The sequence below is a fragment of the Hevea brasiliensis genome, chromosome 5 (assembly GCF_030052815.1).
Source record: "Hevea brasiliensis isolate MT/VB/25A 57/8 chromosome 5, ASM3005281v1, whole genome shotgun sequence".
Taxonomy (NCBI): Eukaryota; Viridiplantae; Streptophyta; class Magnoliopsida; order Malpighiales; family Euphorbiaceae; genus Hevea; species Hevea brasiliensis.
In genome coordinates, this window is record NC_079497.1 from 16,720,042 (window position 1) to 16,792,130 (window position 72,089).

The 72,089-nt window shown below is 33.8% G+C and overlaps 5 protein-coding genes across 6 annotated transcripts; 4 read left to right on the forward strand and 1 right to left on the reverse strand.

Moving 5' to 3' along the window:
• Positions 1 to 339: 339 nt before the first annotated feature.
• Positions 340 to 2,126, forward strand: LOC110647606 (thaumatin-like protein). Its single transcript, XM_021801527.2, has 2 exons — positions 340 to 1,280; positions 1,379 to 2,126. The coding sequence occupies exons 1-2, from the start codon at positions 1,202 to 1,204 to the stop codon at positions 2,050 to 2,052; spliced, it is 753 nt and encodes a 250-aa protein (XP_021657219.2). The 5' UTR covers positions 340 to 1,201; the 3' UTR covers positions 2,053 to 2,126.
• Positions 2,127 to 15,478: 13,352 nt separating this feature from the next.
• On the reverse strand, positions 15,479 to 18,123 carry LOC110647778 (hsp70 nucleotide exchange factor fes1). Its single transcript, XM_021801758.2, has 6 exons — positions 17,752 to 18,123; positions 17,437 to 17,579; positions 17,257 to 17,307; positions 16,690 to 16,911; positions 16,465 to 16,567; positions 15,479 to 16,234 (listed from the first exon to the last, which is right to left on the reverse strand). The coding sequence occupies exons 1-6, from the start codon at positions 17,835 to 17,837 to the stop codon at positions 15,652 to 15,654; spliced, it is 1,188 nt and encodes a 395-aa protein (XP_021657450.1). The 5' UTR covers positions 17,838 to 18,123; the 3' UTR covers positions 15,479 to 15,651.
• Positions 18,124 to 24,972: 6,849 nt separating this feature from the next.
• On the forward strand, positions 24,973 to 26,731 carry LOC110647760 (E3 ubiquitin-protein ligase RDUF2). The gene has a single exon (XM_058147097.1). It carries the CDS (start codon positions 25,247 to 25,249, stop codon positions 26,339 to 26,341), a length of 1,095 nt encoding a protein of 364 aa, XP_058003080.1. The 5' UTR covers positions 24,973 to 25,246; the 3' UTR covers positions 26,342 to 26,731.
• Positions 26,732 to 29,506: 2,775 nt separating this feature from the next.
• On the forward strand, positions 29,507 to 30,582 carry LOC110647770 (uncharacterized). Its single transcript, XM_021801746.2, has 2 exons — positions 29,507 to 30,039; positions 30,199 to 30,582. Exons 1-2 carry the CDS (start codon positions 29,774 to 29,776, stop codon positions 30,344 to 30,346), a joined length of 414 nt encoding a protein of 137 aa, XP_021657438.2. The 5' UTR covers positions 29,507 to 29,773; the 3' UTR covers positions 30,347 to 30,582.
• A 128-nt stretch (positions 30,583 to 30,710) lies between these two features.
• On the forward strand, positions 30,711 to 36,311 carry LOC110647734 (amino acid transporter AVT1D). 2 transcript variants are annotated; one of them, XM_058147095.1, is made up of 11 exons: positions 30,711 to 31,187; positions 31,763 to 32,046; positions 33,664 to 33,878; positions 33,984 to 34,007; positions 34,104 to 34,284; positions 34,412 to 34,631; positions 34,925 to 35,060; positions 35,222 to 35,387; positions 35,471 to 35,514; positions 35,596 to 35,658; positions 35,767 to 36,311. In XM_058147095.1, exons 1-11 carry the CDS (start codon positions 31,003 to 31,005, stop codon positions 35,860 to 35,862), a joined length of 1,614 nt encoding a protein of 537 aa, XP_058003078.1. In that variant the 5' UTR covers positions 30,711 to 31,002; the 3' UTR covers positions 35,863 to 36,311. The 2 variants fall into 2 exon arrangements, with proteins under 2 accessions (XP_058003078.1, XP_058003079.1); XM_058147096.1 differs by having other exon boundaries at positions 31,062 to 31,201.
• The last annotated feature ends 35,778 nt before the right edge of the window (positions 36,312 to 72,089 follow it).

A 72,089-nucleotide genomic window follows, 5' to 3' on the forward strand; every position in this document is an offset into this window, starting at 1 on the left:
AAAATTTTATTTTTAATTAAAATATTAAAATTTTTGTAATTAATTATTTTATGGAAAAAAGAATTATTCTACGAAAAATTTCTTGAGATAAGTTATAAATTTATATTAAATTATCTTTTTTTTTTAGCAAAATAATTATTTTTTATATGGAATCAAGTAACTCTATAACTACGAGTTTAATTTTTATTTCTGAATTAGATATGTTTATCATTGAGTGATTCATTAGTAAACTTGATTAGCCCATTTATAATTATAATATATAAGTAAAGTTAAAATCTTGTGTATAAAGATGCCTACTAGTATATTTGCTCTCTTTAATGAAAAACTACTATTTATTAAAGAAAAAAGAAAGCATCCTTTTATATATTGTATCAGGTCCTGTGAACACAATAGACATGTGGCAAAGGAAAGATCTGTAATTGAAGCACATCCAGATCAATTTGAGATTCAATATTCTTTAGAGAACTCAGTTTTAATTTATTTATATAGATGATACAGAAAGCAATGAAAAAAAAAAGTAACAAATTAAATAGTTTTATTGCCCTTCATTCCAATCTATTGAAAGCGCTTCCAGAACACGAAACTGAAGAACTTATTCTAGAAGAAGAACAAAGTAAGAGGCATCATTATGTTTCCTAGATTTATTGCCCTTTCTCCTTTAACAATCACGGCAATTATCTATTAGGAAATTTTTGCTTAGATCCAGTTTATCATAGACTCTTTTAGGTTTAGATCTTTATATGTAATTCATGCGAAAAGCTAATAAACCCACTACAGCATTTCAGTTTCCTTTTGCAACTTGATTTGAAAAACACAGGAAGCCTAAGCAATAAGTCCTGGTTTGATTACTTTGATCTCATTTAATATTGTCACCTTATTTATGGAATTAATTAATTAGATAATAATTAACTTCTTTGAAAAGTCTTTCTAAGATTATGATACAAGAAACTACATTTTTGGGGCTTAAGGAGTTTAGTTCATTGTTGTTTCTTCTGCTTTTTTTTTGGGTAAACTGTGATGGAGAAAAGAAACCCCTGTTGGAAGCAATGCATATATACTTCTCGTGAAAGTGAAAGTGAAAAGAAAAGCAAGGGGTCGCTAAGTGTTTTCACCTTAAGAAGCTTAGCGTTTCCTGTCACGCTCCCACTCTACTACAAATTGAAGTAACATCTTCTAAATTGAATCCAAAGAATAAAAGAAAATGCTGCTGCCATCTTCTTCTTCTGCTTCAGTTCTTGTCTCCCTTCTTCTCTTCCTTTTGGCTTCTTCCTCCTCTGCAAGTACTTGTCTTTCTCTTACTTGTTTTATGTATTAAAGTTTGCAATTGATGTTCATGCAATTACTGATTTTTTTTTTCTTTAACACTTATTGTTTGCAGTTGGGGGACAGCTCATTATCGTAAACAACTGCAATGAAAGCATATGGCCTGGAGTTCTTGGAGGTGCAGGTCACCAAACTCCCAAAGATGGTGGTTTTCATCTGGGCAGCGGAGAGGAAATAGTCCTTGATTTACCCCAAAAGTGGTCAGGGAGGATATGGGGTAGGCAAGGATGTTCCTTTGATAAAAATGGTAAAGGGTCATGTGACACAGGAGATTGCTCTGGCTTACTTCACTGCCAAGGCGCCGGAGGTGCACCCCCAGCAACTATCGTGGAAATGACTCTGGGATCTTCTACTTCTCCCTTGCACTTCTATGATGTAAGTTTGGTTGATGGGTTCAATTTGCCAGTTTCAATGGCACCAGTTGGGGGTGGAATAGGATGTGGAGTAGCATCATGTAAGGTTGATGTCAACATTTGCTGTCCATCTGCTCTGGAAGTGAAAAGAGATGGTAAAATAGTGGGGTGCAAAAGTGCTTGCTTGGCTATGCAATCGGCTAAGTATTGCTGCACAGGGGAGTATGGAAATCCAAAGACTTGCAAGCCAACCCTTTTTGCACATCTCTTCAAGGCAATATGCCCAAAGGCTTACAGTTATGCTTTTGATGAGTCTAGCAGCCTTAACAAATGCAGGGCTTCTCGCTATGTTATTACTTTCTGCCCTCCTAAATAAGCAACTGCAACTGCAAGAGAGTATTATTGATATTGAAAAATAAAGTCTCGAGTTCAATTATCAGTTGAAACCAATTTTACCAAAAGATATCTGAAGGAGCGGAAGCATGAAAGTTGTTCATTAGAACATTGAATTTCAAAAAATTTTCTTCTAGGGTTACATGCATCATACCACATCTGCTATGCGCCTAATTAATTTCAATACTCAATTGCATATTAAAACACTTTTAATATGTATTAGGATCTATGTTTGCCATTCAAAATTGTGAATTAACAAATTAATTCATTTAAACCCTAGTTTAAAAGAGGAGTTAGAGCACTAACCTCTTTGATGCACTATGGATGTGATTGGTACCTTTAGGAAGCACTTAGGACCCCAAGTGTTGTCCCTCTAGCATGTCTACACCAAGATCACCAATAGACAGCCCTCAATTTGCTTTTCAAGCCTTTGCCAACCAATTATAAATTGGGTTCTTACCTTTAGAGAGGTTGTATGTGTGTATAGGATACTAGAAACAATTTCTAGCAATTTTAATTTAAAGGGAATGGAGTGATTCTCTTTGAATTGATGAGAAAAGATAAAGAGATGAGAGGGAGGAAGAGGTGCCACCACACATAAGTGAGAATAAGAGTGAGTGTTTCTTCTTTTCTTTTCCCTTTTATAATTAGGTCATCACTTAAATCCTATGCCACATATCACTTCCACATTGCATCTCATTTTTAATTGACCTAATCACATTAAGCCAAGTGTTAAAGCTAAACTTAATGTTGACTTTGATCATCTTACATGATAGGAAGATAAATGGCAAGCTAATATGGTGTCACATGTCATCATGTGAAATGACCAAATTACCTTTATGTTGTAATTTTGAGTTCTCAACCCAAAATCATTATTTCTCATGGTGCCACATGTCACTATGTAAAATGACCAAATTACCTTTATGTTGTAATTTTGAGTTCTCAACTCAAAATCATTATTTCTCCTCTTCAAATCAATTTATATCAAATATAAATTAATTAATTAATTTCTATTAATTAACTTCTCACAATTAAATTCATATTTAAACACTTTAAATATAAATTTAACTTATACTATACATCCAATAACCTAGATTTGGTTTCAAGTCATACTAGGGACTTTGCAATCTTATTGCAAACCAAACATATTTAATTAATCAATTAAATCACAATTTACTTGGTGATTATCTTGTGTATGTGTGTGACTCACTAGACTCATCACTAATTGGCAATGAGATATGATATTAACTTTTAATATCATCAGAACTCTTTCTTACCATAAATAATTTCTCTAAATTATTTTAAGCATCTCATAGACCATGGTTGACACCTAGCATAGCGTGCCATGGCCACCCAATCAGTAACAAGGAATACCTTAAATGAACCTTTAATCATATGTTACCATGCGCTAGAATCTCTCTGTTATAAAATCCTAATTCGAGCTAGAGTCATGGTTTATATCAAACACTCATTTGCTATGAATATTATGTTCTCTTTTAATTTCAGTTCTTGATTAATTAGATTTTCCTATCAGAAACTCTTTTCTGACTAAATCTGCCTGTCTTGGTCAGGAACTTGAAACATCAAGAACAATTAAATGAACATAGGACTTTATCCCTATTTACTTAGGGTAACAGATTCCATCTTGATCAACACCTACCTCCATATATGACTAGTAGGAGCCAACACATGCCCATATATCCATACACAGTACAAGTATGAAAGTAGTATTAAACTCAAACTACCTATATACAAGATAACTGTGTTATCTCAGGTTTAAAGATTATATGCACTGATATGATATATGACAATGCATTGACAAAAGTAAACTCTATGTGCTTGTCATATGCATCACTGGTTCGGCCTACTTATCATGTATAAGTGCCTATTATGTTTGTTATATGGCATGAGACTCACCATTCCATCTTATTTATATCTCATATAAATACCTTTGAAACAAACATGATTACAATCTTTCTGGATAAGTCATGTCCTTATTGTGAAGTATCCTCGATTGTGAACCAATTTATGATACTTTGTGCTAGAAATACTGTCACTCATATTCTTAACAACTTAAAAATAAAATTTCTAAAAAAATATTAATGGACCTTTACTATTACACATAAATACATTATGTAAACGAAAAAGTAAAATTTCCTTTTATTAATAAAATATGTACAAGATACATACTAAATGATATGCTCTAAGACATACTACTAACAATCTCTCACTAGCACTAGAGCCATTCATTACAATATCTAAAACCCATCTTCTCAAGATGTCTGTCTAACTGAGCTTGTGACATAGGCTTTGTGAATGGATCAGCTGGATTTTCAACTGATGCTATTTTCTGCTTGGCTACATCGCCTTGCCCAACTATCTCTCTGATAATATAATAACGCCTTTCTATGTGTTTGGATTTCTGGTGAGACTGGGTTCCTTATATCCAAACAGCCTCTTTTGCAGCATCTGATGTAGCAATATACTCAGCTCTGTAGTGGAATCGGCAGTCATACTCTGTTTGGAACTCTTTCAACTAACTGCACCTCCATTACAAATGAATACAAACCCAGAGGTAGACTTTCTATCATCGATATTTGATTGGAAATCAGAATCAGTAGAACCATCCAATTGCAAGTCATCATCTCCATAAATCAAGAATAAATCCTTAGTTCTTCTCAAGTACTTAAGGATATTCTTGACAGCTATCCAGTGTTCCAAACCTGGATTGGATTGAAACCTGCTGGTCAAACTAACAGTATATGCGATATCCGGCCTAGTACATATCATTGCATACATCAAACTTCCAATAGCCGAAGCATATGGAATCCTGGCCATTTTATCTCTTTCTTCAGGTGTCTTTGGAGACATCTCTTTAGAAAGGTGGATACCATGTCTCACTGGTAACAATCCTCTCTTAGAATCAAGCATGTTAAACCTCTTTAACACCTTTTTCAAATATAGACTTTGGGATAAACCAATTATTCTTTTCTCTCTATCTCTATAGATGCGAATTCTAAGAATATAGGTTGCCTCCCCTAAGTCTTTCATGGAGAATGTATTTGACAACCATACCTTTACAGCTGTCAACACACCTATGTCATTACCTATCAATAGAATATCATCCACATATAAGACATGGAAAGTGATAGCACTATCACTAACTTTCTTATATACACATGGCTAATCCACATTTTTTATAAAACCAAATGACTTAATGGCTTCATCCAAACGGATGTTCCAACTTCTCGAAGCTTGTTTCAACCCATAAATGGATCGCTTTAGCTTGCATATCTTGGAACCATCTTGGGATTCAAAACCCCTAGGTTGTTCTATGAAAATATTTTCTTCAATGCATCTATTGAGAAAAGATGTTTTGATATCCATCTGCCAAATCTCATAATCATAGTATGCAGCTATTGCTAATAAAATTTTAATTGATTTAAGCATGGCAACAGGCAAGAAAGTCTCCTCATAGTCTATTCTTTGCCTTTAGCGAAACCCTTTCATTACTAGCCTTGTTTTATAGGTCTCTACCTTTCCATTAGAACTAATTTTCTTCTTGAAAACCTATTTATTCCCGATAGGTACAATACCTTCAGGTGGGTCAACAAGATCCCAAACTTGATTCTTATACATGGAATCAATTTCGGATTTCATAGCTTCAATCCATTTTGAAGAGTCTATATCTGATATAGCTTCTTCATAGGTAAGTGGATCATCTCTATGATCTACTTCTTCATGAGTAAAAAACTCTTGTTCATCTTCATAAAGGAAACCATATCTCACTGGTGGGTGAGATATCTGGTCGATTTGCGAGAAATTACTGTAGATTTTTCATCAATAGGTGTAGGTTGACTAGATGGATCTATATCCATTTGATCTGTTGGTTGGTCAAAATTCTTCAATTCTGATTCTATTTGCCTTCCTTTGCCTCATTCTTGAATAAACTATTGTTCAAGAAAAATGGCATCTCTGCTTACCATAACCTTTTGTGATGTAGGCAAATAAAAATAATATCCAAAACTCTCTTTTAGATATCCAACAAATCGACCCTTTTCTGATCTGGTTTTCCAATTTATCAGTGTTCAGCTTTTTGATATAAGCTGGACAACCCCAAATCTTAACATGCTTAAGACTTGGTTTTCTTCCATGCCATATCTCATAAGGTGTAGAAAAAACTGATTTTGATGGAATCCTATTCAGAATATGTAAAGCTGATTCTAATGCAAATCCCAAAAAGAAGATTGGCATATCAGTATAGCTCATCATACTACGTACCTTATCTAATAGGGTACAATTTCTCCTTTCAGATACACCATTCAGTTGTGGCGTTCCTGGAGGAGTCAGCTGGGAAACAATGTCATGTTCTTTCAAGTATTCATCAAATTCAGTACTTAAGTATTCACCTCCATGATCTGATCCAAGAGTTTTAATACTTTTCTTGTTTGATTTTCTACTTCAGATTTAAATTCTTTGAACTTTTCAAAGGATTCATGTTTGTATTTCATCAAATACAAATACCCAAACCTTGATTTATCATCAGTAAAGGTAATAAAGTAATGAAAACCACCTCTAGCCATTTCCTTAAATGGACCACATACATCACTATGTATTAGCTCCAAAATATTTTCAGCTTTTAGTCATTGTCCAACAAAGGGTAATCTAGTCATTTTACCCTGAAGGCAGGATTCACAAGTTGGAGTATATTCAGAACCCAATGAGGATAAAATCCCCATTTTCTCCAGTTTTGCAATCCTATGTTCTGCAACATGACCTAATCTTAAGTGCCAAATATATTTTGAACTTGAGTTGATTTTCACCATGGCATTGCATCCTTTTAGATTGCTTGCATTCTTTTGGTGTTTATCATTATTATCCAAATAATAAAGACCATCATGCATATAACCAGAGCTAATATATTTATTTCCAAAATAAATATTGCAAACATCATCTGTGAACTGAAATTCATAGCTATTTCTAGTCAAACTAGATATAGAAATGATATTCTTAAAAGCATCAGGCACGTAAAAAATATTATTCAAACACAAAACATGTTCACACATGTAAAAAAATTTAGATCCTATTACTAAAGCTCCAACAGTTGAGCCATCGCCAATCCGGAGTCTAATATCTCAAGCATGCAAGACACTACTGTTTGCTAGTTTCTGCATATCATAAGAAATGTGAGAACTGGCACCAGTATCTAAAACCCAAGCTGTAGATGAACTATGAGTATCATCAGCATCTAAATAACAAGATATAGACATACCTTCTGAAGGTGTATCCTTCTTGTCCTTCAAAGAAGTAAGATACTCTGGGCAGTTCCTTTTCCAGTGCCCATCCTTCTGGCAGGGGAAATACTTTTCTCTGCCTCCATCAGCTTTGGTCTTCCCTTCCTGTTTGGCTATCTTCTTAGAAGGTCCTGAAACTTGAGGTTTCTTTTTCTTATTGCCCTTCTTCTTGTTGGACTTTCCAGCTGAAGAAGATGCAATCAAAGCTACCTCTTTTCCTTTATTGCCCGACATATTCTTTTGGCAATAACAAGCATGTTAAGTAAACTAGCCAAGGTGTATTCCTACTTAGTTATATGGAAATTTATCACAAAATTCCCAAATGACTCAGGTAGGGACTGAAGGATCAAATCCGTCTGCAGTTGGAAATCAATGTTAAAGTCAAGATGTTCCAGCTGCTCTATAAGCCGAATCATCTTGTGGACATGATCCCCAATATTCTGTCCCTCAGACATCCTCATTCAAAATAGCTACCTAGATATCTCATACCTAGCATTCCTACTATGCTCACCATATAACTCTTATAGCTGAAGGAGGATCTCACTTGCACTCTGCATGTTCTCATGCTGCTTTTGTAACTCATTACTCATAGAAGCAAGCATGTAACACTTGGCTCTCACATCATGCTCCTTCCACTTGTCCAAAGTGTCATGTTCCTCTTGAGTGGCCTCTGGAGATAAGGGACCAGGAATATTTGAGTTTAAAATATCCAATAAGTTCTAGGTTCAGGACAAGTTTTAAATTTCTTAGCCAATTAGAAAGATTAGGTCATGTCAATCTATTGTGATCAAGTATGCTCACAAGAATATTGGATGGTGGTGGTTGTTGAGTGCTCATTATTATCAGAAGAATAACTGTAGAAAATAACTAGATTAATTAGTAAATGTATCAAGTAATTAACCAAAATAATTATGGTCTTTTAATTAAATTGGTCCTCCCACTAACTTGGCTAATCCTACACTTCTAAAGTAGGAAACGGAAATTCTAGTTGGATGGATTTCTAGTGGGTGATTGAATTCTTATAGTCTTATTGATCATCCTCAAGTACATCCATTATTGGAATTATAATAAACTATAAGTGAGCAACTCCTTGCCCATCACATCTCATGTGAGGTTCAATCCTTTATCTAACCCCTAATGCTCAAAATCTCAGGCACATCCATTATTGATTCATCTTGCATTAGTTAAGTTGATCCTATTAAGCCAGTAAACATGCAAATAATTTTAATGTCCTCAAGCATATCCATTATTGGGCATCAACTTATTTATATATTTACAACATCTCATGCTTAACAATTATTCTTAAGAAAATCTCTTAAATTAAATGCATCAAATGCAAATATTTAAAATTTCTTAAAATAATTGCCTTAATGGAGGGCTCATGATATGATTTAATTATACCATTTCTAACTTAATCATTTGTTTGGAAGATTTAGTGGTCGGCTTAATTATTATTATGCATGCATATATCATATACTTGCATACATTCCCATACATCTCATGCATACATGGATAAACAATAAATATGGTATGATCATAGAGTTTCTAAGGAATTCAATTCTGAGCCACCAAGAATTGAATTAGGGTATTCCTAGGTGTATTTCATTCATTCATTTTACAAGAGTTGCTGAAGGTGTACATAATCAACACTGATAAACAATAAATATGGTATGATCATGGACTTTCTAAAGGATTCAATTCTGAGCCACCAAGAATTGAATCAGGGCATTCCTAAGTGTATTTCATTCATTCATTTTACAAGAGTTGCTGAAGAGTACATAATCAACTCTTGATCTTGATTTCCTCCCACTAGTCCCACCAATGCTCTTGACCTCCTTGATCTTCTTGCAATCTAATTATATTATAATCATTGGCATACCAAGGTGAATTTATAAGATCATGGACTTTAAAGTCCTCAAATAAATGAAATTACAACCCAAATTATTACAACACTTATAATACATACCACCAAAAAATAAAATTAATTATTTTACAACCCAAAGAAAATAAAAGAAATAAATCCAATCACATTGGTCTTTTGTTGTCCATGATCATCCATCATGCATATTACCATTTAACAATTAAATAAAACATACATACTAAAATTAAATTGAATATCTCATATTCAATTAAAAAATTCAGATTTGAATCTCATTCAAACAAATTTAAAAATTCATATTTGAATCACATTCAAACAATTGAATCAAAATTTAATTGTGTGATTAAAATTCTTAATTAAACAATTTAATTAAGTGTGGACCTTAATCCATATACAACAATTGTATAAAGAATCACCAAACCATGCGCACACTTTAAATGTAAAAACCATGCGCACACTTTCATGGATACAACACCATGCCGCCACATATATGAATGCAACCAGCAATGAATCAATCAAAATTGATTAAATCACACAATTAAATCTCATATTAAACAATCTAAATGGCAAATATAGTGGTTCTGATACCAATTAAAGGAGCGGAAGCATGAAAGTTGTTCATTAGAGCATTGAATTTTAAAAAATTTTCTTCTAGGGTTACATGCATCATACCACATCTGTTATGTGCCTAAATAATTTCAATACTCAATCGCATATTAAAACACTTTTAATATATATTGGGATCCATGTTTGTCATTCAAGATTGTGAATTAACAAATTAATTCATTTAAACCCTAGTTTAAAAGAAGAGTTAGAGCACTAACCTCTTTGATGCACTATAGATGTGATTGGTACCTTTAGGAAGCACCTAGGACCCCAAGTGTTATCCCTCTAGCTTGTCCACACCAAGATCACCAATGAGCAGCCCCCAATTTGCTTCTCAAGCCTTTGCCAACCAATTATAAATTGGGTTCTTACCTTTAGAGAGGTTGTATGTGTGTATAGGACACTAAAAACAATTTCTAGCAATTTTAATTCAAAGAAAATGGAGTGATTCTCTTTTAATTGATGAGAAAAAATTAAGAGATGAGAGGGAGGAAGAGGTGCCGCCACACATAAGAGAGAATAAGAGTGAGTGTTTCTTCTTTTCTTTTCCCTTTTATAATTAGGTCATCACTTAAACCCTATGCCACATGTCACCTCCACATTGCATCTTATTTTTAATTGACCTAATCACATTAAGCCAAGTGTTAAAGCTAGACTTAATCTTGATTTTGATCATCTTACATGATAGGAAGACAAATGGCAAGCTAATATGGTGTCATGTGTCACCATCTTATGATGCTACATGTCACCATGTGAAATGACCAAATTACCCTTATGTTGTAATTTTGAGTTCTCAATCCAAAATCATTATTTCTCCTCTTCAAATCAATTTATATCAAATATAAATTAATTAATTAATTTCTCACAATTAAATTCATATTTAAACACTTTAAATATAAATTTAACTTATACTATACATCCAATAACCTAGATTTGGTTTCAAGTCATGCTAGGGACTTTGCAATCTTATTGCAAACCAAACCTATTTAATTAATCAATTAAACTCTTCAATTAATCAATTAAATCACATTTTACTTGGTTATTATCTTGTGTATGTGTGTGACTCACTAGGCTCATCACTAATTGGCAATAAGATATGATATTAACTCTTAATATTATCAGAACTCTTTCTTACCATAAATGATTTCTCTAAATCATTTTAGGCATCTCATAGACCATGGTTGATACCTAGCATAGTGTGCCATGGCCACCTAATCAATAACAAGGAATACCTTAAATGAACCTTTAATCATATGTTACCATGCACTAGAATCTCTCTGTTATAAAATCTCAATTCGAGCTGGAGTCATGGTTTATGTCAAAACCCAATTTGCTATGAATATTATGTTCTCTTTTAATTCCAATTCTTGATTAATTAGATTTTCCTGTCAGAAACTCTTTTCTGACTAAATCTGTCTGTCCTGGCTAGGAACTTGAAACATAAAAAATAATTAAATGAATATAGGACTTTATCCCTATTTACTTAGGGTAACAGATTCCATCTTGATCAATACCTACCTCCATATATAACTAGTAGGAGCCAACACATGCCCATATACTCATACACAATACAAGTATGAAAGCAGTATCAAACTCAAACTACCTATATACAAGATAACTGTGTTTTCTCAGGTCTAAAGATTATATGCACTGATATGATATATGACAATGCATTGACAAGAGTAAACTCTATGTGCTTACCATATGTGTCACTAATTCGGCCTACTTATCATGTATAAGTGTCTATCATGTTTGTTATATGGCATGAGACTCACCATTCCATCTTATTTATATCTCATATAAATACATTGGGAACAAACATGATTACAATCTTTCTGGATAAGTCATGTCCTTATTGTAAAGTATCCTCGATTGTGAACCAATTTATGATACTTTGTGCTAGAAATAATGTCACTCATATTCTTAACAACTTAAGAATAGAATTTCTAACAAAATATCAATTGACCTTTTCTATTACACATAAATACATTATGCAAACGGAAAAGTGAAATTGCCTTTTATTAATAAAATTTGTACAAGATGCATACTAAATGATATGCTCTAGGGTATACTACTAACAATAACTTCTTTTTTTGGGCCACAAATAAGTTCTAATTATTTAAATTATAATGTTTATACAAATATTCAATTTCAAGAAAAAAAGGTGAGGAACATCTTGAATTTCTTGAAGATGTAATTATCACTCAACAAGATGCAAGGCTAGAATTTCATAACAAAGAGCAAGAAGTGCAATTTGAAGAATCAAAGATTTTGGTGGTTGGGACTTCACCACTGTAAATCCAAGATGATAACAGTGAATTGAAAATTTTCGAAGAACCTATTATAGGGAAAGAAGTTGATGAGGCAAGAATAGTTTCGAGGTGAGGAAAACCTTACAGAAACTTTGTTTAGTCTAAAGGCAAAACTGAAACTTTCTCTAGATTTCATCAAGATGTTATTACAACTCAACAAGATTCAAGGTAAGAATTTTGTAATGAAAAGGAAGAAGTGCAGTTTGAAGAATCAGAAGTTTTTATTAAAAAATTGTGAACTAAAGAAAGAAGCCGATGAGAATGAGCAAAGAAAGGGTTGAGGAATTGATCATAGGAAACGAAAGAAAAACATAGTATAGAGAGGACAGGGAAAGAAGCAAAACAGAAAAAAGAGAAGACAGCAAAAATAAAATAAAAATAAAAATAAAAATTCTCTTGTTCTTGGTGAATTGAAAAGTTTCAACTATAGTTATGATTAATTTTATATATTCAAATATTTGCAAAGATGTAAATGCAAAAATGGAGTTCATTACTCAATCTTATTGCTGCCATCTTAGAAAATAAGATAGTATTTTCTCTAATTTCAATTTTTAATTTTTCAGCATAATCAAGTTTTCTTTGATCAGAGAAAAATGAAGCCGTTAACGAAAACTAAATTTAATAATGATTTTTTATTTAATCTTTTATTATAAAATTAATGAGTTTAAGTTTCTATTATTTAAGAAATTTTAAGTAGAAAATAATTTTTTATTATTTAAAAATTTTATCATTATTTAAGAATATCTAAATAGTTCCATTAGGATAGTTTTTTATTTTATTGGTGCTGATTTTTGTTCTTAGTTAGATTGGCCTAATATATATTTTTTTAATTTTGAAATTCTTACTTTTAATAATAGTACTAGATATTATATTAGTTATTAATTTTTATCTAAAAGTCTCCTGTCGCTTCATATTGACTTTTATTAATATTTAACATTTAAATTTTGTAAAAATATAATTATTTAATCATTACTGACAAATGTAACCCGTACATTTTCTGATATTTTATTATACTTTTTATAAAGTTTAATTTGATAGTTAACACTTTTGCAAATTTCAAATTTCATATATAAATACAAAGTTAAGTGACTGTTCAAATAAAATTTAGGTATTAAAAGATGTATTAAGCATATTCTATAAATTTTTGTGTTATCTGAATATTTTAGTAAAACTTATTATTGATGTTTACAGTTGAGAATTAATAGGAAAAGATATTTAATTCTCTTTCCTTTGAGTAGACCTAGTTATTGGGTTAATTTCATTCATTAATTCTCAACTTAGTTATATAAGTAATATTTTTTATTTTAATTTGTATTATAAAAATTCTTAAATTTTAAATTAAGTATTATAAAAATTCACATAATATGTTATTACGAGTTCTTAAGTTAATTTATGACTAAATTTCATTTATTGTCCCTTAACTTCGATAAATATACTATAGACATCTATCAATTTTACTTTAATTATCTCACAAAATTTTTAAAAAATTTTAACTTTAATTTAATATATAAATAATTTTAATACAAACTATACTAAATAATAATTAAGATTGGATATATTATTTTACTAATTTAAGAAATAAAGACAATAACTATATACAATATCAACCTATATAAAAGAATAAAATCATTCATACTTAATTAGGGTTTAAATATTTTCAAAATAAAGTAAAATAATTATATGTTATTAATTTTTTTATTTTATTAAAATAAAATAAAAGGATTTAATATATATTAGACATAAATTTTATATATTAATCTAACTTGAATTAAAAAATAATATATTGTAAAAGTAATATTTTATATGATAAATTAAATAAATAAATAATTATAAATATTTATAAAATTATTAGTCTATTTTTAAAAAATGTGATTTTATTATAAATAAATCAAAAATAAATGAAAATTTAAAATTTAAACTTATTATAAAGTTAATGGAAAACTATGATAAATCTATTTAAATCGAGGGACAATGATTAAAACTTAGTTAAAAATTAACTTGGAAACTAATAATTTACATGACTTTTAGTGATATTCAAATTAAGTTCAAAGATTTTTATTATACAAATTGAAGTTAATGGGTAATATTTATACAACCATTTAAGTAGAGAGATTATAAGTAACATTAACCCCTAGCCATCAGTCAATTTTGGATAAAAATAAGTAATTCAAAATTGAGAAATAGAATGAACCGAAACTAGATTAATCCTATGAGGTTCTAGCTAATTCTGATTCAAAATTATTCAAGACCAATTTTAATGGCAATTTCAATTTTAAATTTCGATTGATTTAATCCAATTCAATTCATGTGATACTTTTCAATATCCATCACGTTGTATTTTTTGTTTAAATATATTATTTAATCTCAAAATTTTAATGAAATTTATCTAATTTTTATATTTTAAAAATAAAATATTCAATCTATATATTTTACTTGTCTCCTTAAAATTTTTTTTATTAATCAACGTTAATCAAACTATTATTTAATCTCTATTTAGAACAAATTAATTAATTAATCTTATATTTTAAAAATATTATTATTTAATTTTTTATTTTAATAAAAAATAATTAATTAATTCATATATTTTATTAAAAAATTTTAAAAAATACTATTGAATAAAAATAAATATTTTACTATATAAAAATATATAAATTTATATTTTTTTAATTATTTAAATATTTTTATTCAATTTATTCAATATTATTTTTATATTTTCTTATTTATCAAATAATTTTTCTTAATTACTTAGATATATAAAAGAGAAAATAATATTTTTGCCCAAATAATTTATAACATTTCTTACCAAAAAATGAAAAACAAATAAAAAATGGAGAAGTAAAAAAAGAACATAAGTATAAAAGAGAATAAACATATAAAGAGAAATAAGAAAAAATATTAAACACAGAAAGAGAAATAAGAAAAAATATTAAAAAAAGAATTAAAGTAATTTAAATATAAAAAATAATTAAAATTAAATTAAATTAAAAATAATTAATTAATTTTATTAAAATAAAAAAATTAAAAAATAATGTTGATTAACAAAAAATAATAATAAATAAATTAAATAATTTAATAAAATTAAAATATAAAAATTAAAATTTATTTTTTAAATATAAAAATTAAATAATTAATTTTATTAAAATACAAAAAATAAGTAATAATTTTTCCGTAAAACCGATCTCAATTCAATTTCGATTTAGAGTTGGGAGAAGATGCTTAAACTCTGGTTGCGGGTTTAACTCAAGCCGAATCTAATCCTGTCCGAGACCTATCCCTTTTGATTGTTCTTTGTTACTCCACATCATAAAGGCATGTTAATTTAAGGTAACAAAAACCATTCATGACATCATTTTCAAATGGGTACAAAAGAAGTGGGAAAAAAGAGCCCAAAACTAAAAGAAGCCACTTGGAAATCTATGATACTACAGTACGATAACACGGAAATACATGACTACCGTAGGCGAATAGAACGCCCGAGCAACATTAGTGATTTATCTTGAGGCACTGTTCTGCTCATCAATATTGACCTCAGCGCTTGAAGTTCCCTGAGCATTTGCAGCTTCTGGTGGGGGACCCGATCCTAGTAATAGAGGAATTTGTTTCTTTTCAGTACTGGAATTGCCATCTGTGGACTGATTTGCAGCCCAAGCTCTGAGAGGAGGTTCAAAATGCTTGCTGGCAACATCAGGTGGTAAGGAATCTTCTCCAGGGAGAACAAGAAGCCCCTTTTCACGCAGAGATGATGGTTCATTGCAGTGGGCATTCCAGAGTGAGTCTACCAGTTGCCTCTCCTCTCTAGCTGCCTCGAGATCTTCAGATGACATCAAGCTGATACCCTTGATCCGTTCTTCAAGCAGTTGCTTTAGTTTCTCATCTTCTTCCCCTAATCCGCCATCATTTGCACCTTTCTTATCTCGAGCAAGCTCAAGAAGGCCCCGAAGTGCAGCCTCTCGCACCTCAGCATCTTCACTTGATGCAAGGTGCAACAACATGCGTGGGAACCCTAGCTCACTCACTACACTGCAATCCGAACTATTCTCATGCAGTAGGTAATGGATCAAGTTGAGAGCTTTCCTAAAATTAAAAAACAAAAAAATTGATTATATCAGAAAATTAATTGAATATCATTACAGTGGTAAAACTAGATCACCACCATCAATATGCTTGTAGTTTCTTATCACAAGAACCTTTTCAGTCAAACCATAAGAAGTTCTTCTCTTTTGTTTTCCAGTAACTAGAACCATATGATTGCCATCAAACAAGAACAACAATGACAGCATAACTAAATATTAATCCAGGAGTACCTTTGGAATCTCACACTTTCAGAACCTAAAGCATCTCTCAAGCCCGCATAACCGTTTGCAAGACGAAATGCAGTAATACCTAGCTTGTTGTGACGAATTAAAGCTGGGAATTATCAACAAATAACTCACTTTAATATCTTTCCAAAGTTCCAAGCCACGAATGCAGGGAAAACATAACCAGTGCACAACAACCATAATCAATATAAAGCTAAAAGCAGCACTTACAGGAAATTGCCCCGAGTGCTTTGGTCCGAACAGTCACATCTGGGTCTGATGTGAAATTAGAAAGAAGAGGTTCTAAGCCATTTGCTTCCATAACCAATTGCTGACTACGGGGATTATTCTGGACAATGGTGGTTACAACGTCTGCAGCCTTTGCCCGAATGTTGGCATGGGAGTTCTTCAGATAACCAAGGAGAGGAACCAGACCACCAATAGAATGAAGATCTGTCACATAAGCATAATTAGGAAAAAAAACTAAGAAAAACTCTTCTTTTTATTAAATGAAACAGTGACATTCAGTGACAAATTGATAAGCCAATTTTGAAGGTAAGTAAAGATGGGAACAGAGTTTAGAAGGAATGGATCCTCCACGAGTACACTGACGTCTTGCTGCTAGGCTTAAAGGATACCATAATGTTTCAAACAAAAACTCCTCAAACTTACAAACAGCATGGTGAACCATAAAGTTTTAAACTGCGACATACATTACAACTCATTACAACAGCAAGAGGAACGACAGAGATAAGAGCAACTTTCATCTAGTAACTAAATTAAAACTGGAAAGCTTACCATTAGCCATGTCAATAGACTCGACATGCTCTTGAAGTTCCTCCAGCATATCTGTAAAGTAGCATTAATTCGGACAACAATCAATACCCAATACGAGAATTCCAATTTTTTTAATAATAACTATAGATTTTCTTTTGTTTAAGAAAAAAAAAATCACAACAGACAAACTCAAAGAAGTACCTTCAATATCAGCAGGAGTAACTCTTTGAGCCTCCAAGACCTGCTCTGGGGTTTGCATGACAAGGGTTATCTCCTTCATACGTTTAATGACATCAACACTCTGCGCTTGCATAGCTTCCATAAACCATTTTCTATCCTCCTCACTATCACACCAAATTAAATGCTCATGAAAACACATTAATAAGAGAGAAATTCCAATAAACTTTTCATTGCTTGATTGGAATTAAAAAAAAAAAAATCCCAAATACTCTATATTAATTCAGTTCTCAGAATTGCAGCTTTAGGTCTTATAGAATAAGAAACACCAAAGATTACCTGAGATTACGATTGGATCCAGTCCCATCAGAGTGAGCGAGACTCCACTTTAGCAATCCTTCCCAGTTGGGTCCGTCTTTGGCCATAATCTACTACTTCAAATTGAGCCAAGAAGAAGAACCCTAATAATGGCTATGTAATGTAGTTATACTATCTTCTCTGATAATCGAAAATTTAATAAAAGCTGAGGGTATAAAAAACAGATTCTCTATGAGGAGACGTTGTAATATAAATAGCAAGCCAGGAGCCAAGCAGAAGCAAAAAGAAATTTCTGGAAACGTCTCCAGGATTCCAGGCAATCGTAGGGCAGAGTCGACAAGCAAGGAAGGGGAAACAATGGAGAGTGTGTTCAGATCCAACAACATTATGGGCCTTCGCTTGGGTCTAAACATTTGAGCTCGGCTCACTAAACAAATTTAATAAATCATATAATTAAATTACATAATTTTCAGATTTTAAAAATATATAAATATTTTAAAAAAACAAAAAATAACAAAATCCATGAGTAGCTTTCAAAAGAAAGACACAAAATGCTAATTATTAGAGGTAATTAGTCAAAAAAATTTCCTCCTTTGTATTATTTTCTCTCCTTCTACACTTTCTCTTCAATTGTCATTTATTGCTTTCTAATTTCTTCGTAAAAAACAATAAATTTATTTGTATTTCCAATAATTTTTTTCAATGAGTTGTTTTAAACATAAAAAGAAATTAATGTTCTTATTATATTATAAGACTATACACTATATACACATGACTTTTTAATTAATATTTTAATATAATAAATTAAAAATATAAATAATATAATCTATAAATATATTTATAAATATAGTTAATAATTTAACATATATGTATATTAAAATTTGATTTTTGCTATAAAATTGGGGCTAGTTGGTGTTAATAGAATTGAAATTAATTGATCAAATCAGTGCTCCCGATTTAACCTTACACCACCTTAATTAACATTAGAGTTTTTCCTATAATTAATTAAGCTTAATGACAATATAAATTAATGATGATCAAGTATGGTAAAACACTCTTGAAGTGCATGCGAGTGTTAAAAGAATCTAAAGCCAACAATAACTCAAATGCATGCCTTTGTTGACATTAATTGCAAATCAAATTGTCAAATGAAATTACTTGTTATATATGAAAATCATAAACTTAATTACCGAAGATGTTACACCTTACCCCTCTATAAAGCATAACATGATCCCGTAGTATATCTAATGAATTACCGTACTTCGCATACCGATAACTCATTAAACATACTACAAGAGATTTTAAACCCTTTTCCTTTTAATTTAAAATGGTGGGTCATATTTTTTTATTATTAAAAATCATTTAATTGGAATTTATATCAAAATTAAATTATTGATTTATATAAAATCTTCACAATTTTTGTAAAAATTTCAATAGAGTGTCGGATGTATTTTGAGAAAACAATTCTTCAAAATCTGAAAAGAAAACACTTCCAATAGATTTTTCACCAACCCAACTGCAAATAATACTCAATTCAACACAAGTCAACACATTTCAATAAACCTTATCATCATTGCATTTAATTCAATTTACATATCATAGTCTAAAATTTCAAAAAGAAAATAAAAAATAACATTATTACAAGCTTTACTATACAACTGCTCAATGTGTACATATGGATACATATTATTAATTTACATCAAAAGAAAAATTTACAAAAAATATAATTAATATACCCGGAGAAAGTCCAAAATAGCTTCAAATTCAGCTCCAAGTAGTTTACTCTGCTGCTTTATACTTTTCCTTTTCTGCGACAGCAAAACAAGCTATCGCTGAGTATTGATACTTAGTGGTACACAACTAAGTAAATTAAATTCATTATAAAGCATAATAAATCAAAACATAACAAATCAAAATTTTTCATATCCAAAGAAGTGTTTTCCAAAATCTCAAGTTAACATGAATCATTTATTTCAAATCACATTTCACAAATCACAAAGTAAAAGTGTTGCCAAGAACACACAGTTTAGACCATGACACAAAATTTCATGATCAATGCCATGTTATATACCACGACAAAGCAAATCACCTCGCTAACTGTTATTAATGAGGGAAGGGCTAGCTAGCTAATGGGTACTGATCATATAGTCTTACCACACTAACCGTTATTAATGGGAGATATAAGCAATTTTTAATTGCCAAACCCCAAATAATCATTACTACCGGGGATTTCCGAACGAGACTGTCATGCTAACTGTGGTTTAAAAACTAATTCATAAAATTTCCATTCAAATAATTGCATTTCAATTCACTTAACATAAATTATTCAAGAATTTACCCTTATAGGGTTGGCAACACACAATTCATAAAGTTTAAAGAGAAAATCACAATTGTCACCGACACATTAAAACTCACAATTCATTCAAAACTATTTACAATATTAAAATCAATTGAATAAAATTAGTGTGCACAAATATCTAGTGAGTCGCCTCCTTGCCTTGACGCACTCTTTCATTGTCCTTTTCGGTCTTTTTTTTTAATGAAACACAAAATCACAGTATTTCAATACCTATCTAAATTATTTCTAATAGAAATTTCAATAATTGAATTTTTCACTTTACTTTATTTTACTTCTAAGGTCCCATAATTGAATTCTTTGTGTTTTTTATTATGGTAGTTACTATTCATTTGACCAATTAGTCAAAATATTGACTTTTTCATACTAAATACGTTTGTTAATTCTAATTACTCCCACATACTATATTTTGGGTCACATTTTTATTGATATTGATTGCCAAACTCAATTCAAGGTTTCCTAGAAGAATTGGCAAATTTTCAGTTTTGGGTCACTTACTTCTACTGTTCCATTGGACCCTCTACAGTGGGAATTTGGCTGACTTCCCTTCCTCAAAGTTGTTCCTTAATGTCTTAGCTTTAATTTCCTTTTTGAATCACTCCATTTGAAGTTTTGTAGCTCAAGTTATGCTATTTCTAAGGTGGCTAGCCGGATTAGTTCAAACCCAGAATTTTAGGTACCATTTTGGTTCTGACAGTTTAGAGCAACCAAATTTGGTTGACAATTTAACTTAGTTATGGATAGAATTTGGATTTGTGTTCTTCATAAAAGTTATAGTACTATGTCATAGCTTTCCAATGGTCTAAAATTCAGGTCATTTGGACCTTTCTACACCAAGTTATGATCATTTGAACAAATACTATTTATATGGTCAATTCTGTACAGGGGTAGTGTGTAAAATCCAGATTTAACCAAATTTTACACCCACTTATGGTCAATTTTAGGGCAAGGTTTCTACATGAAAATTGTAGCTTTGGGTCTTAGTTTTCATCACCAATTGACCTCACACCAATTGGAGCAACAAAATTTCAATTATGGTCCTTTAAATGGACCATGGTCAGGCTGTCCAGATTGAGCATTACACATTCACCATTTCATTTCAATTTCATGCATTCATAATGACACCAATTAACCAATTTAAACCTCAATTAGGTCAATTGGCAACAATTTTAAAAACCCTCAATTTTTTTCCCCAATTCTTCAATTGTCAAGAACTCTAATTATGCCTTTGCCACAATTCATGAAATCAAAGTATATAAATCACATCTACAAACTCAATCAAGCATGAATACACTTTTAATTCCAACAAATTCCATCAAACTTTATTTCTTCTTAAGGTGGCTGAATTTCCCTAGGTCCTATACATGTATGAATTTCATCTCTCTTAATGTAAATTCATCAAAATTAGCTCAATTTCAATCAATTATAGTAAAGGAAGAGATTGGATTAACTTACCTCTTTTAGCTCCTTTCACTCTTTCAAAACTTCAAGTTTTTCTCTACTTTCTTGCGCCCAATCTTTTCATCAAGATCCAAAAACAAAGTTTAACTAAGAGAGTTTTGGGATTTGTGGCTAGATTTAGTGGTTATACAAGCTTAAAATAAGCTTTAATGGTGGAATTTAGGAAGATGAAAGAGAGGAGAGAGAGATGGACGGGTTGGAGAAGAAAAAGACTCATCATTCATTTTTTTTTCTTTTTAATTTTAATTGGTCGTCTTAAGTAGACAATTATCCCATATTTTCAATAATTTTAAATTATAAAGTTTTATTATATCATGCTTACATAAGGTGATATCATAATGCATTTTATTTGAATTTCCTTTTTCCTTTCTTCTATTAACCTCTCCACTTTTAATCTATTTTTTACAATTTTAATTTTCTACATTTTAATGGACATGTAGGTCAAAAATCACCTCTAGGAGTGAATTGACCAAAATACCCTTCACCGGTTCAATCTCTTTTTCTAATAGCATTAGATTACTTCCTGAACTCTGATTCAATTATTTGAGCTTGTTTTCTATTCTTTTCTGGGGTTTTCACATTTCCACTAGCTTCGTAATAATTTTTTGGCCTGGGGTGCCATAAGGTCCCACTCAAAATCAGGGTAACGATTGACCTCGCAGTCACTTTCCGATTCGGTCACCCATCACTGTGGCCTTGGCTCATTTAATCCATTACGCTTTGTTTTCTTGATTTTTATTTTACCTTCATGTAATTATCATTAATTTTTGTTTGTGGCTTTTCTAGGTAACTTAATTATGGTTCTCAGCCCCTTGGCTGTCCGGACTGACACTGATCGTCGGAACAGTGAAATATATAGAACTAATGCATATAGGGGTATTATAAAAGATTAAAATAATTATAAGAATTTAAATTATGATATTTAAGCACATATTCAAAGCCTAAATTTATCATATTAAATCAAGTTAGGCTTGTATTTATACTTTTATTAATACTTTTGAATTAAGACTAACATAGTATTTATCATAGTCATACTATTAAAATTAGAGTATATATGAAAAACTTTCAAATTAGGGCTTATATGGTCCTAATGATATTCATATTATTAAAATTATGATATATATGATAAACTTTTAAATTAAGGCTTGTATAGTACTCATGATACTATATTATCATAATTATAACATATGTCATAAACTCTTGAATTGGGCACACCATAATTATTAAATTAGGACATGTATAATACTTATGGTACTTATACTATTAGAATCAAATAATATATGCTAAACTTTCAAATTAGAGCATGTATAATACTTATGATACTTATCTTATTAGAATTGGGGCATATATGCTTAAATTTTCAAATTAAGTCATCTATAGTGCTTATGATACTCGTACTATCAAAATTAGGGTTATAAATGAGTCAAAATTCCTATGAGTTGTTTGAGCCTTAGCTCATTTTCTAAATAAACTAAGTTCAAGCTACCAATGCTAGGCTCATTAAGGCTTGCGAGTTAGGTCGTTATATAGGCTTATAGGTCAATTTGTTGAATAGGCTTGTAAGTAAACTCATTGAACATGCTTATAAAATACTTATGATTATATAGTATATTTGATTTAAATTATAATGATACATTAATAAGATAATTAAGGTTTACATAGTACTTTACGAGCATATAATTAAGTCTTATATAGTATTTTAAAAGTATTATATTTGATTTAAAAAATAATAATAATTGATAAGATAATTAAGAATTACATATTACTTGACAAGTGTGTAATTAAGTCTTATGTAATATTTTAAAAGTATATAACATATCTAATGTAAAAAATAATGAGTATATATAACACCTAATGACACATTGCCAACATTAATAAGACTTACAATATGAGTATCTATAATTATATAGTATATTATTAAAAATATAATGATATATGTATAAGATAAATAATCTATGAGTATAAAAGATATGATTTAACACGTAATGACACATTGTTAAGATTAATTAAGATGGCTTACTTTGTGAGTATGTATAAGTATATGGTATATTCAATGAAAAGCACCATATACTTATACATATTCACAAAGTAAGACATTAAGATTTATAATATATTTTATGAGTATGTAATAAATAAAAAATATATATTTGAAATTAAAAATTTAATTAAATGCTATAATAACATATTGTTAAATTACATTAAATATTATATAATTAAAAATTGTATATTTAAAAATTTAAAATAAAAGAATAAAAATTTTGATCAAGCGCTATAGCGTATAGTTAAAAATACTTTAAAAAAATTATAAATAAAAAAATGTATATTTAAAATTAAAAATAAAATAATTAAAATTTTAATTAAAGAATATAACATAGAGTTAAAAAAATTTAGAAAATTATAAATAAAAAATATACATTAAAAAATTAAATAAATATTATAATAAATAAAATAAAAGAATTCGAAAAGTCAAGTGGAAACGATTTGTTTCTAAAGTTCAATTCTAAAGTTTCACATTTGCTTTATTCAACCCATAATGTACATATTCAATCCATAATGTACATATTCAATAGAATTCAATACCTCTAAGATTGAAACGACTTGTTTTGAAATTAAGTTAACAAAATATAGTAATTTTTTGTTTGATTTACAATTGCCCCTGTCACATGATTAATTATTTTGATGATGAAATTAATTCAATGCGCAATTAAAATTATTGATTGGTTAATTATTTGCTTTCCGATTGAGTAACAAAGATTAAAAAAAACAATCACTTATTAAGAAAAATAATATAAGATTTTAATTAAAAAAATTACATCAATATTAATATGCCCTTACGTAACACTTATTAGTATTACGAGATTAAAAAAAATGAACTTTGTGAGGCATATCAAGCAAAGGCACGATAATGACATCTAATAAATTCAAATTATATATTTTTATTATAATAGGCATTTCAAACTCTTTAAATTAAACATTTTTTTAGTATTATTCTTAATTATAAAAGAGAAAAAGGGAGATAAAGCTTTTCTTCTAATTTTATGTAGCATACAAGTTTTATTTCTATACTCATGAAAAATAAATTTTTTTTTATTGAAATTTATATTTTGTATTGTGACTTGCAATACTTTTAATGAATAAAATAAAATTTGAAATTTAATATTTGAATATTATTTTATAAAAATTTATATAAGGGAAATATTATAAAAGTATAAAATTTTAAGTTATAAAATTATACAAATATTTTCATTGATTTATATTTAATGTGAATTAACTTTATTTATCGAGCATCGCTTGACAAATAACACTTTATTTATTTATTTATTTTTTTATAGAAAAAGGAATTTTTTTTTATTATTATAACGAAAAGAATGAATTATAAGGGTAGCACATATACACTAGGTATACTAATAATTTCTCGAAACAAAAAAAAAGGAAGCCGTAAGCAGCACGCTTGACGAATGACGCGCTTTCAGCGTTGCTGGATTTCCTAAAACCCCTTGCCCTTGACCTCCATTTTCAACAATCCCATCTCTCTCTCTCTCTCTTTCTCTCCATCTGTCTCTTAACCCTTTTACAGCCGCAGTTCTGAGCTTCTCTCCTCACTGATTTCTTCAAATTTTTGGGCGGATTTCAATTAAATCGACTGCTACAGCGTTGCCGCGGCGTAAAGAGGACTTCAAGAGTCTGATTCTTGACTGAATGGCTTCAATGGAATCTTCTTTTTGGTGCTACAGATGCAGCCGTTTCATCAGGGTCAGGGTTCGGGCAACCCATGATTCGATCCTTTGCCCCGAATGTGGCGGCGGTTTCGTCGAGGATATTGGAACCCCTTCTCGTTCCCCACTCCACCATCGATTCCCTGCCGCCGCAATTTACCCGTTTAATCCGGATCACATCACCACACCAAGCTTGCGCCGCAACCGTCGGAGTGGCGGAGATCGCTCCCCTTTCAATCCAGTCATCGTTCTCCGAGGTCCTGCAGATGGCGGTGGCGCAAATGACGGAGCTTCCGGGGACTTCGAGCTATACTATGACGATGGTGTTGGGTCTGGACTCCGTCCTCTACCGGAGAGCATGTCGGAGTTCTTGATGGAATCGGGATTTGACCGGCTTCTTGTTCAGTTGACTCAATTGGAAATCAACGGCGTTGGTCGATTTGAGCATCCACCAGCTTCAAAAGCTGCAATCGAGTCAATGCCTGTGATCAAAATCCTCTCCAGCCACGTCTCTATGGAATCTCACTGTGCAGTTTGTAAAGAGCCATTTGAACTTAACACGGAGGCGCGCGAGATGCCATGTAAGCACATTTATCACTATGATTGCATCCTCCCGTGGTTATCTCTTCGCAATTCTTGCCCAGTTTGTCGGCATGAGCTACCGACAGACTTGCGTGGAAATGGCAGTGGGAGTGGCAGGAGTTCACCAGAGTCAGGTGAGGAGACCGTGGGCTTAACGATATGGAGACTGCCTGGTGGCGGCTTTGCGGTAGGGAGATTTACTGGGGGAAGGAGAGCGGCAGAGAGGGAGCTTCCTGTTGTGTTTACGGAGATGGATGGTGGGTTCAACGCTCCAACTGTACCTAGGATGATTTCATGGGCACCCAGTGGGAGAAGATCAAGAGAGGGCAGTGGGTTGGGCCGTGCATTTCGCAATTTCTTTTCCTTCTTCGGAAGGATAGGAAGGCGTGCTAGGGATGAATCTGGTTTAGCTCGAAGAAGTAGATCAAATACAATGTTGGCTAGGTCCTCAAGGAGAGAAAACTCGCCTTGGTTTATGCAAGATAATAGATGGTGAATTGAATTGTCTGTAGTTGCTTATCTAATTATTGATATCATCAATTATTGCAGTTATTCATTCCTCATAAGAAAAGGGAATATATGTACATTGTACAATTCTTTTTACTGTAAATAACAACAATCAAAGAAGATATGAGGGATTGTCCGGTTTAAATTCTTTCAAGGAGAGAAATTTGGAATTGGTAGGAGATTAGTTATCATTCGTGAGGAAGGTGGAGAATAAGAAGAAGATGACGAAGAAAGCTGTGCAGTTAGAGTGGGCCTTTAGAAGTTACTGAGGTACTAATCCTTTTGTGTAATTGTGCCTTTTATAATTTAAGGCCTTGTAAGTGTTTCACTAACTGTTTTTCGAACAATGGTTAATGCACCTCACCTTATTTATTTGTAATTTTGTTGTTGTAATATTAGTATGTTTATTTGTACTTTATGAAAAAAAAAAAAAAAAAGAAAACAAACTGAGTTATCAATCATGTGTGATATTTTTTTTTTGAGAAGTAATCATGTGTAACGTTGCAATCTGTCTTACTGACATTTAGTTTCTGTTGGACTTATTCAGCTGAAATGCCATCTTCAAACTGGGGTTATATCCGTCCAAGTTCCTTGGACCATGTGATTGGTTCTGAGAATTGTAATTTTTATCCAATAATTCATTATAGAACAAAAGCTTATAGTTGGGAGTAGGACCAATGTTTGTTGCTTAAACATTGTGTTTGTGGATGTCATTTCAACATGGTAGAACAACATTTTTATTGTCATGAACATTGTGATTTAAAATCAAAAAATTATTTCAATTGGCAGTCAGGGAGATGCTAAGCAATGCACTCTTTTAACATGTTTTGCTGCATCACTTGGAGTCATGTTATCCTGTAAGATCATTATAAACAACAAATGTATATTAGGTTATAATGAATCACTTAGTTTTATATCAATTTTCGTGATTTGTTTCTGTCCACAATATTTCTCGTTCATAGTGTAATTTCTACTTGTTTCAGTTTCCTGATCCATTTGACAGTTTGAGCATGTATTTTTCTAAAACTTTCTGCTATGGAAAAATAGTTTGATAACTGAGAGGTTAGGATTTTGAGGTATCAATCTGGTAAATTCTTCAAGCTAAATAAGCGCCTGAACTGTGAAAGCTGAGGAGTGGTTTCAATATTGTGGGTTTCTTTTGCTGCAGGTTTGGATTTTTATTTTCAACCCAGAAGAGAACATTTGTGGTTTTTTTCCATTGAAAATTTGCAGGGAAATGGAATTAATAATCGATCTATAACTGCTGAAGCACCCTGTTGTGATACTATGTGGTATGTGTGTGTGTGTGTTGTTTAAACTTTGTCATGCGTAGTTTGTGCATGTGGGTTGGCTATTGTCTTATTCTACAATTTTTAGTTACCATTTCACATCAACCTTCTAAAAATTTTGTACAATGTCGGTGGTGAACATTGATTCATGCATGTATAAATCAAACAAGTTACTTGAGTCTAGAAGTTAATGAATTCTGGTATCTTCCCCTTGGGCATTTTTCTTTTCCTGAAAGGGATGGCATTCTGTTTCATTTAACCATATTTTTGTTATAGAATTTACTGCTAAGTTGAATAATGATGTCACATGTCAATCAGTATATTTGAAGTATGACTCATTAACATGTAAAAACTTTTTTGTCTGCATCATTCTCATATATAAATTCCTAATATTATCCAAGAATAGTACTAATATTTAGGTATTAGTATATTGTTTTATCTGGTAAATTAAGTTTTTTGGGATTCCTAATCCTAGTAGGAATAAAAATTTTGAGAATTAGTATCTATAGAGAATTTGCTTCTCTTGATCCTTTTTGGTTTTCTTCTTGTTGCACATCAACGTGTACATTATGATATGGTAAAAAAAATTCTCAAGTCGCACTCAGCTTTCAGTCTAGAATTGTGCTTACTTCATGTGGGCATGCTTACTGCTAAAATCACATTATTATATCCCTAGCAGCCGCTATCTACATGGATAAGCAACTGGTGATGGCTTTGCTCCACACTTGGATTCTCATTGTATTTGAATATTATGTGAACATAGTGTCAGCATAAAAATTTGTGGAGAAGTGGTAAATTTTTAACCATTTGTATACATGCATATTAAATGTTATCTGATTCTAGCTTTCAGTTTTTTTTTTTTTCAACTTTGGCTTATGTGAAATATATACAAGTTATTAAGTTTTCTTTAATACAGTATATTTTGCAGAAAAGCTCGTTACATCAGTTGGAGAGCATTGTAGGGCACCAAGACATATTGGTGGCATTTACTGTGATTATGTGCTCTTGGTATAGGATTAGCAATTTGATTTTTTCTTGCATTGTATATATCAGTATTATGGATTATGAATGCAAGTTATTTTATTTAAAAGTTTATGTTTTCCCTTGTTGTTCTTTATATTGGCTGTGTTTTAGAATTGAATCAGGTGGCATTGGTGGAAGTTAAATTTGCTAATGAAAATAAGATCATCGAGGACGCAGATCTGCAGTTACAATGGCAGACACTCTGAGTCTTGATGGCGTATATACTGTACGGCGTCATGAGGATATCTCAATGGATTCATGAAAACTTAGAAGGCCAGAGTATGACAAGCAATGAGCTTTCTGTGCGATGGGAAACGACCCTCTGTCTTCATCTTGATGCTTGATCTTCATCCTGTGTGGCTAGAAATCAAGGCATCGAATACAAATCAGTTGTGATTGCCATGTAGCCCCTGTGCGATACTGATTCGTGGAGCAAGTACACTAGTTCATTTTATTCAGATCCATGGAGTGCAAATAAGTTTCACATGGGGGTTTCTTCTCATTTAGGTGGTTTTGGTTTTTACAGCTAGGCTAGCCAGTTTAATGGGGCTCGCCAATTCAAACAATCCTGGTGTGTTCATATCCTGTACTGTAGTGTAGAGGAAGATTAAACAGGACATAACTAAAATTACCTGGAATTTGTGGTACTTGTGTTTTTGGTATGCTGTAAATGGCATGCTGCTCGAAAGTTGAAGAAACTTGTCATATTCTTTTCTTGTCGTTTGTGTGGCAGCATCAGGATTTTTGGACGTGGTCATAAAACCTTAAAAGTCTGCGATTCTTAGATATGCGTTAAGGTTTTCAAGAGCGAAGAGAGGTGCCCTTGATGTGATTGTGGTAAACGAAATAGGGGTTGCAAAAGCTAAACATGGCTTCATTGGTTCAGGGAAGGTATGGGACCAACCTTATCCATTCAACCACATGAATCCTGAGCTCTGACGTGGCCTTATCCAATTGGTAACAACTAAATCCATACGCCATAACCAGATGCAAGCTATGCCATCAAACTTCTGTCGGCTTTTTTTTTATCTTTAATACGATTCCATTTCTGTAGCCAATTTAAGTAATTTGTCTTGAATTTGGAGTGGAAAATCTTCAAGTGGGCATAGATGGCAACGTTAGCTCATCTGCAGAGTTTTGCTGGAAATTCACCCAAGAAATGTGCAGTTCCAGGCTCTTGCATTTGTGCTCTACCAAGGCCTGCAGGTTCAACAGTTGTATCGTGTAACTGGGGCCACAAGAAGAAGAGATCGTTGACGGTTGTTGCAGCAGTTGGAGATGTATCCGCTGATGGCACAACCTATCTTATTGCAGGTGCAGCTGCTGTAGCTCTACTTGGAACCGCCTTCCCCATCGTTTTCTCCCGCAAGGACCTGTAATTTCACTCTCATTTTTTCTAATTCCTGGTTAATAATCCTTGCAAATTGCAAAGCTAACTAAATGTTTTGTTTGAATTGGCTTTTGTTCTTCTTAGCTCTGTTTCTTTGATTCTAAGCAGTGTTTTTTTTTTTTCATTCTGAATTGCTCATCGCAGGTGTCCTGAGTGTGATGGAGCAGGTTTCATTAGGAAGTCAGGAGCAGCTTTGAGGGCTAATGCTGCTCGGAAAGACCAGGCTCAGATCGTTTGTCCTCGTTGCAATGGTCTTGGCAAACTAAATCAAATTGACAAAAAAGCTCAGTAATAGTACTGGGATCCTCTCAAGTTTGCTATTAACATGATGGGTCTTGGTCATTGAATTCAAATTGAATTACTATTAGAATCTTATCACATAAAATAATCATGCCCCCTTGTAAAATTTTAATTGTGAATTCATTTGTCTATCATGAGACCTATCATGTGGCACGACACATGAAAGGATCCGAATAAAATAAACTCCAATATTGTGATATGTAATTTTAATCTTTGTTTAGTCTCTCATTCTCTCTTGTGTCCTTGCCTTTATTAACATTATCATCACAAGCGCGTAAAATGCATGTTGTTTGAGGGTGTTCTTTTGATTTCATTACTAGACCATAATGATTGGATCAAAGGAGGGCCATTCCGGGATTTAGCAATACAATTTGCTATAAATAGTAGGATCGGGGTCAATATTGTTGATTCAAAATCCGCCCGGAAAAACAGCAAATTACACTGACAAGTGTGAAATTACACAAGAAAGTAGCCTTTTGTGTCTCATGCCTCTTCAATCGCTGCAGTTCCAACATTTTGCCTTTCTCTCGCTTTGATTTCTCCAAAACTTATTTCAAACGGTAATGAAATCCGAGAGACGAAGCAAGCTGTTCCTTCCCTTGTGATTTTTCTAGTTTTGTTTTTATAGTGAGTATTAAGGCAAAAAGAATGACGCGAGATGAGGATCTGCTGGGTCGTGACCGTGGTGATGAATTCCAAACCGACGATGAAGAAAACCTGGCAGAAAGGGCTTGTGAAAATCATTACGATACAGAATCCGATGACTCTTCTCCTACGCACATCTCAAATCATAGTATTGAGTCTGCTACTCCTACGTGGCCTCAGAGTTACAGGTATCCTCATAAATGTTAGTACCCTTTTTTCCCTTCTTTTTTAGGTACCTTTAATTAAGCTCTTATCTAGGAATCTGGAGAGATTTGGGTTTTATAAGCATGGAAAGTTCTTAACTACATCCCTATGTATATATTTTTTCATAAACCCAATCAATCTGAATTCAAGAAACGATATATTGTAATAGGATCGTAAAAATGATATGTCAATTATTAATTGAATAGGTATACGCATCCTGGTGTATATAAATTCTTATAATTCATAATCTTGCAATGTAGTATCAGCAAAAAATGTTTCCTTATCAATCGTATTATGTTAGTGGAATACACGCATTAACTCAAGGGTTATGCTCACGTTATTGATCAAGGTTTGAAATTTTCGAAATAAACTACTTCCAGATTTTTGGTTCTTGCATTGGAATATCTTTCTTTAATCAGATTGAAAATATGCTTGATTCTCTTCAAAGAGCAAGTAAATGACCTATAAAATCATTAATAGATTCTTTTGACTAGTTGGGACAAGTCCAATTGTTAACTCAATCAATGCAATTACCTCATTTTTTTATGAAAATGTGCAGGAGGTCGATAGACATGCTCACTACTCAAATTAGCTTCATGAAAGGGACTGGAGGTGGGGGAGGCATAACCAGTTCCTTAACTTCAGTTTGCAAGATAGGCCAAAGTTCTGAGTTTGCTTCTTCCCTAAGTAAACCTCTCATCTCGCAACAAAGTTTAGACAAAGAAGAAGTTCCTACCTCTACACTTCCACTTAAGTTAAGTGGATCGTTTCCCTCAAGATTTTCCATTGATGAATTGCCACCGCCAAATAAGGACAGCTCATTTGCCCAAGCAGTCCTAAATGGTAAAAAATTTGATACTTTTTTTATTCCTAACTCTGCAATGTCTTAGGTGTGTTTTGAGGGAAGAAACATGATGCAATCACATAAAGGTGCAAAGGGTTTAAACCAAGTAGACTCGAGAATTACAAAAAAAAAAAAAAAAAAATTAAAACAAACACCACAAGAAATTCATAGTCATGCAGACCTGAAATAAAAATTACTCTTGGTGACTAGGTGCAAAGGATAGATATCGAAAGATTAAATTTAAAGTGAGAAAAAAATTAAAAAAAAAATACAAAAAATGAGAACACCCCATTCAGAAACCCAAGTGAGTGACTGGTTGGGGAGAGAAACATGGAAGGGGAGAGAAATGTAGAAGTAAAGGATTACTAAAGAAGGAAAGGAAAGGAAGAGAAAGAGGAAAATCAGGTGGTTGGGGGAGAAAGAGGAGTGAAGGAAGAAAGAAAAAAGGAAAAAGGTAACTCTCATACCTAGTTTAGTTCAATTGCACCAGCAGGATGCAACAATAAAAAAATGTCCAAGTTCTTCACAGGTTCTTACTTGTTTTTTTGGAGAAATTTTTGTATAGACCCGATTTATTATGAACCCTAGACACTAATATGTAGAACCTATGCATTTAAAAGGAGGATCCCACCATAAATTTTGTGTCTTGGATTCATGGTGGATTAGGTCTAGACAAAAAAAATCTTTTTATTTTTGGATTGTAACACATAGAGATCATCTTTTTTCTTGTCTTTATTTCTTTTATGTGTGTGGCTGTGTTATGTTACAATTAAAAAAAAAAAAAAATTGTGGGGAGAAACATGCCCGATGCACGGTGTGAGATGTGCATATAGGGTCACCTCCTCAAGGTCGCTGACTTTGCCTTCAGGACGTGTCAAGGCTTGCGCCTTGTGCCTCAAGCGCACCTTTAATAACACTTCTCAAGTTTCTGTATAACAACCTTATTCCAAGTCCAAATGATCTGACATTTATCACAAATATGCTATTGAACCTTTCATGATTTGTTTTTTCTTGAACCCTTTATATATATATATATATATATATATATATATATATATATATATATATATATATATATATATAATAGCTCAATAAATACAACTTATGTAGTCAATTGAACAAAATAAACCATGAAGGGTTTAATTGCACTTTTATAGATTATAAAAAATATAAGGTCTCTAATGCACTATGGAGGTGTATATCCTTTTGTTGTCAATGTCCTAAGTAGAGGAAGTTTTGAATGTTCAAAGATCTGCTTCTCCTTAGACTGGGATATATCTAAGAATGGAATTTACAGGCTTTTTCCTTTGAAAAAAAAAAAAAGGCTTTCAAAATGGTCAATCTGGAGGTATGAGATCTAAGTATGTAAGATCAATGAAGGAGAGGGGGGTGGGCGGGTGGGGGAGTGTTTTCAAACAAAATTATTGATCTAGTAATCAACAAGAACTGATTAAACATAACAATACCTTCATAATGTCTCCCAATCAAATTATGGTATTATTTATTACTTGTTACAATGCTTAGGGATAATTTGTGTTAACACAATATTGGCTTGTTTGTACTTAAATTTCCTCTATTTTCTTCAAGCTAATTTTTCTTTTGTTTCTTCTTTTAAGGAATAAATATTCTATGTGGCATAGGACTCCTTACAACACCTTATGCAGTCAAAGAAGGAGGATGGTTGAGTCTCTTAATCCTCTTATTCTTTGGTATCCTCTATTGTTATACTGGTTCACTATTAAAGAAATGTTTAGAAAGGTCGCCTGGACTCAGAACATACCCTGATATTGGGCAGGCTGCTTTTGGAGTGGCTGGTCGCCTAATGATATCTGTAAGTTAAATACTAATGTAATCTTCCAATTATTATTTTTGTGTCAACATAAAAAGAAAGTCTTCTTGTTTCATCATATTGACATTGGGTTTCGTTCATTTACAGATATTGTTATATTTTGAATTATATGTAAGTGCAATGGATTTTTCCCTTTTTGTTAATCTCAATTATTATATTTTAAACTTGTTTTCATTGTGCTAAAAGGTAAATACCTTTGGCTTATAGGCAGCTTGTGTGGAATATGTAATTATGATGAGTGATAACTTGTCAACCTTATTCCCAGACACTTTCATGAGTTTTTCTGGAGTACAACTTAATTCTCATCAAATCTTTGCCTTCATAGCAACGATTATTGTTCTTCCAACTGTTTGGCTTCGAGACCTTAGTTTGTTGTCTTACCTTTCAGGTTCCATAACCTTTCATTTCTTTCTTTTTTTTCCTACTTCAATTTTTGTTCATTTTTTCCTTAAAAAAATAATAATAAAGAACACTTTCAAACTATGCCTATTAATATTTGAAGCCATTGTCTTCAGTTGGAGGAGTAGGTGCATCAATTTTGGTAGCTTTCTGCTTGTTGTGGGTTGGGGTGGTGAACAAAGTCGGATTTCATCAAAATGGAGTAGCTCTAAATCTTCCAAAACTACCTTTTGCAGTTGGGATTTACGGTTATGGCTTCTCTGGTCATGCTGTTTTTCCAAATATTTACTCCTCTATGAAAGAGACATCAAGATTTACATCAGTTTTAATTATCAGGTAAAAGCAAAATGTTTTTTTTTTTTTTTTCCTTTGAACTAGGGCCTAGTCAATTTCTTTGCCATAATTATTCCTATCCATTTGTTCAATATGCAATAGCCTAAATATCATTATATAGACATGCAATGTATTTCCTTTATGAGAATACTAGATTGATCACTTCATATCATCTGCCTGTGTTCTTAAATTTTGATTATTTCTCCTTTTTTGTCTTAGAAACATGCATTCATCTAATCCACAACTGAAAAAAGTGAATATGTTGCTTTGCTAATGTATTTCCAACATTGTTGCAGCTTCATTTTTTGTTGGTTTTTGTACACCGCTGTAGCAATATGTGGCTTTTTGATGTTTGGTGACTCCATCAAATCCCAATATACATTAAACATGCCTGTAGAGTTCATGGCTTCTAAGATTGCAGTCTGGACAGCGGTATGATAAGACACATAGTTCATTATTATGAAAAATTATCACATATGTTCATATTAATTAAATAGAGCCACTAATTATTTTGTAATCCAAATAAAAAGTGACAATATTTCACTTGGTATGTAATAACATATTCAAGAAATATGTGCCTGAGTGATTTGCAGGTCGTGAACCCAATGACAAAGTATGCCTTGACAATAACACCTGTGGCATTGAGTTTAGAGGAACTCATGCCTTCAGGTCGTCTTAGATCTTACGGTGTATCATTAATCATCAGAACAACTTTAGTAGTTTCAACTTTAGTTGTGGCACAAACATTTCCATACTTCGGTAAGAACTTACCTATATTTTGATCAGCATTAGTTTTTAGATTTTATTTAGAGCCTTATTTGCTTTTATAAATGGGGTTGCAGGTTTTGTGATGGCCTTTATTGGGTCTTCACTTGCAATGCTTGTTGTAAGTTTTTTCTTCAAACTTCATTCGCAATTTGTAATATTAAATAGGAGGACCAATTTCTCTGTTTTCATTTTATGACAGGCTGTTATCTTTCCATGCGCATGTTATCTCTGCTTACTTCATGAAAGATTAACCAAGTTGCAGGTTGAAATTCTTGACCTCATTCCCATTAATCATTATTTTCAAATAATAATTTATATTTATTTAGATAAGTGGTAATCCCTCTTGTTCAATATTCTATTATTTAATCAGATTTCAGCTTGCATACTCACCATTGGCGTAGGGATGCTGACTGCCTGTGTTGGTACATATTCATCTATTTTAAGAATGGCTAACAAATTTATCTAATGGAAGGAAAATGAAGTCTTGGATCTATTTGTGGATATCGGGCTATCTACAATTGAATATGGTCAACTGACTCCACTCAATTTCTATTTTTTTTCTTAATTCAAAAAGGGAAAAAGGGGAGGGGAACAAGAAAGAAGCCATAGGTATTTTGAGTTAAAAAACAAATTGTGTACTTCAAATTTTAACTTGGTAAAATTAGATGAAAAATAAGAGAATTGGGTAAATTTTGAGGTTGATGAAGTATTATATTTTGATATATGGTGTTGAAGTGGGCAAAGAAATGTGAAGGGAAACAAAGTAACTTTTTTTGCTAAATAGTGTTATAATTGATGCGATTGATATATGCATGCAAAGAACATCTGAGAGTTGAACAAGAATTAACTTGTTTGTTGTTGTGTACAAATAATGAAATACTATTTGCCTTAATAAAAATAAAGAATGTTAAATGGTACATTTATATTACGTTTGCTTAGCTTTCTTTTCTTATTATTTGGAAAGCAAACAATAAAAATTGACACTTTAGAAGGTTTAGAACAAAAAAAGGAAATCAAATGCTATATTTTAATTGATGTGTTTAAGATGCTTTAACATGTAACATAAACATGTAGGCTATATTTCAATACACATAAATGGTAAACTTTTCTCTCTATACTATCATTAACAACTTTTCTTATTTCATGCATGGAAAAAAATCTAAATAATGTGATTTAATTTGTTAATTCAAAAAAGAAATAACTTTTTCAAAAAATAGAAATCAAGCCACCTTGATACAATTTTATGAGAATTTAATTCAATTATGAAGACCCATAGCTAAACGACACAAATACCTTTCTAATCTTATCACACCATGCACCTTTACTAAAAATTCATTCTTCCTTTGCTTCCTAGAACTGTTGAGTCATGCTATTCGAAACTTTAAAACCATCAACTGATATTAATAATTACCTTATATTACCCGCAAAATTGGTGAGTTAGGAGGGGTGAGTACAAAATCATTGAGTTGGCATTTACAATACAAATCATGCAACAGAGGGAATTAGAGAACAAGAAGCTAAATGAATAAATTTAATAATAAAATTTTTAGAACAAGCTGAATAAAGTGGACAATCAATTTCAACATGCATGTTATGCAAATTCTAAAATCTTAATATCAATCTCAAATTAAACTCTTCCTAGTCTTCAATCATTCCTCACATACGTAAAAATATCGATAATTGGCTCATGAAATCCAAGGATATGCCAAAGTATCAAAATAATAGATATCAAAATCATATCCATGCTGTGTTACCTCACAGTGGTGGCTCCACCTTTCTATGGATAGCCATTTCCTACTACAATAATTAAACTATCGGCATCTCTCTAGCTGAAGCAAATATACTAAATATAATTCAATATATATCTTATAATGATACAAATACTTCTCATAATTCTAAAATATTAATTCATAATTGGTAACTTTGCTGCTGTCTCTTAATAACTTGCTACTAACCTCACCACCTATTTACCATTTTCTTTTTATCTCTAACTCTCTTTCTAGACCTGCTAGTATGCATGGAATATGAATGAGCAAATATTTCTTAGAAAATAATTCATAATGAGGAATCAATAATCAAAATACAATAATGATATGAAAACAAATCAGAGTGCAAGAATTAATTGAGAAGCAAATTCATACTACATGTTGTAAATACCACTCACCTGACTACAAGTAGTAACTCACAAATACCATTCCTCCATCCATTCAAAGAACCTCCTAAACACATAATATAATTATAATCAGAATTAATCATAATCTACAATTTCCAAATTAAGTACCTAACAAAAATAATTCTACAACATATTCTCTTAAAAATTGGACTAAACTCCCTATCACAATACTCAATCCACAACTCAATAATTATGTCAACTTACACAAATTTTCAACTTATACCTCCATATAAAATATTATACCTAACACTTCATACATATCACTAAAAATCCAACTATCTCAACATAGTTTTAAATGCATCTTTTTTTTTTTAGAATTTTTCTCCAACTTTTACATTCTAAGAAACACTATAATAAAAAACCATAGACTGAAAAATAAGGATGAAGTCATTATCCAAAATTTATCTATGTCTCAAAAATTTCAAAAAGTCATGAGAAAGCTTATGGAAGTTGAATCACGGCCAAATATCATCATAGCCATTGTTGGAACCACCATGGATGGTTGCCACTATCCAGCAATGATTACTGGATCTAAGCACAATAAAATGTTCCTCTCCTCCTCCTAATTCCATAAATACCAATTTTGCATCATAACTCTTGGCCATTTGCTCAAACCAATATTCAAAACTCATTTTCTCTCTCTATTTCTCTTCCTTTCTCTCTCTCATTTCTTGCTTTTCTGGTCACACTATCTCTCTTCCCCTTACCAACGTTCACCTTCACTAGCCAAACCAAAAAATCTAGTCATCTTCTTTCCTCTCCTCTTTCCTTCTTCTTCTTTTCTTTCTTGCTTTCTTTTTTTCCTTTCCTTTCTTCACTTTCCTGATTCTTCTTGGCATTTCTTTTTTTTTTTTTAACCTGCTAGAGAAAGAATCACATGACCCATGTACCAACTGTCTATCATTTTTTTAAAATTATGTTTTAGTCATTCAACTTTCCAAAAGTTTATTTTCCACCTTATAACTCCTAAACTTCACTTTTAACTCCAAATTAAAAATTAACTTCTTTCCCCAAAATTTTTATAAATTATATCTCTAATTTTTTAATAAATCCAACTCTATTATTTCCAAAAATTTAGAATGTTACAAATCTATACCCTAATTTCACGTCCATTTTTTACAAGTTGCAACCTCTAGTTTAATCATCTCTTAGCTCTTTGTATTTGCCTTTTACTTCTTCTTTGGCTGACAACACTGACTATGGGGACGAGAAACTAGAACTCATAATCTCGACCTCCATTCTTTATTGTCTTGATCTTTTCTCCCTATAACATTTTGCTCCAAATGTTTCAGGTGGAAAATGGAATGACTTTTAGTGCTTAGAAAACCAACAATCACAACAAACAAAAGGCTATGGCAAAGAGATGGTTCCTTGCCAAGGAACCCTTGATGCTTAAGTTAATTAAAAGACTAAGAATATCATATGAGAAAAAGATGAAAGAACAAAAGTTTCATGCACTAAAAATGTTTCGGGTTGAAATGAAGCAACCTTGAGTGCTTAACACATGGATTTACAATCACAAAAAATAAGGACGGCATGACGAGGAAATTGTTCCTCATTGTCAAACCTCCCATGCTTAAGTTAGTCTAAAGACTAAGAATATCACATAAGAAAAATGATGATATAGAACAAGTGCTTCATACCCTATCCTCCCTTTTCATATCTTAGCTGTAAATGTACCTATTTATATTAGTGGCTTTGGCGATATGGTGGTTAGACAATTAATGTCTTCCAAAGTGTTGAATACAATGGAGGTTACAAGTGTAATAGTGATGGTGTAAAGCAAGTGTTAAAAAATACTTGAGGAGGTGTGATAATTTGATTGAGAGCACCTTTATGATGATTAGCCAGGTGGGTGTTAGACTATCATGCATAATATATTTTCTATGCAAGCTTCCTCTATAAAGTGGCTATTATAATGGTCATTTATAAGCTTTATGTCTTATCAAAGATTAATATTTGATCAAGATTTGGGAATTGCATTTGGTCTTTAACCAAATGTCTCATCAAAATGCTCCCATTTAAATGAGTACTCTTGGTTTTTAAGTTAGATTTGGTTTATGATTTTTGCTGATTGTGGTTAATTAATCTTGAATGGTTTGGTTAGCTCCCGAATCAGATTATTGAATGCCCCCTTTATTCTAATAAATGGTAAAATGTGTTTACATCTTATTCATTGGTTTATTTTACTCCATATTTATACCCTAAAGGTCTAATTAGAGAGCTAGACCTTTTGGCGAGATACAAATAATATTTTTGATGTTCCTGGATAAGGGACTTTTTTCCTGTAGAGAGGCTACCAAATAGTTTGAAGTGCAAGTGTAATAACTTTCATAGACTACTCATTCATTTTTTTGTATCTGGTTTTTAAATTCAATTAGTCCAATTTTTTGTTAAAGAAGATGGAGAGACTTTTTGTGTCAATTCAGCTATAAGGTTATTAGGATGGTTGTGCGTTGAGAGTGTGCTCTCACTTCTTAAGCCTCGTGGGGCGAAAAGCTTTATTCAGTTAAGGAAGCTTTTTGAATTTTAAGGGTGAATCTCTATCATTGTTGGACTTTCCTTTCTTTATTAATGAATGTCAAATCTATGATGATATGGTATATAAGGGTTTTTCTTCTTTTGGTTCTCAAATTTGCTTCTCTTTTTTCCTGCATTTGCATGCTCCTTTTATTAGTTATTTTTATTTTTCATAGGTTTTTACTTTAATAAATTTTTTTCCTCCTCTCAAAGGTACACTATCATGTCCCCTTTCTCTTTTCTGGAATAGTGTGAGATTCAGGCTTTCAGCTTTTTCATGGATCCTTTTGAACACCTTTCTAGGATAGCTTTTTAATGGTTTGTCATTCCATTTAGATGAGATAGCTACTAAAAGTGCTATATATTTAGACATATATGTTGTTTTACCTTTTTCTAACTGTAAGAGAATACAAGTGGATGAAAATTTTCCTGATTTTTTAGAAATAAGGAGAGATTAAAAAAAATCTTGTCCTTTTTCTCATATAACTTTGTAATGACCCAACTAAAGGTCAATACCATGTTAGGGAACAGGTCAGTTTAAGGCTGTTGGAACTCATAAAAGGCCTAAAACCTAATAAAAACACTTGCTTATTTCATTTAAAACAATAACTCATAGCAACTCAACAACCATAGCTTTCCACATATAAAAATTCATCATTTTCTTTAGAGATAGCTCTAAAATTGAGCCTTTTCATAGTCATTCAAGAAAGCTAAAACATAGTCCCTTTAATCATGTATAATCATAATGGAGAGCTTAGAGTGAGAGAACATAAAGTTCTTATATATCTTTTATAGTACATAACTTACATGTCCCATAATAAGATTTCATAGCATACATCAAACAATGTTAATCCACTGTAAGGCTATCCCCTCTGTTGATACCACTATTCCTACTATTCTACACCTGGAGTTAAGGGAAGGGGGTAAACTTTGGAAAGCTTAGTGAATAAACTAACAGTTCATCAAACTTCATTTTATTCCAATCACACATATGTAATGCATCAAGCACATGATTTTACACAATATAATAATTCACATAAGATAGACTTGTCACTAGTGATTTCCCAAAACCAATTTGCCCAGCACATAAAGATGCTCCTCAGGACTTCCTCTTATTACATAACATAACTAATATGCTTAGCTCATAAAGAAGCTCCTCAGGTTTTCCTCCATCATAAATAGTGAGCTAGGGGCTTATTAGGCCTCACCTAGTCTTACCACATAATATCATGCATGATCATATCATATCCATATCATATCCATAACATAGGAGAAATTAATGGGTCATCCAATGTCTATCGAGCATCAATAATTAATTATGCAATAATGCATTATATTCGTATTCTAGATACATACAACCTATAGTAATATAAAATGATGCATATGGATAATTATGAATCCACTTACAATTAAGTAAATTGATTACCATTCATTAAGGTTAGTATTATTCACCTTTTGTAGCCTATTGACACCAAAATATAAAAGGTAGCTATTCCTTTCAACCATGATTTATTGGGTCCCTTAAGTCTGATCCTATAAAAGATGAACCCTAAAGAGTTATCAGAATCATTAAAACTTTATATACATATCATACAACTAATTCTAGGCCTAAACAGTGCCTAAAAACAAGTTTTAGAGCCTTAAAACAAAAAATGAAATAAGGCAAGTAGAAACAACTTGAGCAGCTGAAGTCGAAAACGTTAAGTTGCCCTTGGGAGGTAGTAGCCACTTCGACTACTAAAATAATGATTTTTAGTAGCTGAACCTAGGAATTTTTAGATTCCCAAACATGAATTTTGTAGTAATTTCACATACCAAAACATAACCAAACTCATCTCATGAGCTCCAAAACTTAATCAAGACATAAAAAGCACAACCCCAACATGTTCATAAGGTCCATTGAATCCTTAGAGGTGACATGCATCAATAATATGAAAAATCTATAAAATTTCTCAAAATTTTCTGTAAGAACAAAACTATTGAAAAACATTAATATCAGGTTTTTATCCCAAAGAACCTCCCCATTTATACATGCATGTTCAAATACACAACATGCATCCATCAACTCCTTAAACCCAAAAAGAAATTTCAAAACATTTAATTAAACATGCATCCATAGCAATCTTTCTTTAAAACAAGCTTCTCAAACTAAGAACTAACAAATCAAGAGTGAAAAAAAATTGAGAGAAGAAGAGAACCCTATCTCTCAAGTCTAATTCTCTAACCAAAGTTAAACACTTAACCCTTTAAGCACTCAACTTCCTTTCATAAAAAGATCTTGCCTCAACACTTCATGGAAACTTGCATGCAAGAGAAAAACACAACCTAAGATGATCCCTTAAGTTAGAAAACTCAATTTGGGAAGAAAGAAGAAAAAAGGAAGGAAAACAAGGGTAAGAGAGTACCCATTTGGGTAAAAATTTTAAGTTTCTCTTTAATTTTTTGCCTGTTAAGGGTTTTATGCCCTTAGTTGCAGAATGACTTTTGGTTGTCGTAAGTCATTCTACCCAAAAAAGAAACTTTACTCAACCTTAAAAACTCCAACCTTTTAGACCCTTTGCCACTGTGTTTACACACTTTTCAAGCTCTTAACATCAAACCAACTCATCCCCAAAACCCTAGGTCTCACCAAAATTCCCATACATGGTAAGAATTTTGACAATAGAAGTTTGGTGGATGTTAGATTCTCTCCCCCCCCCCCCCCTCCTCTTTTCCCTCTAGAAACATTCATCCCTGAATGTTGAGCTACTTAAAAGACATACCTAAAAAAGGTGGGGCCATTACTGTAACATGGAATCATAAGTCTCCCAAGTGCATTCGTCCAAGTTGTGGTGATTCTAAAAGACTTTAACCATTAGTATTCTCTATTCCTCAACCTTTTAGTCTGTGTGTCTATAATCCAGATAGGTTGTTCAATATAAGAAAGATCTTCCAAATTTTCCATATTTGGCTCGCTTATAACCTTGTTCAGATCTGATACAAACTTTTGTAACATTAAAACATGGAAAACCAAGTGGATCCCCTCTATCCCTAGTGGCGAAGCTAGCTTGTAAGATTTTGACCTTATGTTATAGTTCATATGGTCTTATGTACCTTAGGGCTAGCTTACCTTTCCTTCCAAACTGAATTACACCTTTCATCGAAGATACCTTCAAAAGTACTATGTCACCTTCCTGGAGCACTACTTCTTTTCTCTGAAGATGCGCATAACTCTTCTATCTACTTACTGCTTTTTTTAACCTTGCCTTGATCAAAAGCATTGCCTGATTGGTGATATCCACCAATTTAGTACTTGCTAGGGGTCGCTCACCAACTTCATCCTAGCACACTGGAGATGTACACTTCCTTTCATACAGAGCTTTATATAGTGCCATTCTAATGCTGGAGTGATAACTATTGTTGTATGCAAACTCAATTAGAGGTAGATACTTCTTCCATGGTCCTCTAAAGTTGAATATACACATCCTGAGCATATCCTCTAGAATATGTACAATTCTTTATGATTGTCCATCTATCTATGGATGAAAAGCTATGCTAAAATCCAGTCAAGTGCCCATCTCATTCTGGAGGCAATGCCAAAACCTTGATGTGAACTGTGGTCCCTGTCTGATACTATTTTTACTAGAGCTCTATGTAATCTTACTATCTTTGCAACATACACCTGAGCTAACTTATCCATGGAATAATTAGCTTTCATAAGGTTGAAATGGGCAGTCTTGGTCAACCTGTCCACTATTACCCATATCGAGTCATGCCTATTAGCGGCTACTGGTAACCTAACAACAAAGTGCATGGCTACATTCTCCCATTTTCATTCTAGAATAGGTAGTGAGTTAAGCATATCCTTACAGGTGTCTAATGCTCTAGCTTCATCTTCTGACACACCTCACATATAGAGAAAAACTGAGCTATGTCCTTTTCATGGAAGGCCACTAATACACTTTTTTCAAAACTTAATACATTTTGGTAGTCCCAAGATGTACATTGTACATAGCATTATGAGCTTCTCTCATATGGTCTCCTTTGAGCCCGATATCATCTGGCATGCATAACTTGTTGCCATACCTCAAAACTCCTTTTCCATTAAATCAGAATTCATGGTTCTTGCCTTTTTGAGCTGCTTCCACTATCTTTACAAGTTTTGGGTCTTCATGCTATTTCTCTACCACTTATCTCAAGTACGGTGGTTTAACTTTCATTCATGTTATCCATGTGTCCCTAGTGGATAATTCCAAAAGCAAACCTTTGCCGAGCTACTAGTGTAACTCCTTCAATATGGGTCGCCTTGCCACTGAAATGTGAGCTAAACTACCAAATGATTTCTGGCTAAGGGCATCTATGACTACATTTGCCTTACCCAAATGATATTTGATAGTACAATTATTATTACTAAGCAGTTCTACCTACCTTCTCCATTTGAGATTCAACTCCTTATGGTTAAAGATATATTAGAGACTCTAGTAGTGTATGAAAATCTCACATTTTGCCCCATAAAAATAGTATCTTCATGTCTTAAGGGCAAAAACTATAACTGTCATTTCTAAATCATGGGTGGAAAAATTCACTTCATGCTTCTTTAACTATCTTGAAATATAAGCTATCTCTTTTGACATTCTAAATGAGGACACAGCCTAACCCCACTTTGGAGGCATCGCAGTACACTATGAAATTTTCATTGCTCGAAGGCAAAGCCAATATTGGTGCAATAACCAAACACTCCTTTAACTTCTGAAAACTCTCTTCACAATATTCTATTCATTCAAACTTTTGTTTGTCTGAGTCAAACTAGTCATAGGAGTAACAATCTTGGAGAAATCTTGTACAATGTAAGGGTTATTACCGACGTTAGGGAACAAGTCAGCTTAAGGTTGCTAGAACCCTATCAAGCCTAAAACCTTTTAAACATAAACTTATTTTTTTATGAACCAAAATCTAAGCAACTCATAATCAATCATACTTTAGCATTTACATTAGAATATAAATAATTTTCTTTTAAAATGGTTCATAATTTGAACCTTTTCATTTCATTTACAAATACTAAAGTATAATTCTTACATATATCATGCTTAAAGATTAAGGTAAAATGCATACATATCTTAAACTTAAATAATACATATTATAAAACTCTAAACCCAAGCACAGGGTCTAACCCTTTATTAATTACATGTCCATTCTAAACTCAACCATACATAAGAGCTTGCTAACTCTTTGCCTCTTGTTAGCTCTTCTAGAAGATAACTTTAAATCTGCAACTCTGCATTTAGGGTTAAGGGAAAGAGGTAAGCTTCAAAAAGCTTAATGAGTAAACCAAGAGTTATACTTTTTTTTATAACATTCAATTCATACATATGCAATGCATCATTCATATGAGTTTACACATCATAAATAATTTACATAAGATAGACTTGTCACCAATGATTTCTTAAAACCAAAGTGCTTGGCTCATATAGATGCTCCTCAAGACTTCCTCTTTATTAAATAACATATCCAATATGCCCAGCTCATAAAGAAGCTTCTTGAATCTTCCTCTATAAAAAATAGTGAGCTAGAGGCTTATCAGGCCTCACGTGGTCTTACCACCTCATATCATGCATGATCATAACACGTGACATATCTTATCCATAACATAAGGGAAATCAGAGGGTAATCCAACATCTATTGAGGAATAACAATAAATATGCAATAATGCAACATATTCATGATTTAGCTACATATAACCTAATAAATCATGAAATGATACATGTGAATGATTATGAGCTCAATTAAAAGATTTTCATTCATTAGAATTAGTGTTATTCACCTTTTGTAGCCTTTCAACCACTAGACACTAATGGTTGCTATGCTTTTAACTCTAGCTTCCCAAGTCCCTTAAGTATGATCCTATAAAAGTTGAACCATAATGAGTTATCTAAAATTCTAAAAATCTGTACATATATCAAACAACTTATTCTAGGTCTTTTTGGATTAAAAAAAAAAAGTTTAGAAGCCTTAGAAAAAAAAGAGAAATAAGGTAGAACCAACTTCAGCTGCAGAAGTAAGGAACTTCGATCGCCGAAGTCAGGAACTTCGGTTGAACTTTGGCTATGAAGTCCCAAGCCTTAGGTGTTCTTTTTGGGCAACAGTGACTACAGATGTCAAAGTAGAGGACTTCAGCTGCCAAAAGCTTAAACTCTACATTTTCTTGAGAAACTGTAATCACTTTGACTGCCAAAATAATGGTTTTTGATAGTCAAATTTGGGAATTCCCAAGTCAAAAACTATAGAAAACTTAACCCAAAAACAACAATAACATATCCTCAAAGCTCCAAAACACCATATAACCCAACCAACACATTTATAAGACATTCTACAGCTTAAAATCAAGCAAAGATGCTACATGTATCCATCCAAAGATCAAATCAACAAGATTTTCTTTCAAACAAAAAACCACAAAGAAGAAAACACCCTAGATTATATATTCAACTCTAAAACATTTTAAAATCTAACTTTCTCATGCTTAAAAGTACTCTAAACTGGTCAAGAGCTGCTTAACAAGACATACATTTGCAAAAAAATCATTAAAACCTCAAACATGCGAAAGCTCCCCCTAACCTCAAAAGATTTAAAATCTACTTAATTTTTCCTTTCACATGCAAATAAAAATAATCATCATATCCCATATAAACATACTTAAAAACAAGTTTGAAGATTAAAAAGGGAAAGTGAAGTACCTTTCTCCCTTGAATTGAAATTAGGGAGTTGGTAGAGAAAACTTTCAATTAGCTCTTGAACCTTAAGTTTCCTAAAGAAAATCCAAGCATCCAACAAACTTTTTGCATGTAACAGTGATGGAGAGAGGGAGAAAACTAATTTTCTTTGAATTTCAAGTCAAAAGGGCTATTTATACCCCTTACTGTTGAGGAGACTTTTGGCTACCCAAAGTTCACTTTTTGTTGCCAGAGTCCATGCTATCTAAGAAAGACATCTCAACAATAAAAAGCAGTCTTTAGCTGCCAAAAGTTTAACTTTTGGCTACCGAAGTTCATTCTGCCTAAAAAAAACTCCTTATACTCTCTACTTGGCAACAACAAACAAACACATACTTATTCATATATACATTTTTAACACATCATTTAGAACTTACCACTACTTCCTTTATCTATGAAACCCTTAGTTTCACAAGAATTTTCCATCAATGACAGGAATTCCAACATCGAAAAATAGTGGGTCTTACAAATAAAATCTCCTATAATAGCTGATATTACAGCCACGAAAATAATACCAAAAGACAAATAACGAATAGTTGAGTATCGAGTAACATATAACCCAAATCGAGTAACCATGAGATACTCGGACACTCAAGTAGAGAGTTACTCACCTAGATATAAATTCAGATAGAGTGATACTCACCCATTGTATCCGAGAATACTTGAACCACTTTACAAGATAAGGATCTCGAGATATCCATCGAACCAGATATTCACTTACATTAGGACTCTCAGACAAAATGGACTCCTAGTTCTGCTCAACTACTAACTCTTAATCTTAGCACATATCTGCATCAAAGCCTATATAAAGGCCTTCAGGTAAGCATAGTAGAAAATTAAAACATACTTTTATAGTCTAGTTCTCATTATTGTCTTAGGCCTCAGAGTGGTAGTTGACTAACCCACCCAGTGCTCTCTTTATTTGCAGATCCAATAATTAAACCCGCCATTCATTACCTACAGAAAAGGAGAATAGCATCATTAGCACCATCTGTGGGAAAAATTACCTCAATTGTCTTTTCCATAAAACAAATTTTGTTATTTATATTTTTCTCTTTTCCATAAAACAAATTTTGTTATTTATATTTTTCTCTTTCACCAACACTACCATGGCCTTAAACTTATCACCACCCATTGGACCACCACTGCTCCTCATCGACCCTCTTACTAGTAATGGTACCATAATTGTAGAAAATACCCCACCCCAACTCCCCATGACCTTTAAATAGATGACACAACGCATCATAGAACTAGAAGTGAAAAATGCAGGTCTGAAAAACCAAAATATTCAACTTTAAAATTTAAAAGTCCCCGAGAATAGTGTCGTTCTTGATCCCCACAATCCTCAACAGTTGAAAGGCAAAAAAAAAAGTTGGTGATTTCAAAGTCAAATCTACAAGGGAGGTATTGATTTGGGCAAAGTCAAAGCCCTTTCCAATTTCCAAAATAACTATCATCCTGGAGAAGATTTTGGTGTGGGTGATTATTCTTCTTTGACAAATGCGATTTTAGCAAAACCTTTCCCCCGAAAGTTTAAGTTGCCCATTTTGGACAAATATGACAGAAGATCAAACTCAAGAAGCCACCTGGCAAATTTTAGAACAACCATGCAGTTGTAGAATTTCAATGACCTCATCCTGTGTAAGGTTTTCCTATCAACCCTTATAGGACTTGCTCAAAAGTGGTATCAACATCTTCATCCCAACTCAATCCTGAGCTTCCAACCATTGGTAGCTAAGTTTAAGCAAAGATTCATCACATGCATTCCACCTAAAAAGCTTTCATTTGATTTGCAAAAGAAACAACATATCCTGGGTGAGTCACTAAGGACTTATATTTACCTTTTCAATGCTAAGGCCATCCAGATCGAGCAATTGAACTATGAAACTACTTGTGAAGCAATCAGAAGGGAACCACCAATGTAAAGTTTGTAGACTCCCTCATCAAAAACCCAACTCGAAATTGCTATCAGCTCATGGAATGTGCCCAAAAGTATATACTGTTGGATGATGAAAAGTAGTTATTAAAACTAGATAAGGAAGTAATGACTAAGGAGAAGAAGAAGAACTCAAACAATGTTAGAAAGAAACTAAGTTACTCCTCCAATGATGTGACACCCCTAAATCCAGCTACAGTATATCCGAGTAAGATATGTCACACGGTGTACCGGCACACTCTATTTTACCTTAATTAATTTTTGTCATAATTTTGAATATAGTTTATGAAATATAATTTATTTAAGCCATTTATCAAAAATATTATTTATTTGAGGTTCCGAAAATTTTAAAGAAAATCCGACTGAGTACCGGCTAAAAATGGAGAAAACAGTTCTTCGGAACCTGTGAAAAACACTTCCAATATTCATGTCTCATCATCTCAACTCCAATATCAAAATCTCAACAACATTTCTCAATTTCAGTTCTCAATCATCCATCACATGTGATAATCAAGTATAAATCACAATTATATATTTACTTTTCCATTCACAAATACAATTTTCATAATTTACATGAACATCAAAATATATTACATAATTCTAAATACATATGAGAAAATAAAAATTTAGTTACAAAATGACAAAATGACATCTAGTGCCCTACCAATGCACTGCAGAAGTTGAGGTGACACGGACACTGTGCAGAACTGCAGGATGGACTCACCCATCTGCGATTCACTGGCTCACGATCTGTATCTCCAGAACCTACGCGTGGTAAAAGCAACGCGCTAAGCAATAATGCTTAGTGGTGCAATAATAAAATATAAGAAATAGCAAGAAAATAAATATGTAGTGAATGTATATGTTTCATTTGTTTTGAATTTGTATATCATTAACTTTGTCCACTTTCATTCATTTGGTTGCCCAAGTAACCTACACTAGACGACTGGACTAGATAAACGGGTAACCGCCTTTGGGTATCAAGTACCTTGGGTCACACCATCGGTCACATATGCATCTCCCAGTGCCACGTAAGCCTAACAAGTCAGAATAATATCGAGCACAAGGCCAAATCTCAATGCAAGGTCGAATGGCTAAAAGCCATGAAATCACGTAATGGTATATTGCCATGCGCGATCGCTAATCGAACCCTATTGGCATGCCAAACTATCCAAACCAATCTTGTTAGGTATACTAGGGCATTTGAAACTTTTAAATTCTTCAATTTGTGAATTTCAAGTTTTGGTGTCACTATTCACCCCATTGGTCAACAAAAATGTTGACTTTTGGATAGAAAATAGGTATATTGGTTTTGACACTCCCAACATACCACATTTTGCATTTAAAACTTGTTGGAATTAACCCCTAAATCCATTTCCAAACCTAAAACCTAGAGAGCAGAATTTTCAGTTTTTGTGACCCAAATTTACTGTTCCATTGGGCCCTGTTGCAGTGGGAATTTGAGGAAATGGTAAACATGAAAGTTGTTCCTTATTTTGTCTAGTTGAATTTCTTTTTTTGAATCACTCCATTTGGAGTTTTGTAGCTCCAGATATGGTCTAAAAACCACAGCTGGCCGGATTGCCAAAACTGCTGAATTACCAAATCTACAGTACCATGAACAGTGACTGTGACTGCCATTTTGGTTAGGTTCTGCTCATAATTTGGGGTAGGTTTCTTCATGAAAGTTGTTTGTCTATGTCTTAACTTGTTGCTGTAAAACTTTCAGGTCAATTGACCATTTCTACAGTGAGTTATGGCCAAATGAACAGTTACTGTGCATTTGGTCATTTCTGCAGGTGCTGTTGCAGGGTATCCGGATTGGGGCCAACTTTTGGTCCACTTTCTTTGGTCTTTTGGGCATGGTTTCTTCAGAAAAAATGTGCCATTATAAGCCTAGTTTCATGTCCAATTGGCCAAACACCAATTGGATCTACACAGCCAAAGTTATGGCTGTCTAAGTGGGCTGGAATCACAGCCACCATGCTGCACTCTCTATGCAGCATACTCATTCACTTTGCCATGCTATTTTTCAGTCCCAATTATGGTCAAATTTCCTCAAATGGTCACTAATTTACCATTAGAATGTTCTTTAACAATTTCATAAGCCAAGTCAAAATTTTCACTCCTAAACCCTAGCTCAAATTCAAGGTTTACACCCATTTACCTTAGTTGGCACACCAATTCATTATACATGTGTATACGTACCTTAAACATCATTTCTAGTCCACTCTAAGTCCAACAAAACACTCATTCCTATTCCTTCAATAGGACTACCGAAATCCATGGTATGTATACACATAATTTTTGTTCATTTAAGTTACAAATTCTTGTTGATTTCAAGTCCCTAACATAGAAAATAAGAGTTTTAAGTAGATAGGTGCACTAACCTCTTGTAGGCAGATTTTTCCCAAGCTCAAAACTTCACTTCCTTTCCTTTTCTTGGCTGCCAAAAGGTTATGCAAGGTGCAAGGATAAATTTTAGTGAAAGGTGTCTAGGGTTTATGGTGAAATGAAGAGGGAAATGGAGCTTGCTTGAAGTTGTCAATGGAGGTTTTGGGCATGCAAGGGTTTCGGCTGGTTTTTGGGGAGGAAGAAGGCTGCTAGCTTTTGGTCTTTTTTTGGTCTTGTTTATCTCTTTTATTTGTTAGTTAATAGGTTGTTTAAATATGATTGGTTATAGCTTTTAAATGACATCATCATGATGTCATAAATAAGTCTTTTTCCTCATTTTCTTTTCTTTTCTTCACTACTCATTTTCAATTTAATTTCTAGTAATTTTTATTCATATTTTATGTCATATTAATTATTTACTCAACTGGACAAGTCGGCCAAAAATCACCTCTGAAGGCAAAATGACCAAAATGCCCTCCGTTTGGCTTAACGGGTCAAAATTGTCTGTACCGATTGAAAAATTTTTCTAAATATTTTCTTGGCATTCTAATGCCATAGGAACCTCAATGACCCTTCTCTGGAGTCTTAAAAATTAGTTTATGAATTTTCTCTTGGGTCTAGGGCTCCTAGTTGCGAGAACCGCAACTTCCCTCTGGGTTATCCATCGCTAGGGCACCGGCTCGTTTAACTTGGTTGTATTTTATTTCTAAAATTTTTCCTAAATTTTTCTTATTAATATTTGAGTTAATTATGGTTCCTGACTTTAGTTTAAATATTTTTCCGGACGTTCTAGCTGTCCGGACCGACACCGGTCACCGGAACAGTAGAATGTACGGAGTTGCTATCGGGAGGGTGTTACAACTCTTCCCCTCTAATTTAAATTTCGTCCTCGAAATTTACCTGATGCAAACAGTTGAGGGAACTGTTGCCTCATCGTCTCTTCACTTTCCCATGTTGCCTCTTCGGTGTTGTGGTGCCTCCAAAGCGCTTTTACCAGTGGAATTTGCTTATTTCTCAACTCTTTCACTTCCCGAGCTAGGATCCGTAGAGGTTCTTCTTCATATGTCAAATCTGGTTATATTTCAATTTCTTCCCTGGAGATGACATGTGAAGGATCTGAGCGGTATCTTCTTAGCATAGACACGTGGAACACATTGTGGATCTTGTCCAGCTCTGGTGGTAAAGCTAGCCTATAGGCCACTGGACCCACACGTTCAATGACTTCATATGGGCCAATGAACCTAGGGCTTAACTTACCTTTCCTTCCAAACCTCAATACCTTCTTCCATGGTGACACCTTGAGGAACACTTTGTCGCCAACCGCATATTCTATTTCTTTTCTCTTCAGGTCGGCATAAGATTTCTGTCTATCTGAGGCAACCTTCAGATTGGCTTTGATTAGTTTCACTTTTTCCTCAGTCTGTTTCACCAGATCTGACCCCACCAGTTTGTCTTCACCCAATTCAGTCCAGCACACTGGAGTTCTACATTTTCTCCCATACAGTGCTTCATACGGGGCCATTTGGATACTAGCTTGGTAGCTATTGTTGTATGCAAATTTTGCCAGTGGGAGGTATCTATCCCAACTTCCCTCAAACTCAATGACACAACTCCTCAATATATCCTCAAGGACCTGACATATATTTCATGTTATTATTATCATTTTAATTCAATATTTGTATCAATTCCATTGGTTTCAATTGTTTACCTGGATTACTCTTTCGGATTGCCCATCCGTCTGAGGATGGAAAGCTGTGCTGAAGTGGAGTTGTGTACCCAAGGACTCATGCAACTTCTTCCAAAATCTCGATGTAAACCTTGGGTCTCGATCATATATGATGGAAAGTGGAATTCCATGCAGTCTAACTATCTCACTGATATACATTTCTGCTAACTTTTCCAGTGAGTAGTCAGTCCTAACTGGCAGAAAGTGTGCTGACTTTGTCAATCTATCAACTATCACCCATGCTGCATCACGTTTCTTCTGGGTGAGAGGTAGACCACTTACAAAATCCATGGTGACCCGATCCCATTTCCATTCAGGTATGCGTATAGGCTGTAGCAAACCGGATGGAACTTGATGTTCTGCCTTGACTTGCTGACATGTCAAGCATTTAGTCACATAGTCAGCTATGTCCTTCTTCATACCAGGCCACCAATATCAAGCTTGGATCATGATACATCTTTGTACTTCCTGGGTGCATAGCATATACACTGGTGTGTGCCTCTTTTAGAATACTGGCCTTCAATTCCCCATCATCTGGTACACACAGTCTTCCTTTGTAATACAGACACCCATCGGCTTTCACCTCATAGTCAGTTGCTTTTCCCTCTGGAATTTTGCTCATAATAGCCATTAACTTTTCATCTGCCTTTTGCCCATCTAAAATCTGTTGTAGCAGGTTTGGCCTCACTTGCAACTCAGCCAAAATAGCTCCATCTCGAATCAAAGATAGACGGGCATTCAATGATCTCAAAGCTGTCATGGATTTTCTGCTCAAAGCATTAGCAACTACATTTGCCTTCCCAGGATGGTAGTCAATTACACAATCATAGTCTTTCAGGAACTCAATCCATCGCCTCTGTCTAAGGTTGAGCTCCTTCTGAGTTGGCAAGTATTTCAGACTTTTGTGGTCTGTGTAAATGTAGCACTTTTCACCATACAAGTAATGCCTCCATATCTTCAATGCGAAGATAATTGCTGCAAGCTCTAAATCATGGGTAGGGTAATTCTGTTCATGTGGCCTTAGCTGCCTGGAAGCATAGGCAATCACCTTTCCCTCTTGCATCAATACACACCCTAACCCATTATGAGAGGCATCACTATAGACCACAAAGTTCTTTCTCGACATCTTGTGTTAACACTGGTGCCTCTGTCAACATAGCCTTCAACTTCTCAAAACTGGTCTGACACTTGTTATTCCAGTCAAATCTGACATTCTTATGTAACAACTTGGTCATTGGAGCAGCTATTAAGGAAAATCCCTTCACAAATCTTCTGTAATACCCAGCTAGCCCCAAGAAGCTTCTGACCTCAGTTGTATTCCTGGGAGGCTTCCATTCCATCACTGCTTCTATTTTCTTGGGATCCACTCTAATCCCATCAGCTAACACTATGTGTCCAAGGAATGCAATCTCATTTAACCAAAAGTCTCACTTGGACAACTTAGCATACAACTTCTTTTCTCTCAGGGTTTGCAAAATAATCCTCAAGTGCTCATCATGTTCTTCCCTGGTCTTGGAATACACCAGAATATCATCAATAAAGACCACTACGAACCGATCTAAGTATGGATGGAAGATACAGTTCATAAGGTCCATGAATGCCGCTGGTGCATTTGTTAGGCCAAAGGGCATCACCAGAAACTCATAATGCCCATATCGGGTCCTGAATGCAGTCTTTGGCACATCTGTATCCTTCACCCTCAACTGATGATACCCAGATTTGAGATCAATTTTAGAAAATACTCCTGCTCCCTTCAACTGATCAAACAGATCATCGATTCTAAGCAACGGATATTTGTTCTTCACAGTCACTTTATTCAACTGCCGGTAATCGATGCATAGCCTCAAAGTCCCATCTTTCTTCTTTACAAACAGCACTGGAGCTCCCCATGGTGACACACTGGGGCGTATGAACCCCTTATCCAGCAACTCTTGTCACTGGATTTTCAACTCCCTCAATTCAGTGGGTGCCATCCTATAAGGAGCAATGGAAATGGGTGCTGTACCCGGCAATGTCTCAATAGCAAATTCGACTTCCCTTTCTGGTGGCAAACCAGGCAATTCTTCAGGAAACACATCTGGGAAGTCTTTTACTATGGGTATGTCACTCAGATTTGGCTTAGCCTGCCTAGTATCCACCACATGTGCTAGGTAGGCTTCACAGCCTTTTCTCATCAGTTTTCTTGCAACTGTGGCTGAGATGACATTGGACAAGAAATCTGTCCTTTTCCCCACAACTGTGATCTCATTACCCTCAGAAGTTTTCAAAGAAATTCTCTTCAATTTGCAATCAACTATTGCCTGATGACGTGACAACCAGTCCATTCCCAAAATCACGTCAAACTCGTGGAAGGGCAACTCAATCAAGTCTGCCAAGAATTCATACCCCTGAATCCTTAACGGGTAACCCTTGTATACTTTGTTCACCACTACACTGTGGCCCAATGGATTAGTGACCAGAATGTCTTGGTCACTCTCCCTTACTAGTATCCCCCTTTCTACGGGTAGGTTGATGCAGATGTATGAATGAGTGGATCCTGGATCCACCAATGCATGCACAGGTGTATTGTAGAGGGAGAACGTACCCCTTATGACGTCCGGGGCATCTTGCTCCTCCTGAGCTCTAATAGCATAAGCTCTTGCAGGTGGTCTGCTGTCAGGCCCCTCTGCTGGCTCAGATGCAGGCCTCTGTGATGGTCCCACGGCGTCAGATTTGCCAGATTTTCTACCTCTTTGCGGTGCAGGAGCAGGTCTGTTTGTTTGTGTTGGAGCAGCTGTAGTATTTCTGCGTGGACAGTTCCTCAGCTGATGCTCCGTCGACCCATACCTTAAGCAAGCACCAGTCATTCTCCAACACTCCCCCTTATGCCATTTCAGGCAGTGCAGACATGCAGAAGATGCTGGGGCTAGTCCCCTGAACCCCATCCCTAGAGAGCTGCCCACTGATGGTGTGGACTGGCCTCTCCTTGGGGTAAACTGTGGCCTGGGCCCCTGAGACTGACCCTGACCTTGTGGCTGACCCGAACTCTGTGCAGATGGACCTCTGAACTTCTTCCTGCATGCGGAGCCGAACTAGATCGACCGTCCTCTTCTCGCCTATCCCTTCTGGTCTGCTCACTGATTCTTACTTTTTCAACCTTTATTGCAGCTTCCACTAACTTGGTAAATTCTGTGATTCCCAAGGCAGTGAGCTGGATCTTTATGTTGTCATTTAGTCCCTCTTCAAATCTCTTACACCTTTCAGCTGCATTAGGGACTATCTCCCTTCCGTAGCGGCTTAATCGGACGAATTCCTTCTCATACTCACCATCGACAACCTGTCTGCCTCAGATTAATAAACTCTCTTCTTCTCTCTTCCAGGTATACAGTACCCACATATTTCTTCTTGAATTCTGAGAGAAAGAAGTCCCAAGTTACTATTTCTGGCTGCACTTCACTGGATACTGTATCCCACCATTCATAAGCATCATCTTGCAACAGAGATATGGCAGCCTCTAGGTTTTGTTCAGGAGTGCAGTGGAGTTGTTTTAAAACTCTGCCTGTTCTGTTCAACTAATTTTCAGCTGCAACAGAATCATCTTCTCTCTTGCAGAAGAAATCCACTGCTCCAAACTTTCTTAGCCTTTCCAGGTGTGATTTCTACTGTGGAGCTGGTGGTGGTGGTGGTGCTGGCATTACCCCGGCCATTTGTCTAAAGAAATCGGCCATTTGCTGGAACATGGCCTGTGGAGGCTGAGGTGCTCGCTTGAGCCGGTGGAGTAGGTTCTCCCTACCCCGGTCTCGCCATCTGCAGTGGAGCATGACTCTCCACTTCCTCCTCGACTGCTCTCTGTGATGAAGGGTCCATATCCTATTCAAAATAAGAAAGACAAACAGATCTGCATTAGTGTCACCTCGACTCTTACAAATGCAATGCATGGTATGGACTCAATCTAGGCCCAGAAATGCCTAAACCGTGCTCTGATACCACTAAATGTGACACCCCTAAATCCAGCTACAGTATATCCGAGTAAGATATGTCACACGGTGTACCGGCACACTCTATTTTACCTTAATTAATTTTTGTCATAATTTTGAATATAGTTTATGAAATATAATTTATTTAAGTCATTTATCAAAAATATTATTTATTTTAGGTTCCGAAAATTTAAAGAAAATCCGGCAGAGTACCGGCTAAAAATGGAGAAAACAGTTATTCGGAACCTGTGAAAAACACTTCCAATATTCATGTCTCATCATCTCAACTCCAATATCAAAATCTCAACAACATTTCTCAATTTCAGTTCTCAATCATCCATCACATGTGATAATCAAGTATAAATCACAATTATATATTTACTTTTCCATTCACAAATACAATTTTCATAATTTACATGAACATCAAAATATATTACATAATTCTAAATACATATGAGAAAATAAAAATTTAGTTACAAAATGACAAAATGACATCTAGTGCCCTACCAATGCAATCGCAGGTTGAGGTGACACGGACATCATGCGTAATCGCAGGATGGACTCACCCAGTCTGCGGTCTACTGGGCTCACGATCTGTATCTCCAAAACCTACGCGTGGCAAAAGCAACGCGCTAAGCAATAATGCTTAGTGGTGCAATAATAAAATATAAGAAATAGCAAGAAAATAAATATGTAGTGAATGTATATGTTTCATTTGTTTTGAATTTGTATATCATTAACTTTGTCCACTTTCATTCATTTGGTTGCCCAAGTAACCTACACTAGACGACTGGACTGGATAAACGGGTAAACTGGCACTGGGTATCAAGTACCTCGGGCCGTCACACCATCGGTCACATATGCATCTCCCGGTGTGCCTCAGAACAGCTAACAAGCTGTAAATAATATCAAGCACAAGGCCAAATCTCAATGCAAGGTCAGAATGGCTAAAAGCCATGAAATCACAGAATGGTATATTGCCATGAGCAGTACTGCTAACTGAACCCTATTGGCATGCCAAACTATCCAAACCAATCTTGTTAGGTATACTAGGGCATTTGAAACTTTTAAATTCTTCAATTTGTGAATTTCAAGTTTTGGTGTCACTATTCACCCCATTGGTCAACAAAAATGTTGACTTTTGGATAGAAAATAGGTATATTGGTTTTGACACTCCCAACATACCACATTTTGCATTTAAAACTTGTTGGAATTAACCCCTAAATCCATTTCCAAACCTAAAACCTAGAGAGCAGAATTTTCAGTTTTTGTGACCCAAATTTACTGTTCCATTGGGCCCTGTTTCAGTGGGAATTTGAGGAAATGGTAAACATGAAAGTTGTTCCTTATTTTGTCTAGTTGAATTTCTTTTTTTGAATCACTCCATTTGGAGTTTTGTAGCTCCAGATATGGTCCAAAAACCACAGCTGGCCGGATTGCCAAAACTGCTGAATTACCAAATCTACAGTACCATGAACAGTGACTGTGACTACCATTTTGGTTAGGTTCTTCTCATAATTTGGGGTAGGTTTCTTCATGAAAGTTGTTTTTCTATGTCTTAACTTGTTGCTGTAAAACTTTCAGGTCAATTGACCATTTCTACAGTGAGTTATGGCCAAATGAACAGTTACTATGCATTTGGTCATTTCTGCAGGTGCTGTTGCAGGGTATCCAGATTGGGGCCAATTTTTGGTCCACTTGCTTTGGTCTTTTGGGCATGGTTTCTTCAGAAAGAATGTGCCATTATAAGCCTAGTTTCATGTCCAATTGGCCAAACACCAATTGGACCTACACCGCCAAAGTTATGGCTGTCTAAGTGGGCTGGAATCACAGCCACCATGCTGCACTCTCTATGCAGCATACTCATTCACTTTGCCATGCTATTTTTCAGTCCCAATTATGGTCAAATTTCCTCAAATGGTCACTAATTGACCATTAGAATGTTCTTTAACAATTTCATAAGCCAAGTCAAAATTTTCACTCCTAAACCCTAGCTCAAATTCAAGGTTTACACCCATTTACCTTAGTTGGCATACCAATTCATTATACATGTGTATATGTACCTTAAACATCATTTCTAGTCCACTCTAAGTCCAACAAAACACTCATTCCTATTCCTTCAATAGGACTGCCGAAATCCATGGTATGTATACACATAATTTTTGTTCATTTAAGTTACAAATTCTTGTTGATTTCAAGTTCCTAACATAGAAAATAAGAGTTTTAAGTAGATAGGTGCACTAACCTCTTGTAGGCAGATTTTTCCCAAGCTCAAAACTTTACTTCCTTTCCTTTTCTTGGCTGCCAAAAGGTTATGCAAGGTGCAAGGATAAATTTTAGTGAGAGGTGTCTAGGGTTTATGGTGAAATGAAGAGGGAAATGGAGCTTGCTTGAAGTTGTCAATGGAGGTTTTGGGCATGCAAGGGTTTCGGCTGGTTTTTGGGGAGGAAGAAGGCTGCTAGCTTTTGTTCTTTTTTTGGTCTTGTTTATCTCTTTTATTTGTTAGTTAATAGGTTGTTTAAATATGATTGGTTATAGCTTTTAAATGACATCATCATGATGTCATAAATAAGCCTTTTTTCTCATTTTCTTTTCTTTTCTTCACTACTCATTTTCAATTTAATTTCTAGTAATGTTTATTCATATTTTATGTCATATTAATTATTTACTCAACTGGACAAGTCGGCCAAAAATCACCTCTGAAGGCGAAATGACCAAAATGCCCTCCGTTTGGCTTAACGGGTCAAAAATGTCTGTACCAATTGAAAAATTTTTCTAAATATTTTCTTGGCATTCTAATGCCATAGGAACCTCAATGACCCTTCTCTGGAGTATTAAAAATTATTTTATGAATTTTCTCTTGGGTCTAGGGCTCCTAGTTGCCAGAACCGCAATTTCCCTCTGGGTTACCCATCGCTAGGGCACCGGCTCGTTTAACTTGGTTGTATTTTATTTCTAAAATTTTTCCTAAATTTTTCTTATTAATATTTGAGTTAATTATGGTTCCTGACTTTAGTTTAAATATTTTTCCGGACGTTCTCTGGACCGACACCGGTCACCGGAATAGTAGAATGTACGGAGTTGCTACCGGGAGGGTGTTACAAGTGATCAAAACAAAAGGTGAGACAAGTATGGAAATTACACTCCTCTGAGTGAGTCTCGAACCAAAGTACTAATGTGGATTCAAAAGAATGGAGAGTCAATCAAGTACCACAACAAGCTGAACCCTAGAACTGTAGACAAAAGGGATCAAAACAAATTTTGTAGATTCCATGATGATTTTGGGCACAACACTGATGATTACAAACAATTAAAAGATGAAATTAAGATGTTAGGGATAGAAATTTGAGGTGCTTTACTTGCCATACTAGGTCTGATCACGATAGAGATTGAAGGGAAAGGTCAAGCATAGCCCGAGACTAGGCAAAGATGAAGAGCTTATCGGCACCATCAATATGATAGCAGGAGGCCTAATATTGCTAAACTAGTAAGAAAGAAAAGTAAGCTACTTAGTTGCTCGAACATTATGCTTATAGTCAAGGAGTTATATCAGTCGCCTATAACCTTTGACAAAAAAGATGAGAAGGCTACTCGCCCACACTCTAATCCTTTGGTTATTAACCTTCAAATGAACAATACATGGTGAAACATGTGCTAATTGACACTGGAAGCTCAGTTAATCTGATTACTTTAGATGTGTATCATAACAAGCCAAACTGAAGGCCATTACCGACGCTAGGGATTGAGTCAGCTTAAGGTTGCCAGAACTTAGAGCAAGCCTAAAAACCTGTTAAACATAAATATATCCTTATATCTCACAATCCAAGCATACTCCAAATCATTACACTTTAGTTTTCTTATTCATAATTAGCATAAAATTAGCTCAAAATTTGAACCTTTACATATATAAAATAACTAAAGTAAAATTAGTTCATACATACATACTCAAATGAAAAGTTAGCTTAGATTTTAGATATACATAATTACATCACTTATACTTAAGATAAAACATTTATAAAAAAATCTTGAATACCAGTACAGTAACTATTCCTTCACATATTATATGTCCATTAAACATATAACATACTATAAAAACTCTATAACTACTCCTGCTACTCAAACTCTAAAGAATTCTTCTATTCCTACACTCCTGCACCTGGGTTAAGGGAAGGGGTGAGCTTGCACAAGTTCAGAGAGTAAACTAACCAATATCAATTAATTATATCATTCATTTCATACATGTGCAATACATCATCCAAATGAGTTTTCACTTTAAAAACATTCTACATAAGACAGACTTGTACTAGTGATTCTCCAGATCTAATGTGCCCAGCTCATACAAAGGCTATTTAGGACTTTCGCTTAATATATCCAATGTGCCTGGCTCTTATAGAGGCTCCTCAGGACTTTTGCTTAAAAGTAGTGTGCTAAGAACTTATTAGGGCCCACCTGGTCTTACCACCACAGATCATGTATGATTACATCATAAACATAACATATACATAAAATAAAGGAAACCAATGGGTCATCCAAATTCCATCATGCATCAATAATAATTATGTAAAAATGCAATATATTCATGCTTTAGATACATACACCCTAGTAAACAATGAAATAATGCATGTGGATGATCATGAATTATATTTAAAAAATTTTCATTTATTAGGTTTAGAGTTACTCACCTCTTGTAGCTTATCAAACATCTAATATGAACAGTAACTAGCCTTGGATCCTTAACTTCTCGAATCTGTCAAGTTTGATCATATAAAAATTGAAACCTAAGGAGTTGCTCAAGCTCTAGAACTCTATACACATATCAAACATCTTATTCTAAGCCCTTAGAAACCATAAAATCATGTTTTGGAACCTTAGAACTAAAGGAGAAATAAGGCTAGGAGGATCAAGTTTGACTGCTGAAGTCTTAGACTTCGTTTATTGAACCCTTGAACATCGAGTGCCCATTTCGAGCAGTAGCCACTGCGGCTACCAAAGTCTTGGACTTCTGCTGCTGAACCTGGGATTTCTCCATATTTTTCTCAAGAAACTATATACTTCAACTGCCAAAACATTGGTCTTCGACAACCAAACCTAGGAACTTTCGAAATTCCTAAGTCGAAAACCTGTAGAATTTCTCCTTTAACAACCTAAAAACTCATACCAAGCTCCCAGAACACAATACAAACATTCCAACACAAAGCTAAGACCCTAAACAACTTAAAAATAACCTCCAAAAGCACATGCATCAAGGGGAACATAAATTTAAGGTTTAAGCAAACTCCAATATTCACATAATTCAAGAAATCCTTAGGTTTAACTAAGGAAACTAACCATTCAAGGTCCATAAACACTTAAAATTGACAAAAAACATGTAACTCTTTTTCCTAAAACCAAAAACTTAAAACCATACAAAACCATTCAAAAATCATATGCAATTCAAGCCACACTCTCCTAGTCATAATCGCATACTAAAAACATATAGGAAACTTATATTAAGAGAGGAAAAATCATCTATCTCCTTTGGAAGCAAGGTAGAGAGAGAGAGAGAGATTGGAAGAAACCCTCAAGATCCTTTAATTTCTTGAGCTCTCCAACCAATCCAACACTTCTAACTTTCAAAAGAACTCCAATTTAAGGAAATTTCAAATGAAAACCTTGCATGCAATTAGGTTTTCGAAGAGAAAGAAATAAACTATCACTTTTCTATAAAATTTAACTGAAATGGGCTATTTATACCCCTGTTATATGGGGGACTTTCAGCTACTAAAAGCCTAACTTTTGACTTTCAAAGTGTGTTATGTCCAAATGGGCATTTGAATGGTAAAAAGGACTTCTGCTGTCGAAAGTCCATCCTTTAGCTCTCAAAGTTTCTTTTGCCTAAAACACACTTAAAAACTTTTCTTTGGCCAAAACCATTAAAACATTTTCATTCTTAAATATATTTTTTAACACATCATACATATATTTATTTATACATATACATATAATTTCCACCACCATTCCTCTACCTATGGAATCTTGAATTTTGCCAAAATATTCCATCAACGACAGAAATTTCGATATCAGAAAATGATAGGTGTTACATTCTCCCCCCTTGGGAACATTCATCCTCGAATGTTAAAACAAACATATAGCAATAAGAATACTTAAAGTATAACATAGATAAACATAGAAAAACATACCGAGAACAGTTGAGGATATTGCTGTAACATGGAGTCATGGGTATCCTATGTGCATTCTTCTATGTTGTGGCCATTCCAAAGGACTTTGACCATAGGTATCTCCTTGTTCTTAAGCTTCTTGATTTGTGTATCCATGATCCAAATAGGTTGCTCAACATAAGAAAGATCTTCCAAAATTTCCATGTCTAGTTCACTTATAAACTTGTTTAAATCTGATACATACTTCTGCAACATAGAAACATGAAACACCAGATGGATCCTCTCCATTTATGGCAGCAAGACTAGCTTATAAGACACATTTTTGACCCTTTGTAGCACTTCATATGGTTTAATATACCTCAGAGCTAGTTTGCCTCTTCTCCCAAATCGATTGACACCTTTTATTGGAGATACCTTTAGAAGCACCATATCCCCCTCCTGGAAAACCACTTCTCTTCTACGAAGATTTGCATAGCTCTTTTGTGTACTAGCTATTGTCTTTAATCTTGTCCTAGTTAAGGGCATGGCCTGATTGGTGATTTCACTAGCTCCGTTCCTGCTAAAGCTCTTTCACCTACTTCTTCCTAACATACAGGAGACTTGCACTTCCTCCCATACAAAGCTTTATATGGTGCCATTCCAATGCTAGAGTGATAGTTGTTGTGATATGTGAACTCAACTAGATGAAAGTGCTTTTTCCACGTCAAATACACATATTCTTAGCATATCCTCCAGAGTTTGTATGGTTAACTGTCCATCTGTCTAAGGATGGAAAGTTGTGCTAAAGTTCAATCTGGTGCCTAACTCATCCTGAAGACAATGCTAAAACCTTGATGTAAACTGTGGTCCTTTGTCAAAGACTATTGTCACTGGAGCTCCATGTGTTTGCTAGTTTACAACCTCGCAAGTGCATAGATCGTGAACAAGTAAGATAGTAGTGAGTAGAGTATCGTTCCCATGAGGAATTTGTAAGTACCAAGCTAGACAGCAACTTTGGCTGTTTAGACGATCGAATTTGATGAGAGATTTAATCTAAACTAACTAAAGACATTGAGAATAAAAAAAAAAGGACAAAGCAATAAACTTAAATTTAGAAAACAATTCACTAAAGCAATTCTAGAATTAGGATTTCACACTTTAACCTTATTATGGACTTTACCTTACTTATTCAATAAATTAAGAATTGTTACTTAATAGAAATTAATCCTGAGATGTATTAATTCCTCTCTTAAGGCACCTAAGGTGTATTTTAATAAACCTAAACCCTACTTTTATGGAGATCATTCTTAATTAAAACCTTTTAAGCTCTTTAATTAATTATAAAACTCCACAAAAGATTTTAGCCTATCTCTAGGTCAGATTTTCTAAGTTCAAAATCCTAATTTCCAATACTAATCTTCACCTTTCATTTCTTCAATTAGTATTTTATATTATAACTAAGTGGGTACCAATACATAGCATGCATTAAGAACACAGAATATTGAATCAAAGAATAAAACTCAAATTAATTAAATAACTATAGTATAGTTCCACAACAAAAATTAAAATGGTTACCCTCCTAACCCTAGAATTAAACAAACTACTCACTCATGGTGAGTTTAACAAACATAATGAAATTAAAACAAAAGAACAAAAGATAATATGAAGAAATAAAACAAAAAAACCTAGAACAAAGATCTGCCGCCTTGAACTTTTGGAACTTCAACTGAGAGTCCTTCTCCTTGAGCTTTGATGCAGATTCTCTCCAAATTGCTTAGAAAACTAGGGTTTGAAAGCAAAGCGAACTCCTTTTTGCTCATTTTAGTTTTCTAGTATTTATATTGGGTGCTTAAAAGTCATGCTTCAGAGTCCCAAAAGTCTTAGAATTTTATTCAGAATGAGTGCAGCAGAATCCACATCAAAACAAAAGTCTGTCTGGTGCAAGGTACATGGGCCGTGTGGCACTACACGGCCCTGACTCGTGTAAGTCTTTGGACAACTTCATGCTTCATATTTTGGGGAATATAGCAAGTTATATGAGGTCTTGGATGTTACATGGGGCAAACTACATGGCTCGTATACTATTGTTCTTCCATACTCCTTCAGATTATCTTGGCCAGAAGGTTACACAGGTCATGCTTCTTGTCACACCTTATCTCTTTGTAAGGCATAACATGATCTTGTAGAATACCTAATGAACTACCGAAATTCACCTACCGATAACTCATTAAGTACCCTACAAGGGATTTTAAAACAATTTTCTTATTTTTATAAGTGGTGAGCCTTTTCTAATAAATATTAAAATCATTTATTCGAAGTTTTAAAACTAGTAAAAATTTTTGTCCTATTTTATTTTTCCGCAAATTTTATAGAAATTTCGGCTGAGTGCCTTCTATATTTTGAGAAAACAGTTCTTCAAATACCTGTAAAAAACACTTCCAATACTTTATCTCAACAACTTCATCAATTTCCACAACCATCCCAACCAAATTCAACATCATTTCTCAATTTCCAAAATTCAATAATCATCAAAATACTATTAATCAATTTCATTCAAATTAAAACAAAATACTTCCATTCATATTTCATTAAAGATAAAATAATTTATATACATCATTACAAAAATTTTCATTAAGAGAAATTCAAACCAAAATTTATTACAAGCTTTATATAACTCTATACAACTTTATAAAACTGCTCATAACTAATTTTACATGTCCATACAGTTACATACATTTACATATATCAAAATAGCTTTTACATTCAGGGTATAAAATATACCCGATAACTTCAAAGTAGGTAGCTCCTTAATCCTCAGCAGCTCACTCTGCTGCTCCTCTAGTCTCTATATCTCACAAGAATAATAACTATCACGAGTACTAGGACTCAGTGGTGCACAACATACTAAAATAATCTTTATGCGTAATTTAAAACATATTTATTCAAAAATTAAACTAAACGTGCGATATCAATACAAAACATGATTTACAAGATTTTAGCTCAAATAATTTTATTTCAAAAGTCTCAAAACTATTTACAAAAAAAAAAAAAAAACACACACAGTTATATCATGCCATTCGAAACAAATATAATCTCAATAGCCAAAGGCTAAGGAGAAGTCACAACACAAGGCTAGTTAGCTCAAATATATGGGAACCCATTCTTTTTCTTCTTCTACTAGCACACACCTCAACACTTCAGCCAGAGAAGGAATCAAAATTCAAAACTGATTTCCCCCACTAGTCATGCTAGTGAGGTGTTCAAATATATGGTCATGACATTGTGGTTTCAAAACTTATCTTAACAATTTACTAAACATTGCCATTTCAAATATACACAAATAAACTTTCAACAATTCAAAGCAAAAGCATAATACACATTTCATGCACTTTGTAAATGAATTTTAAAACATATTGATGTTGTGCAAAAACCTTAAGCGAGTCACCTCTTGGCCTTGACTCGATCCCTCAGGTTTTTTTCCGGTATTCTTTTCCACTGAAACACACAGTTTCACAGTGTTTCAGTATCATAACTCATTATAAATCCAAAAATAAATTCAAATTCACTTATACCTAGCTTTAATATGCTAAACTTAGCATTCTTTAAATTTTGTATTTCGGGGTTGCTATTCATGACACTATTCAAGTCAATTTATTAACTTTCTAAGGCTTAATAGGTATGGGAATTCCAACTATACTCACATACCACATTTTAGTCACCAATTTTGTTGGTTTTGGTTGTTTTCTCAAAACTTAAGTCTTTTAGGTAAATTTACAAATTTTCAGTTTTGGTATCTTATGTTGCACTATTCCATTGGTCATTTTACTGTTAGAATTTGGCAAAATTTTCTTCATAGAAAATGTTCCCTATTGTCTTAACTTTATTCTCCTTTTTGAATCACTCTAATTGGAGTTTTGTAGCTCAAGTTATAGCCATTTGAATCATGGCTGCTGGATTGGACTTAACCCAGATATCTGGGCAAATTCTGGTTCTGGCAGTTTTAGGTCACTAAATTTGGGTGACTAAATGACTTGGTTAAGGACATAATTTGAGTTTGTGTTCTTCATAAAAGTTTTAGGTCTATATCTCAACTTTTCACTGGTAAAATTTCAGGTCATTTAGACCTGTCTAGCCCAAGTTATGGCCAAATGAACAAATTGTTCATTTGGTCATTTTTGGTATAGGTCAGATTGCCAATTCCGGATTTGGTCAATTTGGTCACTAGGTTTTGGTCACTTTTTGGTCATGATTCCTAAATGAAAAATGTGTCATTTTGTGTCTAGTTTCATTCTTAATTGGTCTCACACCAATTGGACTTGTAAATTTTTAGTTTTGATCCCTGAAAAGGACCTTGGTCCTGCTGCTTGCAGCATGACCCTAAGCAATCCGAATTTGCATTTGGTTCCAACACTTTTAACCTACTCCAATTGGTCACAAATTACCATTTCTCACCTCAAACCAAGTCCAAAACACCATTTAACACATTCTCACATTCTTGTCTTCCAAACCCTAGGTGCCAAAACCCTAGTTCATGCCATTGATTAAGTCCTAATCAAATCATTACACTAATCACATATTCAACATTACCCAAGCTCCAAATCATATTATAACTTCATCAAACACTCTAATTCTCATCAACCCTAGGCTGGCCGAAATTCATAGGGTTCCTTAACATATCATTTTCTTTTAATTTTAAGTTAAAATCTAAGTTAAAGTAACTCAAATCATGTATTTTTAAACATTAAATTTCGATCAAATGCTTACCTCAACTTGGAGTTTCCTCTTCCTCAATCCCTTCCTTTTCTTCTTTTCTTTCCTTGCTCAAACTTCTTTTCAAGTTGCCAAAACAAGTTTTAGGTAATAAAATTGGAGAAATCTATGGTTACTTTGAAGGTTTGAAAGCTTGAATTTAAGCTTTCATGGAGGATTTTGAGAGAGAGAGCTTGGAAGAGAGAGGGACGACAAGGAATGGAAGACCACCTTTTTTTTTTCTTTTCTTTTCTTTTTCTTTTTATGTCTTTAGGAAGACCACTAATTTGAATTAAATAAATTTTAATTATAATAATTATTGCATCATGCATTAGGTCATGCATTATGTCATCACTTTTTACTTTTTCTTTTTCTTTTCTTTTTTTTTTTATTTATTTTTCTATTAGTTCTTTAATTTAATTTCCGATTCTAAAATTTTCTTTTCTCCAATTTTATTTGACAGTTAGGTCAGGAGTCAGCTTGTAACACCCTCCCGGTAGCAACTCCATAATTCTACTGTTCCGGTGACCAGTGCCGGTCCGGACAGCTAGAATGTCCGGAAAAATATTTAAACTAAAGTGAGGAACCATAATTAACTCAAATATTAATAAGAAAAATTTAGAAAAAATTTTAGAAATAAAATACAACCAAATTAAATGAGCCGGTGCCCTAGCGATGGGTAACCTAGTGAGAAGTTGCGGTTCTCGCAACTAGGAGCCCTAGACCCGGGGAAAAATTCATAAAATAATTTTTGGGACTCCAGAGAAGGGTCATTGAGGTTCCTATGGCATTAGAATGCCAAGAAAATATTTAGAAAAATTTTTCAATCGATACAGATAATTTTGACCCGTTAAGCCAAACGGAGGGCATTTTGGTCATTTCGCCTTCAGAGACGATTTTTGACCGACTTGTCCAGTTAAGTAAATAATTATCATGATCTAAAATATGAATAAATATTGTTAAAAATTAAATTGAAAATGAGTAGAAAAGAAAAGAAAAGAAAAATGAAAGAAATTAGGAATTATGACATCACATGATGTCATTAACATACCCCCACCCAATCATCATTTGACAAACTAATAAAGAGAGATAAAAATGAACTTAAAATGAGATAAAAAAACAAAAGAAACCAGCAGCTTCCTTCTTCATACAGGCTGAAATAAGAGAGAAAGAGAAAGAAAAAAAAAAAGAGACCTCCATGAAAGCTCATGCTCAAGCTTTATTTTCCCTAAGCTTTCCACCCCAAAACCCTAAACTTCCTTCACAAAAAATTATCCCTAAACCTTGAGGAAGCTTTAGGTAGCAGAAAATTGAAGAGAGATTGAATTTTTAACAAGCCAAGAAAGTGGTCAAAAGAGGTTAGTGTCCAAACTCTTACTATTTTTACTTAATTCATGCTTAATGCCATGAGATAAGTAGAAAATGTAAGAAAAACAAAATGAAAATTATGTGTATTTATTACCTATAATTTTGGCAGCTTAGGGTTGATTAGGGTTGATGAGTTTTCTTGAAATAAAGTGGTTCATGGGCTGCCCTTGGTATTAAATGAGTAATTGAACCTAATTGTGTAAGTGAAATACAAAGTTTAGGCATGTATGAACATGGAAAATGTGGACAATTAACAACAATAGGGTTTGCTCATGTAATGATTTATTAACCTTGTAATGGTCAATTAGTGACCATTTGAATGTGTGTGAGGAGGGAATAAAGTGAGTTGAGGCTTGGCATTTGTGTATGGGTGGGCTGCCCATGGTGACCTGCAGGTTTAGAGCTGAGTCCAGCCTGTTTGGACTTCCATAACTTAAATTGTAGAGGTTCAATTGGTGTTTGGCCAATTGGAAATGAAACTAGACACATAATGGCACAATTTTGGTGAAGAAACCATGCCCAAAAGACCAAAGCAAGTGGACCAAAAACTTGCCCCAATCCGGATGTCCTGCAACCAGATTCTGCAGAATGACCAAATGAATAGTGATTGTTCATTTGACCATAACTCATTGTAGAATGGCCAAATTGACCTGAAAGCTTTACAGCAACAAGTTAAGATATAGACCAACAACTTTCATGAAGAAACCTATCCCAAATTATGACCAGAACCTATCCAACAAGGCAGTTGCAGTCACTGTTCACTGCACTGTAGATATGGTCAGCCCTGAAAATTTTCAATCCGGCTAATTGTGGTTTTTGGACTGTAACTTGAGCTACAAAACTCCAAATGGAGTGATTCAAAAAAAGAAATTCAACTAGACAAAATAAGGAACAACTTTCATGTTTATAATTTTCCCAAATTTCCACTGCAACAGCAACTAATGGAACAGTAAAGTTTGGGTATGAAAACTGAAAATTATGCTCCATTAATTTTAAGCTTAGAAATGGTATTGTTAACCAATACCAACAAATTTTGAATGCAAAATGTGGTATGTTGGGGGTGTTAAAACCAATGTACCTATTTTCTATGCAAAAGTCAACATTTTTGTTGACTAATGAAGGGAATAGTAACACCAAAACTTGAAATTCAAAAATTGTAAAATTCAAAAGTATCAAATGCCCTAGTATATTTAACAAGATTGGTTTGGATAGTTTGGCATGCCAATAGGGTTCAGTTAGCAGTACTGCACATGGCATTATGCCATTCTATGATTTCATGGCTTTTAGCCATTCTGACATTATGTTGAGGCTTGGCCTTGTGCCTAAAGTTATTTACAGCTTATTAGCTGTTCTGTTGCACACCGGGAGACACATTTGTGACCGATGGTGTGACTGCCCGAGGTACTTGATACCTAATGCCAGTTTACCCGTTTATCCAGTCCAGTCATCCAATATAGGTTACTTGGGCAACAAAAAAATGAAAGTGGATAAATGTAATGAAATAACGAATATAACCAGTACAAAATAAGTACGACTACAAATACTCAAAGAAAATTTATTTACAATGAGACATTAATACATTCACTACATATTTATTTTCTGTTATTTCTCTTTATTATATTATTGGCACCACTAAGAATTATTGCTTAGCGTGTTGCTTTTGCCACGCGTAGGTTCTGGATATCCTGACCGAGAGCCCGGTAGACCACATACTGGGTGAGACCTCCTGCAGCTCTGCATAGTGTCCGTGTCACCTCACCATCTTCAGTGCATTGGTAGGACACTAGGTTTCATTTTGGTATTTTGTAACTAACTTTTATTTTCTTTTGTGTAAATGAAACTTATGTAATGTATTTTGATGTTCATGTAAATAATGAAAATTGTGATTATGAATGGAAAAATTTGAGTATTTACTATTGCTTATATATGAGTACCATGAGAAATGAATGATTGAATATGATTATTGGAAGTATTTTTCACAGGTTCCGAAGAACTGTTTTCTCCATTTTTAGTCGGTAATCTGCCGGATTTTCTATAAAATTTTCAGAACCTCAAATAAATTATAATTTCAATAAATGACTTAAATGAATTATATTTCACAAGTTATATTCAAAACTATGATAAAAATTAATTAAGGAAGAATAAAAATGATTAAGATAAAATAGAGTGTTCCGGTACACCTTGTGACATAGCTTACTCGGATATACTGTAGACGGGTAAGGGGTGTCACATTTAGTGGTATCAGAGCACGGTTTAGGCGTTTCTGGGCCTAGATTGAGTCCATACCATGCATTGCATTTGTAAGAGTCGAGGTGACACTAATGCAGATCTGTTTATTTTTGTTATTTTGAATAGGATATGGACCCTACATCTCAGAGAGCAGTTAAGGAAGAAGTGGAGAGTCATGCTCCACCTGCAGTAGCTGAGACTGGGGGTAGGGGAGAACCTACTCCGCCAGCTCAAGCAGAGCCTGCTCAACCTCCACAGGCCATGTTTCAGCAAATGGCCGAATTCTTCAAACAAATGGCTGGGGTAATGCCAGCACCACCACCACCACCTCCACAGCAGAAATCACACCTGGAAAGACTAAGAAAATTTGGAGCAGTGGACTTCTTTGGCAAGAGAGAAGATGATTCTGTTGCAGCCGAAAATTGGTTGAACAGAACAGGCAGAGTTTTAAAACAACTCCACTGCACTCCAGAGCAAAATCTAGAAGCTGCTGTATCTCTGTTGCAAGATGATGCATATGAATGGTGGGATACTGTGTCCAGTGAAGTGCAACCAGAAGTAATAACTTGGGACTTCTTCCTCTCCGAATTCAAGAAGAAATATGTGGGTAGTGTATACCTAGAAGAGAGAAGAAGAGAGTTCATTAACCTGAGGCAGAGACAGCTGACAGTGGCCGAGTATGAAAAGGAATTTGTTAGATTGAGCCGCTACGGAAGGGAGATAGTCCCTAATGAAGCTGAAAGGTGTAAGAGATTTGAA

Excerpts from the sequence above, each read along its gene's own strand:
- LOC110647760 (XM_058147097.1), top strand. The coding sequence starts at position 25,247 with ATGGCTTCAATGGAATCTTCTTTTTGGTGCTACAGATGCAGCCGTTTC.
- LOC110647770 (XM_021801746.2), top strand. The coding sequence starts at position 29,774 with ATGGCAACGTTAGCTCATCTGCAGAGTTTTGCTGGAAATTCACCCAAG. Across the intron at positions 30,040-30,198 it reads GTTTTCTCCCGCAAGGACCT|GTGTCCTGAGTGTGATGGAG; the intron begins GTAATTTCACTC and ends TGCTCATCGCAG.
- LOC110647606 (XM_021801527.2), top strand. The coding sequence starts at position 1,202 with ATGCTGCTGCCATCTTCTTCTTCTGCTTCAGTTCTTGTCTCCCTTCTT. Across the intron at positions 1,281-1,378 it reads GGCTTCTTCCTCCTCTGCAA|TTGGGGGACAGCTCATTATC; the intron begins GTACTTGTCTTT and ends TATTGTTTGCAG.
- LOC110647778 (XM_021801758.2), bottom strand. The coding sequence starts at position 17,837 with ATGGCCAAAGACGGACCCAACTGGGAAGGATTGCTAAAGTGGAGTCTC. Across the intron at positions 17,580-17,751 it reads GGATCCAATCGTAATCTCAG|TGAGGAGGATAGAAAATGGT; the intron begins GTAATCTTTGGT and ends TTGGTGTGATAG. Across the intron at positions 17,308-17,436 it reads TACTCCTGCTGATATTGAAG|ATATGCTGGAGGAACTTCAA; the intron begins GTACTTCTTTGA and ends GCTACTTTACAG.
- LOC110647734 (XM_058147095.1), top strand. The coding sequence starts at position 31,003 with ATGACGCGAGATGAGGATCTGCTGGGTCGTGACCGTGGTGATGAATTC. Across the intron at positions 34,285-34,411 it reads TTTGTTGTCTTACCTTTCAG|TTGGAGGAGTAGGTGCATCA; the intron begins GTTCCATAACCT and ends CATTGTCTTCAG. Across the intron at positions 35,388-35,470 it reads ACAAACATTTCCATACTTCG|GTTTTGTGATGGCCTTTATT; the intron begins GTAAGAACTTAC and ends ATGGGGTTGCAG.